We start from the raw sequence: 72,089 nt of genomic DNA on the forward strand, positions 1-72,089 counted from the left end.
AGTTGCACTAAAAAAAAAAAAAACGTGTTACAACTCCCACATAAATTGATTTTGTAAACATTTTACTTTGAAAGGTTTTAGGAAATGCATTTATAAGTGGATGACTGCTCATCGAGTCCAGACATACATGGTGACAATTTCAGGATGGTATTAAAATTATTCTCATTATCCTAGGCCTGCCATAGGTGTATTTTCCCAAGAAAAGATTTACAATGCAGAAGGATTTACGTGCTGGAATCAGTCACCTCCTACTCGTAGCGTAGTGGTTACATGGGTCACAATATTCGAATCCCACCGGGAGTGCGCATAGTCAACATAGCGCGTATTTACTCTGCATTTACAATCAGTTGATTTGTCACACGTACCAACTCACCAGTGCAGTGGTAATAAAGTTAGGCAACGCTCTGCAAGGACACAGTCACTGCCTAAAGTAAAGTTAGGCAACGCTCTGCAAGGCCGTTGAAGATACAGTCACTGCCTAAAGTAGAGTTAGGCAACGCTCTGCAAGGCCGTTCAGGATACAGTCACTGCCTAAAGTAGAGTTAGGCAACGCTCTGCAAGGCCGTTAAGGACACAGTCACTGCCTAAAGTAGAGTTAGGCAACGCTCTGCAAGACCGTTAAGGATACAGTCACTGCCTAAAGTAGAGTTAGGCAACGCTCTGCAAGGCCGTTAAGGATACAGTCACTGCCTAAAGTAGAGTTAGGCAACGCTCTGCAAGGCCGTTAAGGATACAGTCACTGCCTAAAGTAGAGTTAGGCAACGCTCTGCAAGGCCGTTAAGGATACAGTCATTGCCTAAAGTAGAGTTAGGCAACGCTATGCAAGGCCGTTAAGGATACAGTCACTGCCTAAAGTAGAGTTAGGCAACGCTCTGCAAGGCCGTAAAGGATACAGTCACTGCCTAAAGTAGAGTTAGGCAACGCTCTGCAAGGATACAGTCACCGCCTAAAGTACAGTTAGGCAACTCTGCAAGGACCAGATACAGTCATCGCCTAAAGTAGAGTTAGGCAACTCTGCAAGGATACAGTCACCGCCTAAAGTACAGTTAGGCAACTCTGCAAGGATACAGTCACTGCCTAAAGTAGAGTTAGGTAACACTCTGCAAGACCGTTAAGTATACAGTCACTGCCTAAAGTAGTGTTAGGCAACACTCTGCAAGGCCGTTAAGGACACAGTCACTGCCTAAAGTAGAGTTAGGCAACGCTCTGCAAGGCCGTCAAGGATACAGTCACTGCCTAAAGTAGAGTTAGGCAACGCTCTGCAAGACCGTTAAGTATACAGTCTCTGCCTACAGTAGTGTTAGGCAACACTCTGCAAGGACCGGATACAATCACCACCTAAAGTAGAGTTAGGCAACGCTCTGCAAGGATAGTCACTGCCTAAAGTAGAGTTAGGCAATGCTCTGCAAGGATACAGTCACTGCCTCAAGTAAAGTTAGGCAACGCTCTGCAAGGACCAGATACAGTCATCTCCTAAAGTAGAGTGAGGCAACGCTCTGCAAGGATACAGTCACTGCCTCAAGTAAAGTTAGGCAACGCTCTGCAAGGACCAGATACAGTCATCGCCTAAAGTAGAGTTAGGCAACGCTCTGCAAGGATACAGTCACTGCCTAAAGTAGAGTTAGGCAACGCTCTGCACATTTATCATACATACCTCCTCTGCAAGGATACAGTCACTGCCTAAAGTAGAGTTAGGCAACACTCTGCAAGGCCGTTAAGGATACAGTCACTGCCTAAAGTAGAGTTAGGCAACGCTCTGCAAGGCCGTTAAGGATACAGTCACTGCCTAAAGTAGAGTTAGGCAACACTCTGCAAGGCCGTTAAGTATACAGTCACTGCCTAAAGTAGAGTTAGGCAACACTCTGCAAGGCCGTTAAGGGTGCAGTCACTGCCTAAAGTAGAGTTAGGCAACACTCTGCAAGACCGTTAAGTATACAGTCACTGCCTACAGTAGTGTTAGGCAACACTCTACAAGGACCGGATACAATCACCACCTAAAGTAGAGTTAGGCAACGCTCTGCAAGGATACAGTCACTGCCTAAAGTAGAGTTAGGCATAGTCTATCAGCTAGCCCTCGGATGTTCTTCCGATAAAATACGACACACAGCCGAACAACGCTATCGAGGATGGAACATCCATGTTCGGGCAGGCCCTCACATGCGAACTTCGTTCGCTTATAAATAGTTATAGCATCGAAAGAAAGCCCGAACGTCTAGCAGCAAGACTAAGTTAGGCAACGCTCTGCAAGGACCAGATACAGTCATCTCCTAAAGTAGAGTTAGGCAACGCTCTGCAAGGATACAGTCACTGCCTCAAGTAAAGTTAGGCAACGTTCTGCAAGGACCAGATATAGTCATCTCCTAAAGTAGAGTTATGCACATTTATCATACATACCTCCTCTGCAAGGATACAGTCACTGCCTAAAGTAGAGTTAGGCAACGCTCTGCAAGGATCTGGTCACCGTCTAAAGTAGAGTTAGGCAACGCTCTGCACATTTATCATACATACTATACCTCCTCTGCAAGGATACAGTCACTGTCTAAAGTAGAGTTAGGCAACGCTCTGCAAGGATCTGGTCACCGCCTAAAGTAGAGTTAGGCAACACGCTGCAAGGATACAGTCACTGCCTAGGAGCCTGTTACATTCTCCCTTAAATCCACTGAGACATAGCCACATAACATTCAAGGCGAATTATGTTTTTATCTTTTATTTCTTCTGAGTTATAGGTTTAAGTTGTAAGTGTTAATTATGTAGCTATCCAAGTATTAATTTCCTTTTATTTTGCAGACCTCCATTTATTTTTGAAAAGGAAAACAAGCAGCACTGTACATCATTTCATTCACAACTATTCATATGATGCGAACATTTGAATGCAATGTCGGTCTGTATATTTCCCCATAAACATCAAGGTAGGCAAGTTTGAATGATAATGTCGCTGAGCACAATTTTACAATTTCAAAGATAGTTTTCCTTTCTCCTACTGTGATTTGACTATGTTTGGCAAATTATGACATAGTGGAGCGCCCTCACACATCAGTTTACCCCTCTAGGAGGCTGAAGAGGGCAGACTCTTACAATCCATAGTTAACATAGATCGGTGGAGAAAGTGTACCAATATAATACTATTGGAGCTCTCCAACGTCTATGGTTGTCCATGTACTGTACACTAATTTCAACTCCTTATCAACCCCTAAATATTTTTCCCCTAATTGTTATCTCCATCACACATCTACATCCAAATTCTCAATAAATCATGATTGTTTCTTGTAGAGTGCATGATGGATTGTAAGAGTCTGCCCTCTTCAGCCTCCTGGAGGGGTACACTGATGTGTGAGGGCGCTCCATCATGGTGTACCTTACACACTATAGGGAGCTTTGAATACCATCATGTTGCTTTATGCAATTGTTTTTTTTTTATTTAAGCAATTGGCATTTTTCTTAAAACCACAAAATGACTTTCCCTATTCAGTTCATAAGGCAAAAAAAAATAATTGTGTGTTTCTGATAACGAGGCCTCAGAAAATAGGGTAGGTAGGTCGGGAACTTATTTATTTTAGTTTAGCTTTTTGTTTTTATTTTTGAAAAATATTGCTTTGACCCAAAAACAAACAAAATGTCGGTCAGAATACTTCTGTGATAGTAAGTATTTTAAATGTTTAAAAAAAATGTTTAAAGTGTACATGCAAAGGGTGATACTTTTTTTCGTCAATATGTTTATTTTGCCATAAGGTCAACTTCACAATCGGTTTTTGCCAGAACACGACATTTAATATTCGTCAGATGCCTCAAGCGTAGAGCAATACACTCCAGCATTAACATCTGATGGTGTGATTTAGCCATATTCATTTGGAGGTTTAATCTAGGATCAGACGGGGTTAGGCAAAAATAAAAATAACTGTTTGTTTCCGATAACATGTCTTCAGAAAATAGGGTAGGTGTAGGTCGGGATTTTATTTTATTGTACATTTTATTTTTTTAATACATATATAGTTTATTGCAATAGGTCTAATTACTTTGACCCCAAGACAAGATACTCATTGGTCACAATACTTCCATAACAGTTGATGAGATGTAAAAGAAGTAAATGAAGACAATTATGTGATTCAGAAGTAGACAAACACAATATGGAGACTGTGCTGTTACAGGCTGAAAAGACATCATTTCTCTCTGGAATGTGATTTTTTTTAAAAAGTAACCAAAGCAAGAAAATCTACAGGGAAATTATATTGTCATAATTTTACCTTTTTGTATGTAAAATTTGTTTATAGTTGGTGGCTTAAACTACGGTCTGTTGGGTTATCAGAAACACTCCTGTTTTTTCGCCGTATCGGAAACACACAATTTTTTTAATTTGGCTTTATCAGTGTTAATATGTTGAATCAACCACTTACTATTGAATGGATATCACAAAGGTTGCCACCAATCCTGATGTTGTAAAGTTATTGTCTAGCTTGTTCCAATCAGTAATTGTTCTTGAGAAAGACAGTTTACTGTAAATGTCTGTATTGCAATGTGGTATTTGAAAACAACTAGAATGTAAGATACGTTGTGCAGTTCTGCCCTCACCGGCCTTCTGTGAGGGGTTGACCAATATGTGAGGGTGCCCCCGTCAGTGCATACCTTACAAACTAGAAAATGAGTTAATTCATTTGTAGTGCATTTTCCACAGGTACTTGTCTAAATAGTTTAATATCAAAGTTTCTGGGTTTGATTGTCTGCTTGGGTATGGGTCTTTGTGGTATATGGGGGTTGTCGGTGGCCGAGCGGTTAGCTCGTACGCCTCTTACCTCTGCAGCCTGGGTTCGAACACACCTGGTATCAGCTGGGTTTGATTAAATTTAACATGCTGTAAGAAGAGTGTCGTTCAGTTTGACTCTATGCAGGTTTCCTCCTGCATTAACACTGAACTTTCCTCCTATTATTGGGCAATGCCTGTTGGATGGTTAATAAATAAATAAATAAAATAAAATAAATAAATATGATGTGTTGTCAGGTTTGATTCTACAGAACAATGCCATTGTTTCCCCGTCCACTCCATTTCCTTCCTGCATTAACACTGAACACCTGTCCTCTTAGTGAGCTATCACTGTCCAATGGTTTGTAAATAAACAAATGAACAACAAATAAAAAAATTGTACAATCACAAATAATCTCAATGATCTACATACTCTGCAAGTTTTTGAGAAAAGTGTAACATTTATTATTCCATACCAGTAGTATACTTCTAAATATTACAACCAAGCAATATTACTTTGGCACAAAGTTGCCATGGTTACACATTATCAAACAAACAGTATATTTGTAATCCTATGGGATGCAGCCTGATTTAAAACCAGCCCTACCTGTATGGCTGTAGTGTGTTTTACATTCCACACAAGGGGTTGAGTGACAGCAGTCAGAATGGAGTCACAGACCCACACACGCCATGCAAGTAGGGCTAGTTGAAAACAATCTTTACAAATTGTACTCAAGCTGTACTATCATACAATACATTTCTGTATATGGCTGTCAGTATTACTTTATGCCACAACACTTTTCTGTATGTGGTTGTCAATAATAGCAGACACCATAATACTGTAAGGTAGTGTAACATTCTCTTGTATGATTTAAACATTGGAGTTTGGTTTTATTATGTACATAACTTGGCAAACTACTTGAAAAGTAGGAATTTCAGGAGCATCACAAGGAATGTACATCAAACCTTATTTGATATTTTTAAAAGAAATCAATATACATTTCAGGCAATATTACTGTAGACTGAATGTTTCGTTGCTAGGGGTGAACATTTCATCACTTTCACCAAAAATAGTGAATGAAAAAAGTGACAAGTCGAGCGTCCAAAAAATCATGCCCAAAAACAAATCTATGCTTCTGTTACTGTCCTGTACAAGGCAAATGGCAAAATATTATCTTGATATTGAGCAGTGTTCATCAAATGCATCAAAACAGATCATAACAACATATTATGAAATTCATTTCGACTTCCTCAAAATCTTTGTCAGGTATGCTGAAAATAAAATGGAAACTTGAATCTGGTTAAAGAAACTATCTTCACTTCACGTCTTCATTCCCGTATTTACTGGTTAAAATATTTTGCTATACTGAACTTTAGTTTGTTTCAGCTATCACTACTTTCAGCATCTTAATTGCCATGCAATCAACTTGCTAACTTAATAACTATCAACGAACACTATAAAATCAATTGTAACATTTCAGGTATCAGGTAATCAAAATTCAAGCACATCACCTGTTCCTACGGCAACATGTTTCTCTACTCCTCAGCTATTGGAAGTATAAAACTACAAAACAAAGAATTCTAGTCAAGAATCGGCAAAAGTTCATAAGAAACCGTACTTGTAGATTTCACATTGGAAGAGATGAAGAAAAAATAACTACAAATATTTACATATAAATTCATAACTTGAAAATTTAAAAGCACAATTACACAGACACATAGTGGAATGTCTCGTAAAATAAAATCATTGATGGAAACTTGATTATGTCAAATAAATGAAGGAAGTCTTGATAACTGGAAGTAGATCTATTTGTAATGATTTATGTTGGCAGTTAGGCAAGTTGGGAAAAAAAACAATACTGATAAAACACATCAATTTCACTATATATGTCGTTCTGAAATTTTCAATTCATCCTCAACAGATTTTGTCCACATGTTCCACAGATACCAGTAATGCCAACACGGACAGTACCCCATGATGTAACACCAGTACCAGTCTGGTAATACGTAGGGTTTTCACAAGATTCCTTGTGGTATTCTCTGTGGACATACTCATGAGCATAGTGAGTGACTGTGTAGCAGAAAACATTGCAAAAAGGACAGAATTTATAGACTTAGTGGTTTTTAGGAGAAGTTGATTTCTTTTGATTCTGTGAATGGAGTAACATTACAATTAAAATGGACAGGGTCTATAAACAAAAACAAGCAAAAATGTCATCGTTGCAATACTAACAACTTTCAACAATGGCCATTTTCTTAAAACTGCTCTTTTTAATTTTTTAAACAACAAGATAATAAGAACGAACAATAAATGTTCATCTGAAACTTGTTTTATACCATTTCCCCCTATTTTGTGTACATGTTGGTATAATCCTGTTGCTTTATAATGTACAGACTGATCAATTTGATAGAAAATAGGTAGTCCACAATCAAAAGTTCCACTTTTCACTTCCTTAAATTTGAAACTTACCAGAACAGATGAGAAATTATCAAAAAATCTACAAGTTTAATTTCTGATATTTCAAATTTTCAAATTTACTCCTCTCTTAACTGGAATGATTAGTTATCCTCACCACTACACTCTCTTTCTACTTATTAAAAACATCAACACTATCAAAAAAAACATGCAAGTCTGAAAAATCTTCATCTGTAATAATGGCAGGGTTGAATCAAATGTCTAAAATGACAATGTTCAGATGAAATCTCTGTCCTGTATCAACCTCTGAAGATCCCTTGGACTATCAGATCATTAATAGGTCTAACCAAGCAAGTCATTAGCAAAAATCTGGCATTATCGGCACAAAAAATAATTAAGTATTGCAAAAAATAAATACATAAGCAGTTTATTACACAATTAATGGTTTTTCTTGAAGTATAAGCAAACAAGTATTTGGGCTTAAACTGATAGATATGTATAATGAATACCAGTCACAAAATTAGTCACTACTACTACTAAAATTAGAGTGCATAGAGTTACAAACTTTACCAATTTGTTGTTTCCAAATTTTACAAATTTGTTTGTGGTATGTCGCACTTTTGTTGAGGAAATACCAGAGATAAATATTCAAATTTGGTTACAGTGCCTTCTGTGGTTGACAAGATGTAAAATTTGTTAGAGTGCCCTCTGTGGTATAAAATGTATACTTTGGTATAGCGCCCTCTGTGGTATGAAATGTATAACTTGTAATGGCGCCCTCTCTGGTAGAAGAAATTAATTTACTGAGGTTATAAAAAACAGCTGGTTCCAGTAAATTAGTGGAATTCCGCACTGTTGGCTGTACACACACTCATTCTTCTTGGTCTTTTTGTTAGGTATAACATAAACATTTGATTGTAATCACATGTCTGTCACATGACTGGCACTTCTAGTGTAAAGATATATTTAAATCTCTGGTATTTCCTAATATTTCTGAGATGCTGTCACAGGAGTTTAAAATTAATGCTTCTTGTATAATATAAATATTTCAGCCCTAAAAAAACAGATACTGTGTAATACTTCTTGTTGGAACTACAAGCATTGCTCCATTATATAAAGAATACCACATACAATTACTCATGGCGGTGATGGTAGTAATAGTGTGGTCATATCGGATCCCAAACTTCATTTTATTTTCAGAAATGTATCCATACACTCCTCTTCTCGGGAACAATCAAAAGCCTCATAGTCCTGTAAAAAAAACACCCAGATATTAAGAGATTTCACAAATTGTAAATGGTCACCATGATATCCACAGACATTCAAACTCCAAGAAGGTCCTGATAAAGAAGTTGTATCCGTAGTAACCGAGTTTGTACATTTCTTGGGTGGGTAATTTTGGCTCTATATCTAAATATACTCCACTTACTAAAACTAATTCTATTTCTATACTCCACTTACTAAAATATACCAAACCATCATTTACGATTCACAGTAATGAAACCTGGTATTGACTCATTCTCTAAACTATTTGAAGCCATAATGATATGACAATTTATTAGATTTCCATTCTGTTACTTTGTTCCTCACCAAATTAGGTAATCTATGCAATTTCTAACAGATCCCCTCTCCCTCCTGTTAATAGGGTACCCCATAAAATTATGGTACTAGATTTGGAAATCTATCAAAGTTTTACCAGATTTCCCCTCTTGGTTACTGGGTTTCCCCTCCAACTTATGTACAAGGCATGGAAATCCCTAGAAGTTTTTACTAGATTTCCCCCTATCTATTACAGAAGTTCGTTGACCTTCAGTATAAACACTATATGACTTTTATTCTAAGGTTGAAGTAAAGAGAGTGATGACTTCCCAACTTCAGTAAAACATTGTCTCAACATCAACTCTAGAAAACTACACAAAAACAACAACAAAAAACAGTTTCATTACAATCAATTTATTAATTAGCTTAGTTACAAAGTAAGAGACATTTACCTTTAGGTTTGGAGGGAAAAATACTATGCAAAGAAAGTTTTGTAGCAACAAAAGTAAAATCAATTCTTACAGTGAAAAATAACATTACATTGCAAAGAAAGAAATACATCATACAGCATGGGTAGTCAAGTTTTTCAAAAAATAACAAAACTAAGTGTTTAAAAGCTGCATCCAAATAAAATGGTCTGGAAGCACTCTGGATATTAACAAACAATTTGTTCACCACACCGCCCTCTAGTGGTGAACAATAATCATCAATTTGTCGCGTTGAAAAAACGTAGACATGAAAAAAAGTAACTAGGTTGTGTATCAAAGAACTTTATTCTAATTATTTCAATTTCCAGTTCCAACCTTATGATCTGTTTACAGAGTACCGTATGTAAGCTTTCGGAGGCATACAATCTTCATCCTCTGATCTCAAGGAAATGGACTCTGTATGCAGTAGTATCATTTTCATACAATCATTTTCTATTGATAGAAGAAACAGCTACATTGTAAATTTTCTGATAAAACTGAAAAATGGTGTAATCTATGTTTATTTATAATATCATGCAGTAATCATGGCATGGAAGCATGCATGAATACAAAAAGAAGTTGTTGGACCCAAACACATTTGTACCCCCTATATTTCAGTAATTTTTAACAAGTTTGCGTAAAGTTGTATACAAATATCTTGGCATACTTGCATTTTATAAGATAACAATGAATAGATATGGAGACAATAACAAAGATAGGTCATAATACGATACTGAAATATGCTTAAAACAAAATAAATCATTATTTTAAAGATTTTGCAGCAATATTCTCATCCCAAATCGTACCATATATCAAGAAATGATTGACTAGAATTCCTCCTTGATATTGGAGTTCTAAAATCTTAGGAAATATCAGAATAATAAAATATTCTGATAAAGTTAACTAGCATATGAATCAGTGTAGTACATTGGAAACTTGTCTCAAATGTATGTAAAGTCATGTAACCATAGCAACAATTTCCTTAAGTTTTCAAAAATTATCAATTCAAAGGCAACAACTTACAATTTGCACAAATCTACTGTTAGTTTTGCAAAAGCACAGCTTATTTTTGCAAGCACCAAAATTGGGGGGAAACATCAGTTATTTTTCATAACTCACATTTGAATACATTGACAGCCATATGTATTGATAAAATAGGCACAAGTTTTAAATACCATCTGTTTGGCTCTAATTTTACATCTATCACTACTGCCAGCTTTCAGCAAAAATACTGCTTATTTTTGTCAGCATCAAATATTTGGGGAAGCATCGGTGATTTTAAATATCAACAGTATATTTTTATCGATATGTAGGCATAAGTTTTAATACCATCATTCCCACTCTAACTTTTCATACTACATCTATGTCAAAATCCGTAAAAAATCAAAATTTTGTATAATTTCAAAATATACAATAGTTCTTTCCCAACTTTTCAATATACTGCTTTGTAAGTTGTCACTACGGCAGGTGCTAGCATATATCACTCCCTTTCATACATCCATAGTCAATATTTCTGAATTTCCGTACTGGGCAAGGTTATCCTATATCCTGTAACTGTTATATCATATTATTAATCTGACAGTGTTGTAGTCTAAAACCTAGGTGATGTAAATACTTCATTGTCTGGTTTTTGAAATGATACGTCACAACCTTTCCTTTCCATTATATATGTTGTATTTGGTCGAGTTAAATATCAGTGACAAATTCTCGTAGTTTAAAAGTCTAGTACAATAGTCATTTTTTGCTCTCTTTATTTTATGACATCACCGACAAACTTGTGTAATACCAAAAAACCATTTTGTTCTTCAATCTATTATTGCAAACAATGAAGTTAGGACTCTTATTTTTCATCTCAGAATTGATAGCGCTTATTTCTAAATTTGCATTAGGGAATAACTCTGCCCTTGATGATGTTTAATAATGTTGTACACCAAATACAAAGTTGGAATACGTAGCACTGTGACTTTACTCTCTACCTTTCACTGCACATTTATAAACCATCTTGTGATGTTCTGCTATCAGGCAAAACTTCTATAGATATACATATATGTATTTGAAAGAACTTTTAAGGGGTAATATCTAGGTATGCATGCAGGTGATGTAAACATCCCTTTTACTGAAAATGGTCTTTCCATCAAAATGTATCTTGAAGGAGTACATAAATACATCACAACTTTACTCAGCAGAATTGCACGAAAGTAATATGTCTTTGTCTTGACCACATGTGGATACAAATTCCATACATGATTTATTTTGTATTTTTAGTTCGTATGGATGAGGATTGACGCTAGTGTCTTTATGATAAAAATCGATATCATGTCTAATAATTTCTCATCCTGGTAACATTTTGTAACTTCTATAAAATTTCAAATACATCAAGTGGGCAAAACTGATTCAGTTTCCAAGGTCATTTACAAAAGTTGTAATTTTTGCATCAAAATGATGCATTTCTACTGTATTATCAAAAATACAATAATTTGCACTAAAAATCAATGCATAGGTAAGGAAGCACAAACTAACTACCTACATATTTTATAAAATTACAAGCTGTAATATTTTGGATTGAAAAGGAAATCCACAGACATTATTAAAACTATTAATAATTAGTATTACCCTATCATTTCCCTTTATCCTGGACAACAAACAACATATTTCTAATAACAAAAAGACATTTTCCTTAAAATCATGTAGGTGATTTCTTCACCTGGTGAAGAGAATAAGGAGTCTTGGTTTTACACAGGATTTTGTGTGTTTGCTTTTGTTTGTGTGTTTGTTTTTGTCTATCTATATGTTGGGTGATTGCCCCAAGGAATACAGCCATCACCTGGTGTGAATATAATACTACAAACATACCAACAGACAAACATAAAATATGAAGTACTTGACTCGTAAACCTGGAAAACCAATGAACCCTTTTCTTACATCAGATTTTAATCTGCAGTACATTCTGCTGCCACTGTTATAGTGTTCTGTATACATTATTGGACACGCGACTGCTACTAATAGTAATAAATTGCTAGTGATGCTGTATCTATTGATCTCGCTTTTTTTTTTGCCTTGCTATGGGTGGGTGCTATAGATGTTTGGGTTTCTGGCACATTGCTATGGTTACTGTGGCTGGTCACATTGGTCATCAGGCAGTGGTTCCACTGGGTTAGGGTTAGGTATTTTCATGAAACTGTACCATGCTTTGTCTTCATTGGCAATGTCAAAGTCGTCATAGTCCTGTATAGGTTTGACAAAACAAGACAAACAGAAAACAGAAAAATTAATAAATCATTAACAGTATATTTTGTGTCTGTGATATTTAATTTATCTTTTGAAAAAAAGAAAATATTTGTGCAAAATGTAATTGTTCACAATTAGATATTTTTTGGAAAATTTTTATTTCTAACTTACTAGATTTCAAAAATCTACTTCAACATATATCAACATCAATGGATTAAATTTACAACTTTACTGTCTCAGGGCTTTGTCTAAATTTTTAAATCATACATGATTGCCTGAACAATTATTACACCATTTCATCTGCATCCATAATGCATACATTATACTCATGCTATTTTTAAATAAACAAACAAACACACAAACACACACACAAACAAACAAACAAACAAACAAACAAACAAACAAACAAACAAACAAACAAACAAACAAACAAACAAACAAACAAACAAACAAACAAACAAACAAACAAACAAACAAACAAACAAACAAACAAACAAACAAACAAACAAACACACACACACACACACACACACACACACACACACACACACACACACACACACACACACACACACACACACACACACACACACACACACACACACACACACACACACACACACACACACACACACACACACACACACACACACACACACACACACACACACACACACACACACACACACACACACACACACACACACACACACACACACACACACACACACACACACACACACACTGCTTTATTAGGTGCTATGTTAGGGTACCTGATATATCTAACACGTAGAATTTTTACAACACACTGGTAAAAGGTTTGTTTTTTATCATGCAGAGACAATTTTCTTTTAAAATGATAACCTTCAGTACTAGTTTACTGTATCTACAGGAAACTTGACAAACTTTTAGTTTTCATGTTATAAATAGACATTGTTACACATTGTTACAGTAGATCAAAAACTACTTCCATATCAAATACAAAGAGTGTGAATAGTATGTCTGCTATCTTTGATTATCAGGGGAAATGCTACAATTTTTTTCTGTGGTATATTTTACAGTTTTACATCCTCTTTGTCAGAAGTCATCAGGTATTAACATCGGCTATTAGTGAATCAATATATGGTAAGAAATTTTGGAAAAAATCGCCAACTCATTCAAAACAGACAACTCGGCTACCAATAAGATATTTTTTTTTTCATTTTAACTGAGAATAGGTTGGAGTTTTCTTGAACAAAGTAACAGGAAAAGTTAAAAGAGTTCATTTGATTTCTCTATTAATCACTCGTTTAGCAAATGATGAACAGGAGGACAAATAGCAATGAACCTTTCAGTGTATATTTCAGAGGAATTTGAGGAAGTCACTAGTCAGTTTTTTAGATGATGTATTATTTGTATTTTACAGAATAAATCAGTACAATTGAGAGACTATACTTGAGAAATAATTTGTTTTCCAATAAATGGTAAATTTATTAGTACTTACTTGTTGTACACCAAAAGTGACGCTGCCATGCAAAGCGCGACGACAACAACTCTTCCAAAGCTACGATACATGCAAACACCACGGACAAGGATTTTCATGCGAGTGGGTAAGTCGGCGTAGTGGAAAAAAGTTGCCAAGTTGGTTAGAGAGAAACTACCAGATTGACTACATTGTAAGAAGCTCTGCTTAGAAAATACACTGGTTAGAACATGAGAGTAATTGGTTTTAATATGATTGATTCAGTTAATACAGAACAAAGATTTAGTTACATAGCTGGAGTCTTAAGAGTAGCTGTTAGAAGTCCTTGTGTCTGCAGTATTGTTGTTTCTCTACGGTTGGAAACAATCTATAGTGTTGTCACCAGACCATAAGGTGTTGTTGACATTGCATATGGCCAAGTCAAAATATAAATACCTTTGCAAAAGACACAGAAGAGCTCATACTGAACTTATTTTACTTTTTTTTTTTGGGGGGGGGGGGGAGTCATAATGTCTCATTTTTGTTTTATTAAAAACTTTTATTTACCATTATTTTCAAGATTGTTCTTGCCAATACATACCAAAGATTAGGGTTGGCAGGAAAAACTTGGTAAAGGTCAGATTATTATATGCTTGGTATCACACTTTTTTTTTTTCTTTTTTCTTTTTTTTTGGGGGGCAACACAATTTACATTTTAATAACACTGTAACTGTAACTTAATTTGTACATAAATTTCTACTGCAGACATCTATGAGGTTGTAAAAATGGTACATACAACTTAGGTAGAAATGAAGACTCCTGCCATATAACTAAATCTTCGTTCATCAAGGAAAACAAGGCAGCTAAGTGTCAATGTCTACTATATTATGCAATTGTTAGGAACATAATCTATATGTAAGAACTATCAAACAGCATATCTATAGTAAAAAACAAGTTAGCTTGACTACACAAACATACAGATATGCATACAATGATTATGAACCGACATGACAATTGAGTTACCCCAAAATATATACATGTAACATGTAAAGTTGTCTTTATTGAGGAGTAGTAATTAATATCACTTAGCGACACCTTACTAATTAATATCACTTAGATACATTGTCTTGGCCAGTATCCTTCATGTGTCATCAACCATACAGGGAAATTTCCAGGCAAAATTCATGGAAAGTAAAGTCAGAGATGGTTGGTGGAATCTGTTCTAAGCTGTCTTAGTATATAATTTCAGTGCATAGTACAGGGTAAATTTCTGAGATATGTGTGCAAATGATGTCAACCCCTAAATTATACAAGGCAAATTTCTGTGTATATGCTAACAATGTTAATCCAACATTGCACAGGGTTAATTGCTACATATGTGCTAACAATGTCACCCCTACATTATTCAGGGTAAATTTCTATATGCTCTACCAATATCACCCTTACATCACACAGGGTAAATTTCTACATATGTGCTAACAATGTCACCCCTACATTATACAGGATAAATTTCTATATACACACAAATAATGTCAACCCTGTTTTGTCTAAGATTTAAAAGTAGGGACACAGACTGTACACTGAATTCAATGGCAAGGAAGCAGGTTGTACACAATGATGAATGAGGAACATTCAAGAATTTCTTGTATCATCTATATATGGCAATCAATTTGCATATCAATAAGACATAACATGCTAGCTACCTAATTATGTATTCACCTAGTATGATTAGACAGACTAATTTACATGGTATAGTTCTCTCTACAAAGCTGGTCATTGATGGCGATAAAGTTGGAGATGGAGTTAATGTATATGTATCTATACGGTGTGCATAAGGAAAGAAATTGGAACCAGACTATATCCACAATAGGTTGTTCAAAATTCTTTCAGTTATGAAATTTTGAATTAGATACTTTGTTAAAAATTCTTTCAATTATTTGATTTTGAATTAGATACTTTATGATAGCATCTTTTGAGATACCCATGACCAAAATTCGCCCTCAAGAGAAATTGGATACTTTGTAGTTATCACACTCAGCAAATTTACGGTGACCTTAGTTCTAATTCATCAAAATTCGTAAAAGTTTCAGAGCACAATGAGCCAGTACGCATTCCTATCAACACCCTCTAGTGAGTCTTTTCGCCACCAGTACTGAATAAACGATTGATTGATAGCATTTTTTTTATCTCTGAACTCAATAGAACAGTCAGCTTGTAGAAATTTACTAAGAGACTGAACTTGGTGAACAAAAATTTAGAATTAGAAATATATAGCTACATAAATAATATAAATATGTAATACTACGGCATTATAATTAGGTTTTGCATTCAAAGTACACGTGGATGGATTCTAAAGACCAATCATATGTAATTTGTACAGGGTGTATATAAACTGCTATCTGGCTCAGATTACAGGAATAATTTGTTGTAATTGAATATTTTTAGTATTGACAAATACTTTATTTTTACTCAGATGAAAAGGAATTGTAAAGATAAACAATTCTGCTCACATTGGTAATTACTATGGGTTAAAATCAGTTAACTATGGAATAGCTTGGGAAATTTTACATTTGAATATCATCTCACAATTTGTCTATACATTTGAAATATGTCATTGTTAAAGTCGTAGAAAATGGCTAATCTACTTTTGCCAACAGTCAATCTTATCAAACTTCACCATTTCATGGTCTAAATAATATGGCTGTCTGACTTGCTAATCAAACTTCACCATTTCATGGCCTACATAATATGGCTGTCTGACTTGCTAATCACACTTCTTGCTTAAGTCTCAAAACACTTGTGATGCTTGCAGTGGTGTCTTACTAAGAATTGTTGCAACCTTTTTTCAATGCTACCCGTGTGAATAAACAGTGTGAAATATGTCTCTCAAGTAACATTGAGTAAACTGTGTAAACTAGTTGGGAAACTGAGATGAATTTCAGAAACAGACATCTTCTGAAGTGTTTGTAACTTTAATGCAATATATTAATGTCACACTCCCCTCCCCATTGCCACTACTCCCCCTCCCCCATATTCAGATATCTGCATGACATACAACAAGTACTTAAAGTTTGCTAAATTTGGAATCCAAGGGTTTTTACAAATTCTTGGTGGGAATGAGAACAATATGACTTTTCAAGGCAGTATAATCCTGTTATCCTCTATTTCTGTACACTATCACTTCACCTGTGTCAATTTAGTTACAATGCCCTGCTGTCCTAGTCAACTTGAATTTAGTTACAATGCCCTGCTGTGCTAGTCAACTTGAATTTAGTTACAACGCCCTACTGTCCTAGTCAACTATACCAGGTGACTTGAGGAAATGGGAATGCTTTATATTTTAAGTTACCATGGAGACAGGTTATCACTTCAGTGCTGCTGCGCTTATTCATGGACATAGATTCCCAATTTGTGTTATTTTAAAGACCAGGCTATAAGGCTTGATAGTGTCATTTATTTGGCTCAAGGAAATTATCCAGCCAGCTAGCCAAGTCTCAAAGCTAATCATTTTAAGAAAATAACCAATTTTCTGAAGGGAAATAAAAAGTTGTATGGATTACAAGACTGTAACTTACCCCACAATATTCATCATCATTGTATATCTGTGGAGGGAGTGGCTTTCCACTTTCTGGCTGTTTACTGTTCTCCCACATGAACGACTTGGCTTCATCGTCCTGTGATATGTCAACTTTTTCAAATTCAATTTTTTTACCTTCTAGGACCATAAACAAATTCATTTGATTCTTCTTAATCTACAGGAATTAAATAAATGTAAAAATAAAATACATGTTTTACAACCAAAGGCATCTCTGAAGTAATGTGGAATTTTGAAGCAGTTTAAAAATCACAAATCAAAGTTGTTTTTCCTGTTCTCACTTCCTAAAATCAGATTAAACCAATTTAGTTGAATCAGTCTAAAACCATCTCAAAGTAATTGGGTTCAGAAGCAACACAAAAGCAAAAGTAAATTGCTTCAGCTTCAAATCCACTGCCCAGTTTTTCTCGCTGGTACAAAAACTGCATGGTTTCAATTTGAATCAATTTCATATTGATTCAGGTAGGGACAGAGCTAATGTTTTACAGTCAAATTTACCTGTAAAGTAAATATTTTAGTCAAATTTACCTGTAAAGTAAATATTTTAGTCAAATTTACCTGTAAAGTAAATATTTTAGTCAAATTTACCTGTAAAGTAAATATTTTAGTCAAATTTACCTGTAAAGTAAATATTTTACAATCAAATTTATATGTAAAGTAAATGTTTTAATCAAATTTACATGTAAAGTAAATGTTTTGCAGTCATATTTACCTGTAAAGTAAATTTTTACAGTCAAGAATTGACAACAATTTGAACTCTGACATTGATTGTTAGTTTATTTTGAGATTGTTCCTCATAGCTGTAATTTCATACATTGTTGATGACTAAGTTTTATCATTTAACTTCAATAGTGAAGAAATGAAGAACAATATTCTTTGGGCTTGAAAGGACATTCAAGTACATTCATGGTATATGCACATCTTGTATTCAAGACCATCTTTGTTAATGTGGCCATTGTACGTACAACATTAAACCTTTTAGAAATTTTTTAAAGCTTTTTTGCAATGTACTGAGCTACAAACACAGACTTTGTTAATATTGTTTCATATTGATTTTTCAAGTAAGATAAGAAGCCATTATAAAATTGTTTTATAAATCAAATATCAAAAACACATACCTATATTAAATGTCAATGCAAACATGACACACAACAAAGCAAACAAATTTTTCCCATAGCAAACTGACCTGAAGAATTCAGGTGGGTGACCAAGATGGGAAATGTATATGACAGCATTTCTATCACCAAATGTCAAAATAAAATAGAAAGCTGTCAATCAAATAAATTATGAAATCAAGGCTGATAATGCACATTGTAGCTTTGACAGGATAAAATCCTACATACATAAAAATATTTTTTTAACTTGCATTTTTTTCATTGTCATTTTCAAGGAGAATTTCCATAACAATCCACTTCTTAGCTTCTAATTTGGTTGCCACTGGCTCTAGTAACAAGATTTTTTTGTAACAAGATTTTTTTTTCATATTATGCCACACCTTTCCATAACAATCATATCAGCTTATTGAATGGAATCTAGGAATGGAATGTATGTCAATGTACCATTACGTTACAAATCATGCAAATAAAGTATTCCATGTTTAGCAAAACAATTGACCCCTCAATTACTTCCATCTCTCTTGTCTGTGTAAACATCATTATCTTTAAATTTCTGCATATTATGTAACTTTTAAAAACTATTATTATCACAACAAAATCAGTAGAAAAGTTGTTTTCGGCGTAGTACTCATTTGCTAAACCGACATAAATACTGCATCAACAAACCACACCTTATATAAGATACATTACATAATTTGCATCGATGTCAGTTTGTTGTCATTTTTTTCTGCGTTCATATAAAATATTAGTGTTAGTGAATTCTGAATATATAATATTAATTTCTCATTTCTGCGATTCATTGTCAACACACTGTACACCGAATATTGTATGAGTAATCTGTACTTGTCGCCTTGTCGAATTTTAACGCCTTACAAGTTACACCGTCTGTGGCAGTCTATCCATTAGCCAGTCGTTCTATTTTCTTGAAGTTAACACTAAATTTACTCCAATATTTCAGACAATAAGTACAAAATTTCGATGAAAAGTTGAAGTTTCACGTATATTAGAACCTGACAATTATGACTACTTTGCTTTAAATATTTACTGTCCTCAATTGCTCCAGTGTACAGTGAGAAGTCCAAGCCCCGGGCAGAACATTAGACTTTCCGAGACTTGACCCCAACAGCTGACCTCAACTCTTACCTTACTCGAGCTCGAAACGCTGGAGTAATACACCTTGACAACCATCTTGGAAAATAAACTGCCTCCACGAAATCGACGGTTGATTAGCAAAGACTGTGTTCACACAGTAACGTCGATGTAACTGCAAGGATGGCGGCGATATTCCACAGATTATAACCAGGAAGTAAATAGGGAAGCCCTCAATCTGGACAGTGCAAAAATGGTACCCCGCCTATCTTCCGCAAAACCGATTACGTCATCAAAACAAGTGCATAACTTGGTTCATTTACATATATTCACTTCATAACTGTATTTCAGTGGTAGGGCTCGGATCATTTAACATTTCAAGAGAGAAAATCAATAAAATACTCGTAATTTGGAAAGCTTTTCAAGTGTGAATAATTTTCTCGCACGATTCGGTTAACGCGGTTTACAATGTTTACCTTATTACAGCTGGGAACGCATGAACTGATGACGTCGAATATTGTGTATATCAGTCTTCGTGTTCCCATAGCGAGTAAACAAAAGCACTCTGGCATGTTTGTGAGGAAGTTCTTTTCTATTACACGCCAAGTCGGTGGTGAGTATTGAATTTTTACTTACCAAGAGCATTGAAGTTCACGTTATGATAGATTTACAATAATTTTAGCAATCGGAAACACTGATTGAAGGTAAAACGGTGAAGCTCAGCTTGAGCTAGCTACAGCAGAAGAGTTGAGTGAAATACGTGAAATACATCCAAACTCTACTCAGCGTGCCATCGCATTGCGCTGCGCATAAAACCCAAGTAGCTAATGACGAATACCAAAGTTATATATCGCTTTTCCATCCATATAATGTAACTGTTAGTTACTAGATGGTTATTTTGTCTGCTCAAGACCGTGAAATCCCCTCTTTATTTTTCTTTTCCGTGTAAGAGCGTGTGTTTTTACGAAGTAATTTATTTCTCGCAGGATCATTACACTCAACGCCATTTTGCGACCTAAGCAAGACCTGCGGCTCTAAACTTAACTACAGTGTAAAGTTCGTCTCTGTTTTGTCTAATATAGAGGGAGAAATCGCACACAAGAAGGTGGTTTTAAGGTATGACATCAAAGTACAACGATGATGCTGACAGTTTCTTTGATCCTGAACCAGCGCCATTGAAAGGAGATTACGACCGTGGAGATACTCCGCCTAGAAATAAACACCGAGACAGTCCGACCGGATCCTCTGACTCGCTAACTCATTCAAAAACAGACAACTCAGCTACCAAATCAGACAGAAAAATGTCCCACCGAAATAGAGACAGACACGATGACTCGTATTCAAGACGACATTCTGGATACAGCGATTCCAGATCATACTCGAAATCATATGAAAGTTACTCAGACGACGACTTTGAGTCTGAATCTGAATACGATAAACGGAGCCCCCGGAAATTTGCATCGTCTTCCAAAACTAAAACTATGCGACGTACTTATAGTGGTTCCAGCAGTACATACAGTACCAGTAGTGCATATGGAAGGTCTAATGCACAGTACAGACCTAGAAATAAAGGTATGAGCATACTACTTCCTTTTTTCATTTATCAAACTATATAAGATTTAAGTTCTTAGAAAAGACATTTTTAAGTCACACCATGGAAGTATAACCCACTATACTTCCATGGTCACACACATATGTTAATAATGAGAAAATAAACTAAATGCATAGATATTCGAGTTATGGAATTCACAGTATACAAAAAACATGGTCATATTCAGTTTAAATGGCGTTTATGAATTTAACTCCGTTCAAAATCCTGGAATGGAGAGTATTTTGTTTTGTTTAAATTAATGTCGGAACTATTTATTTCATGATTATAATAACTGTAATACATCCAATCCAAACGTTTTGTGTATTAAAATTTATTCACAGAGTTAGTTTCTTAGTAATATTTTAATATAGGCTATTAGCAGACCAAGACCAAATGAAATATGCTACATTATGCAATATTGCCTACTGCCTGAATGCCATATGTGTTATGAAAGAAATGTATATTGCATGGCAACTGTGTAAAGTAATTATACTTTTCTTTCTTTTTTAAAAATCCCAGTCAGTTTTGTTAACAACAAGTTTACCAAATGGCAGTTGTTGATGCTTGTATTCATATCATGGTTATCAACTGAGCACCATCTAAATTAATTTGATGATGTCTCAAAATATATGAACTGTAAGATCCCAAGATTTATTAAAACATTGCTCATTTTACTCTGCATTCTCTGAATATGCATAGACCCTCCACTATGGGACCAAGGTGGAGGGTCTATGGAATATCCAAATTATTCTAGACAAAGGACAAAATGTAGTCTCACTTGCCAGACTATTTATCTTTCTATATTTTGCTAAGGGATCTTCCTAAAGAGCACCTTCAACCACTCACAGCATTGACGCTTAGATGAGCTTCATGCTCCTTACAAGATTACAAAGACCTCAGACCACTAAATAGCAGACCACTAAATCTATTTAGTGGTCTGAGCAAAGACATATTTACAAGTCTGGCTAGCAAAACTAGACATTTACAAGTACTAAATTTTAGTACACTTATATATTCATTTGGGTATTGAGCCCAAGATTGATCCTGCTTTTGCCTCTTGACAAAGAATTGTTATCCGAAATGTCAAGGATTATACTAACTGATAAGAACTGTAATATATGGCATTCCTAGACATTGATAGAAATGGTAACTAGAGTGAAGCCAGTGGTTTCAATCTCAGACCGTTAGTGGTCTGAGTTTCAATCAAGGATTTTTTAGACAAATACACAGGTTTAGATATTTACAATTTGTATATAGTGTGAAAGGGGCTAAAAGTAAAACTATCATACATGACTTCAACAGACTGTGAAATGTTCCTATTCATTGAAATTCCACAAGTAGCAACTAAATTTTTACACAATGGTTTTTTGAAATCATTCCAATTAGTTGATACATATTCAAAGCAAAAATGCGGTAACAAAATATTCTATTACGCAGAGCAAGCAGGTGTCGTTTCCTTGGCAATACAATAACAAGTTAGCAACTGTGAAAAGCTTGGTAACCCAATTTAATGTATAATCCTTTGTAAATTATTTCCTGTAATTTTGTTATACTGATGGATATTGAATTTTGAAATTCCTTCCAAAGCAGTGTGATTATTTTTCCATCACAACATTTGCTGACTGCTTTCCACTACGGAAATATTCCGTAGTTGATTTCTTCCGGATGTAGTTTAGACTTTAAAGGTAATCAATTGGTCCAGACTGGCAGACTGTGTGCTTAATCAATTCTTGAGATTATTTTGTTGATGAATATAAAAAAGAAATTATCGAGCAATTTTTTTATGCCAATAAAACAATCTAATATTGGTAAAACCATACATTGATATAATTTTATGATACTAGTCTACAGTAGTGACAGAGAAAAAATATTAAAACTGCAAGAGACAAAAAATGCCATGTTTTTCACTAGAAATTATTAATAATCCTAAGTACAAGAAATTGATACAGTCGGGATTCAAAGACACTCGATAAAAAGGAATACAGATTTTTTGTGTAGGAAGCTGTCTTTCTAAAATTGTTTGATTATTATAGATTTTGGTGGTCTCTCTACGTCATCCGATCTGAGACTGTCTACCTATCATTGTAGTTTAGCCTAGAATCCAGGCGATGAGGATTTTGAATTTTGTTGAAATAAAAATTGAAAATCCCCAATCGCTTAGTCTGGATGCCAACGTGGGGTTTCTGACTAAACCTACAAAAAGTGAGTTGAGGTGTAAATCGTAACTTCATATCGTATAGGAACTAAACTACCAATCACCTGGATTCTAGACTATGTGTAATTATGGTTAAGACAGGGGATAACTGCTAACAAAGTCACAGTTAAAGCAATGTCGATGGGCTAAGATTTTATACTTAACGATGATGTTAGAACCTATAATAAACCACGCTTTAACATTTCCTAGGCATGCTTTACTGTCACTTTATTTTCATAGTATAGTATTAATCATTATCAAAGCCAGTGTACTTCAAAACTACTACATTTAGAAGATGAAAATAAAAATGTACAAGTTTCCATGGTTACCTCCATTTTAAATACTTCTCAATAAGTGTGCTCATATTTCCTATCACCATAACACGAATACAAAGATATTATCAGTTCTCAAATTGGAAAAATTTCAACAATTAGCAAAGACATTCTTGAATTTTAAACAAAATTGCAGCCTTTTCACAGAAATATTCATAAAATGTATTACAAAACATGTATTTCAAATGGAATGTCATTAGAAGAAATTTTATAAATTTTTGGAAAAAGCTCACGTAGGTGTGAAACTTGTCAGAAATTTCAGCTTTTTTGTCCATTGGATCATTCTGTGTTCAAATTTTTAAAATAACTATAATATATAATTGTAGTTTACCATAGCTATATGGTGTTTTACAGATCAAACAAACTACATGTATACCCAACCTTTAGCCTCTCATTGTGGTTAAACACAAAATTCTACTTCGCAACCATAGCAGCCAACAAGATACCTGAAGTTGAATACAAGCAATTTTGACTGTGTTTAGATGAGAGAACACTGATGTTTTCCACAGTGTGATTAGTTAGAAACTTAAAAGTTTGTTTACTTTATTTAAATCATGTACCCCAATGACCTGACCAGAAAGCACTGCAGTATGATACTACATCAACATAGTCAGCTTAAGTTGCCACGAAACACTATACTGTGTTGACTCAACCAACTACAGTGTACCACCTTGCTAGTAGTATGTATGCACAGTAACAGTTACGCACCAGACAATTCCCATACAGATGTTTGCCATGGACGCTAACAAAACTTATGTTCGTCTCTATGGTGGGGTATCCAGTCTCAGACAGAAAGGTGATGTTCAGAATGTGTCTGTTTGACACAGAGATGGCACCAGTTAACACACTTTGTCATGTTTGTCACAATAATTGTAGACTAAGAGTGTGGAACTGTTTACATGTGTAGTATAAAAGACTCCTACAGTATTATGCCTTCCCTCTATTCAATAGTATTCAGAACCCCATGGCCTCGCAATGGACGGTAGGGCGTACAGAAGTTATTTTCACAAGTGATTCGGTTTATTCTGCTGTATTGCTCGTGAAAATACGCAGCAGAATAAACCAAATCACTCTTGAAAATAACTTCTGTATGCCCTACCGTCCATTGCGAGACCATGGGGTTCTGTCATAATATTTGGATTTTGAAATGTACTTTTTGAGTTGTAACACAGTTGTCGAAGATAAATTCTCAAAGGAGATTACATGTGTGTCATATAAATCCCTAACTATGTAGAACTTAGTAACTTAGTAATCATTGACGTAAATTTAGGTCACAAATGACCTCACACAGGGTATATATAATATTGATGAAAGATATCCTGATTCCTGACTGTCTTTCATTATCTTCTATTAATTTCACTTTTATTGAAAGAAATATAAAATATGAATAGTGGCAGAACAGTGGCTAGAAATGTTTCATTTTTTACTATTATAAGTGATTTTGCTAAGGTTTTGTCTGTTCAGTGACCAAACGGGGAAGGGGTGTCATTAGAATTTATTAATTTTCTACATTATATGATACTTTTAGTGGGGAACTCTTATAAAATATGGGGGGGGGGGGGGGGGGGGCTTGGATAGATTTTAACTAGCAAAATACATGTACTACAGGCTACTCTTATCAAAACACAAACTATTTCGTAGCTGTTTCTAATAGTGTGAACTAGTTTGGTGAATGTGTTATACCATACTTAAAGCACTTTACAGTCATATTTACAGCATAGTTTTTTTGTTCAAGTAAATATCCGTACAGAAATTAAATGGAAGTTTCATTTTATTTTATTCCCTGTAGGTATATTGTTGGCAGTATATGACCTGCATTAATTCTTTTTTGTGTATAATTTGATGTTTGCCGTCAGATTTAATGTACTAGTACTATTAATCATACAGTAATGGAAACAAGCAGAGATACACAATGGGGAAATTAATACTCTGAAATGAAAATAGCTTTTTGTTAAAACTCTTTTATTTCCTGAATATTCAGTACAGAAAAACAATGGAATTATTTGCCAATTAAGTTATAATATTCTGGTTAGTTTTACAGTTGATGATAGACTGAGAGTGAGTCGTTCAATTTGATAATTCTCTCATGTTGCATGACGTACATCTTGTCTATGTAATTATGCTGTCATAGCTTTTTTACCATCTACCTCAACATTGAGAGGATGAGGTGTGCAGTGAATAGAAATTGATAAAAATTCTCCTCAGGGTCAATAAAAGGAACTTGATGGATTCCTAGTTGTGCGTCGGTATATAATTGTAAAGCGCTTTGAGCACGGAGTGGGAAAGCGCTATATAAGAACCCAACATTATTAACATTATTATATTTCTCACATCTCCAAAGAAAATTAAGTAAAGAGTCAAAATATAGCTCAAGACCCAACCACGCATGTCATGGAAATTGTTCATTTTGAAAATGAAAATACATGTGTATTGGTAATTTTAAACATCATGAATACAGAATAAATTGTAGCAAATTATATTCATTTTCATCATTTATTTCTTCCTATTTCAGGATCTCCTAAAAAAGGTGGAAAAGGACGATCACAGAGCCAGGGTTCAAAGATGTCACCTCGTGAACCTGACGTTGTAGCAAAACGTATGCTGTCTGCGAGACTTCATTCAATCAACAGACTTAGAAATGAACTCGGTGAACTTCAACGTGAATATGAGGAAGTTGTACGAGAAAACAAATTGTTACACTCATTGCAACGAAAACAAGAACGTGCTATTGATAGATATGAAGGACAGCAGAATGATCTCGGGGATCTACTATCGCGGCATAACAATGAAGTGGAACATTTACAAAAACGTGTACAGAAATACAAACATGAAAACTTAGATAAAGAGAGGAGATTACGAGACCAAAATGACGAGCTCATGAAAACTCAAAACGCATTGAAACGCATGAAGGCAATCGTTAAAGAAAGGAATTTACTAGAACGAGATGAATTAAGTCGAAAACTACAAGACACTCAGGAAGAACGTGATGAGAAGGAAAGGAGAGTTGAAGTAAGTCAAATTTCTCTGTTTTTGCCAAATTTTGGAACCTAACAACTGCATACTGTGTTGCCCCTGACAACGAATTAATATGACCTGGTTTGTGTATGGATGCGGGTGTACATGTAAAAATAAGAGTTGAGAATGAAGTTGTATAATGAATATCATCATGTCATCACTACAAAGGTAGCTGTGGTATTAGTAGGATATACAACTCAGTGATTATGTCACTCATCGTGTATATTCTGTATGTATGTACATGCATTTGAGAATTTTTATCTAGTAGTAGTGGCGATAAATTTGACCAATTGTTAGATTCGATGGTTTTAAAGACATTGTCAAAATTTGATATCAAATATGATTTAATGAGTTAGAACTAAAATTCAAAATTCCTGTGATTTTTTGGTAAAATATACACAATTATTTTGTAGAATATAACTTGTGTAAATAGAATGTGCTTTGTGAGGGTTCAATACAGACAGCATGCTAAGATGTAAGACAAATTGGATTCTGAGATTATCAACAGACTAGCTGCTAGGATGAAAGACAGTATTTTACCAAATCAAAAGATTTATACAAATGGTACAGTACTGTATATTTTGTATGTAAATGTTTTATAAAGCAGACAGACCTTGTGTATTGTGATTTATATTCATGTATCTCTCAATGGTTGTCTGCCTCCATAAACACTCAGCCTCTGTAAAAAAAAAAATCCAGTGTGGTCTATCCTTTACAAGTTGTTATGTAGTTTTAGTCAAAACGTCTACCCTTTGTCAGATGTTGTGTACTTAAGTCAAATAATCTACCTATGTTGAACTGTAATGACCCATACCGCCAGGTGGAAGTCCAAGAAAAACAGCTGCATACAATACATAGAGTATCACATGATGTACATTTGTACATGTATTTCTTATTTCTGCTATGCCATTGATATTTACAGTTTTTGGTTGGTAGATGTACATTTCGACTACAGAGGTTGTTTTATCGATTCTTGCATCCAAAATATTTAATTGATTCTCTACAACTGTTAGTTCAGAGACCTTTAATTAATTTGAAATGTGGATGTCATTATATGTTCACAGGAGTAATTATCATGATTACAATAAATGTTGGTTAGATGTGTGACCACAGAGCCTCTCTAAAATGACAATATTATAGTCTGAAGTCGGTGAAATAACCTTCCAGACTACATTATTTGATATCGTCAAGGATTTATTGCACAAATTAATTTCAATATGCTGATCCTGAATATATAGAACACAGATTCATGAATATTTGGATCGGTGCCAATAAAATTCTATAATTGTTAATCTGTTGCTAAATATGTGAACAAAGTATCCATAGGGAAACCATCAGCTGTGGACTTGTCCTTGTCTATCTATTCAAATAGCTGAAATCTGGCTTTGTCAGCTAATAATAAAACTGATGGGAACACAGAATGTGTAACATGTTTCCACACAACCCTAGAGAATTACAGCTATTAATGTACGCTATCAATGCTCTATGGATGGATGTTGCCATGGTGGCTGTTTTATCTGTATGACATACACAAATGAATATAGTATATAATAATAATAGCATTTGATCACATTGTGTGCAGTTCCCATCAGTAAAGATTTAGTGTAATAACTTATTAAACTTGTCTTGTATGAAAAAATGAAATATGTTATAAAAAGGGGATTTTAATTTTTATGATTGACATACGTTGAATATATGCTGAGATGATATAAATACACAATGAATGACATTTTGACTGGTGACACAGTCTCTATGTGTACCAAATATTGATAATTTCATAAAAAATTTACAACTTTTCTAATACAGTATTTCTGTCAGTTTTTTAGATGAATATGTTATAATTAATTAATGTTTATATATTTCTAAGCAAATATACATTAAATTAAATATTCATATGTTTACAAATTTGTAACCTGATCTAGTGCTGTAAAAAGCTTGTGTGTTTATTGTAATTTGAGATCTAGATTCTATACAAAATACTGACAGGTTATGTAGAATTTAAGAAAAATAATATATTATACAGTGAACACAATACAATAATAATATCCACTCATTTCCCTATCCAATATTATGATTGTTGAAGTGTAACAAGACATGTGTTGACATTGTCATAAATTGTGTTGATTTAACTTAATTTGTCATTGACAACAATGATCAGTAACATGAGATAGTGACCAAAAAAAAACCATGTTTCTATGTAAAGTCATATTTATGAGTTTAATATGCTGTAATTTTTGTTGATTGTATATGCCATAACTAGCACAGTAATGTGAAAAAGTACAATACTTATTAGTCTCTCTGTAAACTAAGACATCTTTATGTGTTTCAAGCCATGAAATAGACAACCAGCATTTTTAACAAAAGGTCACCCAAGTTTGGCATTCTGCCTTTGCATATCATTTTGCTATTGTCATCTACTTTATAATGGCTTATTTTGTGCTGAGACAGCAGAAGGTTGTTGTGACTTTAACAATGGCGTCACACTGGTTTACAAGAGATTACCTGTAAGCCTTATTAGGAATGGTATCTGTTACTGTGACATGTTACACTGCTACATTTGTATCTGACAACCCTCCCTCCCTCTCCTCCTTCACATAGACACACCCACCACTAAAATATCGATAACCTGTCACCTCCTTATAAGATAGACATCAGTGCAAGAACCAAGGATCAAAACATTGGGCTTTACACAATTTGACAAAATTTTGAATCCATACATGAATGTTGTAATAAATACAAAGGACAAATGTATAATGATGAAAACCTAAAGGTGGACTGTGTCATGTTGTTATGTCTTCTTAGTAATAGTATTAATAATACTGTACTTTTTTAATCCATACATGTATGTAGTTGAAAATACAAAATTATAATTAAGTATATGTACTTTTGCACTTGATAGTATGCTATAAACGATTGTGGTATATATATATGTAGAAAATGCTTTACTTTGATGTTATGGGTTGTAATGGCTTATGTTATTAATATTACTTTCCTTTCTACAGGAATTGGAAAAGTATGTTGAAAACTTGAAGAAAAACCACAGAGTAGAAGTAATTGAATTGAAGAGTAGAGCCAGGGAAATGGAACATAAATTATCACATCTTGATCATGAACATGAAAAAATGAAAATTACACTCAAGGTAAGAAAAGAGAATCTATCAATTGTGTGTACTCATTAACCAGTAGCAAAGAGTAGTCATATATTAAATTGGAAAGTTCCTGCGTTGCATAATAATTGGAGTTTGGGACACCACAAATTATATTTGATAGGTGTACATTATATGGCTGGAAATTTGAACAGATTGTACCCTAGAATTTCATGCCAGAGTATATCACTTTTACCTACCTACCACTTGGTACCAAAATACTGATAAAGGTACATCAGTGTGCTCTCCAGTGAGAGCCAAATTTTGCTGTTCTGGGTCAAAATGATAAAAACTGGCATTTCTTGTGAGTCACAACATACATGTAGTAAGAGATAGGAGAACATCAAATTTTCATCTGTCACTAGAAATTGTGTGCGTCAGTGGTGTGTCAAATTGGCCTATAGGGCACACTGAGGTACATACATTTTTGTACTGATTTTAAAGGCTGTGGTTAAATGTTTAATTTTGAGTGTACATTTGTATGTACATTTCTAGTAAAATAATTATCTAGATTAATTGTTAAGATGTTGACATTCATGAAAAGTTTCAATCTTCACAGCTAGCTTGTTGGCAGAGTGACTTGAAAATCTGAAATTCATCTATGAAGAGTTTCTCTGCATTCAAATCTTTTATTGTAAAGTTTGAATCAATTTAGAACATCTAGAAATAATCTATAATATTTATTTCTCTGTAGGAAAAAGAAAAAGAACTTGATATTAGAAATATTTACAGCCACCGTATTGTAAGAGCACCTACAAAACTCAGCAATGTCAGTACAACACCTCTTCCAAGCTCTCGTAAAGTCAAAACTGCCAACAAAGCAGTCCAAGTCGTTGACCTATCAGAAAAACCCACCTCTGTCCGAGACAGTCTAGAATTTGTCGAAGAAGAAGAATCACCTCGGGAGACATCAAAAGATGATAGCTTTGACAGGGAATTAGAGAGGGAAAAGGAAAGAGAGAGGGAAAGACAGAGGCAAGAGGAAGATAGGAGGAGACTAGAAGAAGATGATGCAGCTCGACGACAACGAGCGGAAGATATGAGGGTTCTAATGGATTTGGATGTTGGAATTGGAAACAAGGAAACGGAAGACGAGAAACGGAAACGAGAAGAAGCAGAAAGACTGGAAAAGGTAAGATTTAATTCCAGCTAAAATAAACACTGGAAGAGGTTGAAATAAAAAGTGACATAATGAGGTATAATGGTTTATTCTGTAGAATTTGTCACTATTGTATTGTACCAAAAGTAGTCAATGAAAGAAAAAAACAATCTGTATTATTGTATATAAGTGTTCAAACAAATTATATAGAATTTATACCTAGGTTAGTGTATGTCATGATATGCTAATCCTTCTACTTCATGACAGTGTTTGTCAGCGCTATGTCATTGTTCTGTGGTTCTAAACATATGGGTTAAAAAAATTCATACCAACAATTATTTTTCACAAATTTTTCATAATTGGGCAAAATATTGTTTTCATCTTCTCTTCTATCATGGTGTGTACACCAGGTTTGGCAAAAAGTAATTTGCATATTATTTCATTTGTATCATGATCATCTGTATATTGTAAGTTCAAGATGTTACATTAAACAGCTGGAATCTTATGAACATGGGTATGTACGTACATGTTGCAATGGTCATCTAGGGAAACCAATTATTTGAAGATTGTCTGTCTGCCTGGTACCATTACCACCAGGGGAAATTATTTGCATACTATCTTTGGCATACATGCAACAATCTGATTGGTAATTGCCGTATTGTTTTGTTTTGTAGCCCCCTGAAAGACTGAAAAGCAGTAGACATAAAAGAGGATCATTTTTATATACCTTGGTAATTTTTTATTGCATGAAAGAATTTTCGTTTTTTTTCCATCAATTTTTATCAACTAATTTGACTATTCTGTTTTGTTTGTTTTTATTTTACTTTACTAGTTTGGAGTTCAAAAATGTTCTACTAATTTTGAACGTCGAGTGATAATTACTATGCCTTCTAATTGTATTTGTCCTTTGCCATTTTGTTAACTTTGAAGTGACCGTTGCAGTGTTTGGTTTAGTTATAAGCATGGTAATGTCCCTCTCTCTAATGTAGTTTTTATCATCTTCATTTTTCCAGGAAAAGAAAAAACAACAACGGGATAGGGAAGAAAAGGAAAGAAGGGCCAGGGAGGAACAAGAAAGAAAGGAAAGGGAAGAACGAGAGAAGAGGGAACAAGAGGAAGCTGGTAAGTTGTATAACAATGAATGTGACCATGTGATCTCTGAGAGTAATGTGATCACTGACTAATCACCTGACCTGTGACAGTAATCATGTGATCTATGACAACAATCATGTGACCTATTTACAATGATCTCATCTTTGTCAATAATCATAATCTTTACTGTAACTATATGATCTTTGAGAGTAATCATGTGATTTATGACTAATCATACATGTATCTTGACTGCAATCATGATCTATGACAGTAATCAATCATGTGATATCTTAATATAATCATGTGATCTTTGACAATAATCATGTGATCTTCGACATTAATACATTTGTAATGTGATGATCGAAAGTTGGAAGTATCCGTGATCTTAGCCAGCAATCATTTTGATGGAAATTACGACTATGTTATAAAAGTAGTGTAACTCTTGCTATTGACTCCTTTCCTTGATGTCTTTCATACTACACTTTACAGTACTGTCTACCTGTCTCAATATATATGTAGCACCCTGACTATTACAAAGGGTCTTCTTTCCACTATATAATTGATTAAGTCACATGTCAGTAGTCTGAACTTAGAAGGTATCACCTGGGTCTACTCAACCTATTCATGTCATAGGATTATGTCTTGTTAAAGGATAACTATCCTACTTCATGCTGTAGCTACTGTGTAATATTATGGGTTTGATGAGAAGAAAATCTTCAGACTCACTTTTAAGGGGCACTCAAAGTACATTAGAAAATACCTATTGCTGTTAACTGTTCTATCTCTGTGGTTAGGTTTCTAAGCCTTATGAGTTAACTCTGGAAATATCTCTTGCACTTGCATGTCTCTGGCATTGTATTGTCACATGTGACATGTCTCTGGCATTGTATTGTCACATGTGACATGTCTCTGGCATTGTATTGTCACATGTGACATGTCTCTGGCATTGTATTGTCACATGTGACATGTCTCTGGCATTGTATTGTCACATGTGACATGTCTCTGGCATTGTATTGTCACATGTGACATGTCTCTGGCATTGTATTGTCACATGTGACATGTCTCTGGCATTGTATTGTCACATGTGACATGTCTCTGGCATTGTATTGTCACATGTGACATGTCTCTAGCATTGTATTGTCACTGGCTAGGTTTCTAAGCTGTATGTAACATGAGTTAACTTTGGAAATATCTCTTTGCACTTGCATGTCTCTGGCATTGTGTTAACAAAGTTTTTTAACCGTAAATTTTTAGATCAAATTAATGATGTTAAAATGATGGATGTCAGACATCATATTACAAAAAACAATAAATGATTTTTTTTTTTAATTTATCACATACATGATCACTAATCAAAAGGCTTATTGCTTCAGCTTAATTTCTACCTTTCATTACAATGTATAAAGTATTTGCGGTGTGGGTGCAAAGGTTGTATATTCATATGTTTGATTCTCTCTCATACAACACAAGACTGTGTGAGCATACATAACTGGTAGTCATAGTAACAACAGAGGTCAAGTAGTCCTGAAAGGTCACCAAACACTGCACAGCTACTTTAATACAATCAGTTGTCAGACATAAAGTCGTTATGATTGATATGAAATATTGAAATGGAGGAAATTCAATTTATAGTCCTTTGTGTAATAATATATGACTAATATGTAGTATTTATAAAGTCTCTGTTTATCAAACACTGTAATATGCTACATCAAGTTTTGTACCATGAAACCTTACAAAGATTGTTTTCAGTTTATGACGTGTTTTAAACCAGCACTGACTTCAATCTGTGCAATTTTACTTTGAAAGGTCCTTGTCAATGACATTGTACAATTTTGGTTAACTTGAAATACTGAAAAATTAAAAAAAATTAAAAAATATTTGACTTAAATTAAACATGTTTCTAAACAAATAACATAAACCTGAATTACCTCACACTATTAATGATAAAATAACATGACACCAAAAGTCATTAAAAAATCTTTTATTAATGTTTAAAGTGAAACAAGGTAGTAAAGAATAACATTTTTCCTTCTTTGGTGTCTAGAATTATTGTATGTATATTAAATCTGTTACCATCACAAATGGTAGAAAATTAATATGGTTATATTCAAATGGGAGGTAAAACTAAACTGAAATAAAAATTTGGATTGTTTCTTAGTAACTTATATTGTATATGTATTATAGTTGCATGCTGTATTTTAATAATTATGTTTTCTTATTTTCTTCTTCCTCTTCCTGCATGCCTGTTAGGTTCCAAACCATCCTTGCTTGGCAATTTAAGTAATAGTCCAACGACTAAGAACAAAGCCCCACCTCAAACTAGTAGACGAAATCAATTGAACACAGACTATGTACCAACTTTTAAATCTTTGTCTTCTGGCTCCAAGCCATCACAACCTACAACAGTCACTTTCCAATCACCTTTATCGTCTTCTCAACCAAAAGACTCAGAGACAGTGTCAGGCATGAAAGACAATGCACCTCTAGGTACGGTTCCTGAAACCACTGCTACCACTAAGTCAGAACGAGGCAAAGATGAAATTGCTGATTTCATATTTGGGACAGCCAAGCATGATACTGGTCAAAGTAGGATAGCAGGAACCAGTACTAAACACAGCATTGGTGAGAGTTTTGCTTCTGCTAAGCCTGTGCATGAGCATGAATCAGAAAAGGGGATAAATTCATCTGAGGGTAAATGCTGCTAATTTGGCTAAAATAACAGTAATGCAGTGTGTCGTAGTTACTAACATTTCACAGCTAGCTATCCACATCATTTGCTTTTTGCAAAATGTTTTCCTTTCACCCCATTTTCCTATGGAAATGGTTGAACCCTATGGTTATTTATATTGGACTCTTCCATTTTGCAAGGAAAACAGGGTTAATGTGTAATGTTTGCTATTTTTGCAAAAAGTATTCCTTTCACTCCCATTTTCATTATGGAATGATTCAATTCTATAATTAAAATTTACATGTAACTATTCCATTTTACAGGGTGAAGGGGTGTGATAAGTTATATACCTACATTAATTGCATGCTGTGGTGTGCTGAGTTCATGTTTTTTCCAGTTTTATGACTTCCTCTTTGAGTGTTGCTGTGGTTTGAAGTGTTTTTCAGCCATGCATTGATTTCTAGTCTCCCTCAATTCAACCAATGATTGATAAGAAATGACATCCCAACCTTAGCAAAAGGTGCATGACCCTTAACCTTTAACCTTTAACCTTAACTCGTAACCTCAGTACTGATGATTGGAAAAGGTTTTAGAAATGTCTCCCGGCCTTTTCAAAAGGTGTATGACCCTTAACCTCTGACGTCAACCTGTAACCCCTCCATACTGTTGATTGAAAGAGTTAGTGAATGTTTATCACCAGTTTCAGTAGTACCCTGTGTCATGTAGTATTAGTTCAGTATTTCTGTTGACATATAAACTATCGGTAAAATTGCATGTTGCATACCCTGTATGATTTACAGTGTTCCCACCAAAATTATGGTGTCTGTAAAGTAAACTGTGTAAAATGATACCAGATATCATCCTTTCTGTCACCACAGACAACTAACAAGGCTCCAGTGTCACTAGGTGACAACAGATATGAAATAAATATGACAAAGAAAGACAATGTAAAATTCATGTATCTGTAAGATTACACTCCTTACAACATCTCAAATGTCACAAGACATCCATTTTGTGTTTCATTATTCATAACATATCAGTTAGCCCTAAGGTCAAACCATAGACCCTCCACCCAGGGTCTATGGTCAAACAAATCTAAAAAATTATCAACTGTTCAAATTTTACCTATTTTATGGTACTACCAAACCAGAGAAACTGTAGCGTTTCAGTGAGATGGCATGATGTGTTTTTTATGTCTCACACAAGGTTTTTTGTTACAAAATTACTCAAAAGGAAATGCAGACACTGAAGGCAGTACACATATAAAAAAAATGATACATTTTACCTCACTGTGAACAAAAATTAACATCACTGTCAGACAAGACAAGGAGTATTCTGTAAATATTGTTTGCTTTTGCTTGAGTGATGTTAAAATTTGTAACTTACTTGTAAAAATATGGTGTAGATTATTAAGTTATATTTGTCAATTTATATTCTTTAAAAATGATTGTGACTTTTGGTGTTTACAATTTTGTTATTTTAGAAAAGAGAGAAAGGGAAAGAAAAGAACAAGAGGAGAGGGAAAGAGCTACCCAGGAAGAGACAGAAAAACTTGACGAAGAACGTCGTAAAAAGGACCTACTCCTTGCCAAAATGAAGGAAATAGATTCAGGAAAGAATCCTACACCAGATTCCCCCAAATCACACAAACAGTATAATTTCACGGATGCAATCTCAAACATGCACAACGGTTTACCATCTCATCCATCTGAAGAAAGGCATTCTGGGAAGAAGAGAACGAAGGACAAGGAAGATGAAATAGAGTTTGGTAGCTATGCTCCATCTTTTGGGAGACGAGGTCCTGAAAAATCTAAACCGAAAGCTGATTGGTTAGTGTTCAATCCAGATGATGACAATGATAACAAGAATGTGATTGGATCAGGAGAAGGTGGAGATCAGAACAATAAAAAGAAACCAGATCTTGGTGATAACATCTTTACCGCGGCAACCAAAGCTAAACCTGTCAGCGACAAAGATGCATATCCATGGGAAAAGGAAGTCAGTGTGACGTCACAACCAAGGGCTGGGAGAAGAGCTACTACAAATAACTTTTTCAGTGATGAGGATGATGGTAATGATGATAAATTGTTACCAAGGCGACCACGTGATACAAATACTGTGTTTACATCATCAAAACCAACCGTTAATGCTATTGATGATTTTGATGATGATATTGAAGAAGTCATTCTGTAATCATTTGATCACAACACAAAACGAATACATTATTCTGTAATTACTTCGTATTTTACCACAACACAGGACTATAAGTTTCAAATTACAACTCAACATGTACCAGTATATCACAAAATATTGATCACTGAATAACTAATTTTTTGGTGAAATCACCGACACTCCAGGGTCTGTGGTGAAACTTAACATCAGAATATACCCATTATTTGTATTCTGATTTTAACAAAATATGTGATTTTTGTAATAAAATGAAAGTTTTAAATCATTTTATGCTAAATTATGATTGAAGAGTCTATATTATAAAAATAGTATCTAAAATGAAGGTGGAAATCTGAAAAAGCTTGAAATTGTAAATAATTTTTACAAAACATTTTGGCGGGAAAAAAAATGGTGAAATGTGCAACCTAGTTGTTGAATCATGAATCACAAAGGCTGTCATTGCATTGATGTTATATCACTAGACAACATACAAACTACAACTGAAATGCTTGCTTACTTGACTAATTATTGGCTGTATTTTTATATGCATAGTACTTGTTTGTAGCCATTTTACAAAGTATGGACAAATAAATGTACTTTAGCTACAAAGGTAGAATTTTTTTTGACTGTTAGAAATTAGGAACTCAAGTTGTGTTTGACAAGGTGATAGGTCAAATGTTACTCAGGAGTGAGAGAATTTTTACAAAAGCTAACAATCACAGGCTGTTCACAACAGATGGCTGAATGAATTACTATTACATAATTATGCCTTATGGGGGGGGGGGACTTATTTGAGATGTAAATATTCCAAATCATCATCCTTATTTGGAGTGAATCAGATTGTTATTCACCTTTGACCTTAGCGTGGGAACTACATAGGCTAGTGTCAATGTTGAAGTAGTATACCACCCCACCCCGTAAAAAATGAGACTGAAAAATTTCTTGTATATGCATAATTACAAAGCAAAATCAAATAAGATCTGAAGGAGAAAGAGGGAGGAAAGATCAACAACCAAATTTAAGAATAACGGCAACATTTTCTCCAAATCATTCACATTTGAATTGTCATTGGTGATTGGCAAACTATGTCTCAAATTTACATTGGAACATAGACTAAACTTGGCAACAAGATGTGAAGTGAATAATACAAGGGACTAGGCACAAACTGTCAAAAGTTTTATAATGTTTATGAAAACAAGTTCCTTAGGTGCATGCTTCCCTGGCTATATCGTTTAAAGTAAATTAGTATTTATTTCTAAAATGAATTGTCAAACAGAAATTAGTAAAAATTGTAAAATTTATTTTATGATCCTCTAATTCTTGTCCTCTTGCTGAACTTGATGAAGAACAATAGAGTGTAAATACAAGAACACAGAGGGGTTTATTTTTTCTTTACAAATTGTGTGTTTGACATCCAACATTTGTGATTTCAAAGTTTTAATGACTGTAGAAATCACCTAATGCACAGTGTGGATGAGTCTAATTAGTATTCATTTATGCTAATTAGATATAGAAATTTAAAGGAATCATGTACTGTGAATGTAAACTAATCATTCAATTGGCCTTGTATTGTGCACTATATGGTAGAAAAGATTTCTTTATTACAGTTGAAAACCAATGTAAACCAAAGCTCTATATTCTATACATGTGTGTGTGTGTGCTAGAGATATCTATATTGTGTGTGCCAAAGTGTGCCATCTAAACCAATTTGATGTGCCACTGACACACAAAATTTCTAGTGATGCACACAAATTTGGTGTTCCCTATCTTTTACTGTGTGGTGATGACTCACAAGAAATATCAGTTTTTATCATTTTAACCCATAACAACAAAATTTGGCTATCAATAGAGGGCATACTGATGTGCCATTTTATCTTGAGTGTGTTATATAGTCCTATACAGTTTCTAGTATTCTTAGCCCCAACTTAAGAGTGTCAATTAAAATGTAAGTTAATTATACATAAATTGTGTTTTAGGTTCAGTGTTAAAACTCAATGTGAATGTCAATGTCAAAGCTAAAGTATCTATATATACAAGCCTTTCCTATAAATGAATAGATTGGTGACTGACCTCTCCTGTAAACAAGATGGAAAGACTTAAATATCTAGAGATGGACTATGGTCCAAATGTAATTACAAACCTTTCCTACAAATCCATGGTTAGTTTACAATCAAGTCGAGCAGCAACAGAAAGTTTAACAAAATATTACAAAAAGTGTGACAAAGTGGATGATGTGAAGTTACTACAAGGTTGCCACTGATTGGAAAACATACATATACTTTATCACTCATTAACAATACAGCCAATAGATATGCTTGTTTCCATTGTTTTCTGACCAATCAGAATGAACCTTATAAAGAGCTTCACATTATCTGGACAAAAGTTGCAACTATGGTGGCTTTTTAGTTCATATTCTCTACCTCTATACTCTATACTATAATTTATGTAACTACATGTTGTTGTGTGTATTTATTGTAAATCCCAGGTTCATGCATTAGTATTATCTTATCAGTGGAGTATTAGATAAGATTATTCTCCAACTATTTCCATTGCATGTTGTAATCTGACATGGGCCTTTAAATAGATGCAGTTGTGTACTCAGACTGTGTAATTCACTTTTTAAATACATTTTTTTTTTGAAGAAATTTGACTGGCCATATCTGTAACATCACACAATCAATGAAACCATGAGTGCCATTAACAGTAAAGCTCTTGTTATAAAGATGCTGTGTTGAAGAGAACTAAAAATTAAAATTTATACTTTTTGAAACAACAGCATCATAAACTAGTATATCATGTCAATTACACAAATGATGTATGATAATGTACAATTTCTCTAACATCAGTTACACTTCAATCTTTTGCTACCCATTGTCAATATTGTTGACTTTAGAGGTCTCTTTACAAAGACTTTGTAATTTTGATTACATCAAACTGAATAGTGATAACGATTTCAGTATTATGGATCTGAGTGATGCAGAGATTGAAACATTTAACCCTTCCCCCCCCCCCCAGTTAGTTGTGTATTTATATCTATTAAGCTTGAAGACTTTTGAAGACTGAGCCATAAAAACAAGATAATTATCACACAAGTGTTCACTTTAATACTGACTCATTCCCACCTAACAATTTCACACCCCTATGTCTACTCACAGTTTGGTTGATTCCCTATGTATTGATATTGGGAGATACCATTTTAGAGCAAGAATAGGAACAATTATAGCGATCACAATTGCTATGTAAAATGTATGATACTTTTATTTTCTCATAGAGATTAGTTTTTATTTCCAGTTATGAAATTGCCATATTTTTAGATATTTACTTGTTTTTTTTTCATCATATATGAATATATTACAGATGAGAAATTACAAGGTTTTCAATGAATAACCCTATATCACATATAGTAGATAGATGATTTACAAAAGGCGATTGTTACTTGAAAGATGCATATATTAAACTCTATTAGTGAGATGTTCACTTTGATTTGTACAAATCTGCTACCCAACCCCTGAGACTAAAGATCAAAATAACAGATATTTTAGCTATTAAACTCGTGTCACATTTTTTTTGCATAATTATCACTTTTTTTTGCGATGAGATTTTATGGGTGTAAATTTTGTATATACAGACATGCTAATTTATCATATCAGAGATTTTCACAGATTGACCTTTAACCTTATGATAAATAAAGGTGATGATATCACTTTCCCGTAATGCTTTGACTGTTTCTCAAATGATGTTAGCAGCGTATGTTGTGTGCATGGTGTGTTGCATTAAAAACATGGGATTCTAAATAATTTTGTGCCATGGTCTACTTATAATACGAGGCACAAATGTACACAAAGTGACAAATTTGGAGAAAAGCTTGAGAAAACGTACTGCAAGCCCTCTATGGCATTCACGTTCATAAGTTTCCATGGCACATTCTGATTATGTGAACACAATCTTGGTATTTAGATATAATATATGAAAGATTTGATGACATAATTGTTACATATCAACAAATCTGAGGAAATCCCTGTCATTACATGAACAACGCACGAGTTGGATGGTTGGTAAAAAGTGACATGTCTTGGCTACTTTACATGGTTTTATGTAAAGTATTTTATATTACTATTAAACCAAAGTAAAAACCATCTAAACTCAGCCTGTGCCCCTTTAAAGCAAGTGTATTATAGAACACAAAAGTTACATACGTATATCACTCATCAACAATCATACATGATTTGACTTCATAGCTTGATACTTGATGTATGAACAGCGCCCTCAATGTTTTATTATAAAAGGTTATAGATTCTCAGACTGCAGTCCAAATAAGACTGAGTTTAGCAAGTGTGCTACATCATTCATCAGCAATCAGTGTAAAATATTTTATAACACATGCAAGTTCCTATTTGATGGAGATAGAGCGCCCTCAACGATATAGTACGAAAGGTAGAGCTCCCTGAACAATATACTAGTAGTACAAAAGGTTTCTGACTGCACCGAGTATTACACTGCTGAAATTGATCTTAAATAGAACAAGTGGTTCAAATTTTCCTTCTCACTGTAATTGTTATTTCATTTGTGAATTGAACGTATCAACATGTACACATACTTACTAAAAAATAACTGATCGACCAACCGACAAACTCATAATTTTTTTTAAAAATGTATTACAATTACAAACATAGAATTAACTGAGACCACCTAATAGTAACACAATAACTAATTGGCAGAAGTTATCCTTGAAGGTCAGAATGGGTTCCTTATGGAAGCAAACCCTTTCCATGTATTGAGAGCTATTTTTGGTTGACTCTAAGGTTGACTCTAAGGCCACCAATTAGTGGTCTCAGGTTAAATCAAGTCTATCAAGATGACTTCCAGGCAATAATACATAACTTTGTACATTTGGCTTATTGTATCAATACAATGGAGAAAGCTACTGTCAGTACCACATACTTTTTGAATACTTTGAAAATATTCATAAAACTTTTAATAAAAGGTTTCTGTTGACACCAGTTACTTCTGACTGCAGTGTAATCATAGCCACCTATTGAGTTTACTGAATAAATCTACGCTGCCTTCAACCTGTAGTTATTTAGAATTTACCAACTCAAACAATAATTAATAGTTTTCTTTGGCACCAGTTACTATGGGATAAAAAATTTTGACTGCAGTGTAATCATAGTCACCTCATTTCATTCAATAAATCTATCTTCATTACTTGTAGTTACTCAGAATGTACTGACATAAATAACGCATCGTTGACTAGGATATAAAAATAGTAAAATAAGTTAAAAACCAAAATACATAACGTTCACAGTATATGTGATGTTGAATGATCACATGACTTGGTAAGACACACTGATTATGAAAAATGACTTTATTTCTATCACTGGCATGTCCATGTAAAATGGAACCAAAACTGAAAATACACTTCTCAAATTGTCTCGTCACAAACCTGGTTGGTAACAAACGAAAGATCAATTCTAAATTTGTGAAATCATTGTTGTAATTATATTAAATGTATGTTAGTCACATAGTGAAAAAGACTGAAAGATTAACCACTGTGGATGCTCCTTTATCACATTAGGTTGGAATGTATGCCATAGCTGAATATCATAGCTATGGATTAAAGCAAACTTCTTTTTTTTTGGGGGGGGGGGGGGGGAGGGGGAGATGCATCAGATAAACACAAAACAACAATTTTCTTTCTTGTCAAACATTTATCACATCTCCAGCTATACTTCAATTCCTTTAACACATAGGTTGGAATATATGTTTAGCTGGATATCTGGACTAAAAGGATGGCTTAAAAAAAATATGAATCTGACAGAATGCTGTGTACCATACAGCAGTGGTGTTTTTACTGTATCAACCGGTATCCTAAATTTGACATTTAAACTAGTGCACATACAGTATTTACACTAAAATGCTGAGTAATCAAGGATGCTTCCAAATGTTATTCAAACCCTTGAAGATATGGAGGTGAATATCATGTATGTAGGACGCCCTCACATGACCATATATTTCCATTATTCGGACACTAATTGACCAATCAGAAAGCTCCTTTATGCAAATAAAAACCAGCATTTCATTTTATGAAATACAACATGAACAAAAATAATGTCATTTTCATTTAACCAGATTTCATTTTTTTTACTTACTTTCCTGGGAAAGATCACATGTAAAGGGGAAACTTGATCTGTTAAGGTAAATACTATAAACTAGTTGTTTAAATATAAAGAGGATTTTGTGCTGTATTTAATTCTACAAGTTTCTTCAGTGAATTGTCTGCTTTACCATTGACCTGAAAATGAAATAGTGAAGACACTGTAAGTCATATGAATTCTTATAGAAACTAATGATATGTGGGTGACATCACATTATTATGACATCACCGTGTTGCCTTTGTTAGGTGCAGTGTTGGTATTTTATGTTACATGTGTTTATTTTGTGATATATTCTTTGGTATATTCTTTGTGTTGTTAGAGAATGTGTTCTGTACAGAGTAAGGCGATGACATTGTTATAAAACTAAGTTGAATTGGAATATGTAATGACGTAAGTTTATTTCAAGAAAGTGAATATTTATCAATAACATATTGCCATTAAACTGTTAGCATGATAACTTAACTTTACATGTGTTGACAATCCCATAACAACAGGCCAAAAGAAAACTGCTGCAGGGCCAAACATGATAGAAGTAAGGGCCTTGAGTTGGCAAGATTGAAGACTAAATGTACATTGAATGAAGTATGTCATGTTTCGCGAATGCAAACTTATTTCAACAATCAAGCAAAACATGATAGACTGTAGTGTTAAACATAGGGATTGAAGTGTTTAGGGTCTGTACTGGTGTACACTAAGTTGCCCCATCATTCATGATGATAATCAAACCGGATATTATTTGATGCATACACATAAGATTTATTTTTAAAAATTTAAACAAGAACTATGATATATCACAAGTGAGGTGTGATGCACTGAAAAGATATGTTATAGTAATGTGCTATGTATTCAGTAAGGGCAGCTGTACTTAATTCTGTGTTTCTCATACCCTGACTGACCCTAAAATTCTTCAATCTGGCAAAATAATTTTAAAAACATATGCCTTCTATGGCAGGATTAGAAAAAATCACATCGTCACTGATTGCACAATGGTGACCTAAATAAGTGCATGTCTGATAAAAAAATTATTGTCTGAAATTTTGGAACTTTAGAATAAAACAAATGATTCAATTTTCCTTCTAACTTCAGACTATCAAAATATGATTATGAAATGAAAGTATCACCAACATGTACACATACACTTACTTTTTTTTTAAACTGTGTTTTTTACTTTCAACTGACCGACCAACCCATCATATTTAAGGTTTTACAATGAGAAACATGGAATTAAGTACGAGCCCCTTATATATTGAAGTGGGAGGGTGATTAATTGATAGAATGTCATATTACCTTTGACACTTCTTTGAGGAGTACATTGTCTAATACTGGTAGGAATACTTTCATTGAAGCAATATCTAAATGAGCTGAGTCTAAGTATGCCATGTAAAGAACTGATGGAATGCTATGAACTTGACAAAAATTCAGAACTGTAAAGAAGAAATATATCATAGACAGAGTCAAAATCACTTGTTATCTCTCCCTGGATCTGTCATTCAGTCTCTAAAATAGAATAGATATATATACTTTGTTTCTGTGCTTTGATATTCTTTTGTAAGGACAAGAACAATACCTATATATCATACTTGTAATACATTTTGGAAAGCACACATTCTCATTGTGACAGAAACCATCTGTTTAATGCATGAGGGCATACTGATTTGAAAACAAAACAGCCATATTAGTCTAATAAATTTTAAAATATTTTTTCCAATTATGGTCAAAAATCAAGACTAAAATTGCAAAAAGTTACGAAAATTCATGATTTCTTTTGTGCACACCACAAAAGTTGTAAGTTATGTACAAGTCTTTTAGTGACGATACCGTACCTGCTGAAGGAAGCTCTGAGACTGTATTAGGCTGTGGGAGATATGCACACACTGGTTTCTCTGTGAACACACTACTACACAGACATTTGATAAAAGGTATTGTTTGGTTCTGTTCTAAGGCTTTGTACTCTGTGACTTGGGATGATGCTAATATGACAACACAGCTTTTCTTTATACTGGAAAATAACTGAAATATGAAAGAAGAAAACAGTCTATTAAAGAGTCCATAAAATTATTGTGACTATTCTACAAAGATTATCATTACATGTTTTCTGTGCATTGCACAATATTCAATGATTTTCTTTCCTGGTTCACTTTCATTAACAAGCTACGAATACAAACTGTATTTGAATAATATAGTAAAAGCCAATTACATATGTCTGGGTAACCAATACTAGATTGTTTATGGTTACTAGCAATGTGAGTGGCTTATCTCATAGACAGTGGAAGGGAGATCTCCCCTCTTATCTAAACCTAAAATGACTACAATCTTTAATACTTTGTATCTTGTGAAGCCACCAGAGGGCGCTATTTATAAAGGTTATTCAGTTTTCAAACCCAAAATGACTCCCAGCACTTTCAATATTTAATTCAATGACCATAAAGAACATAAAGAATCAACTCTTCTTGTAAGTACATGGCATGACTTACAGTGTTCTTGTCAAAGTAACAGCAAACAGGTTGCATGTTTCCACAACCCATAGCCTCATTAGGTAGGAAATCTGGTACAATACCAGAGGAACACAAGTAGAATTGACAATCTTGCCTTCATGAACAAAACTACATTTATATATTGGAATGCGACATTTCTGTTATCTCCCTTCTCTCACTCAACCACACCTTTTATATGAAGGGCCACAGCTGAAATAAATGAATTAATAATAAAATATTATAACTCACCTTTTCCGTCCAGTGAAATGCCTGGTCAGCTGACACCCTGGCATTACATTGACATATCACAATATCAGGTCTTCTCTTCAATCTATACACAAAGCATGTTTTATCTGTGTGTAAAGTTTGCTGAAAACTATTACTGTCTTTTGTTCTCAAACCACTCACAATAACACCAATGTGTTCATAGTCTTCACGTAATACATAGGATTGTACAAAACCTGCAATGGAAGACACAAAATTGAAGAATTCTATTTGTATAGGGGTAGGACCAACTCGGCCCATTGCCAACTCGTCCCATCGCCAACTCGGCCCACGTTATTGCCAACTCGGCCCATTCACATGCCAACTCGGCCCATTTACATGCCAACTCGGCCCATTCACATGCCAACTCGGCCCATTTACATGCCAACTCGGCCCACGCACGTCATGACGAAAATGTTTGTGTCATTTAAAGCCAAGGTCTTGAGTCGATGACGTGATAATATCAAATACTAGTAATATTCATATAATCAGAGAAAAAATCCTTTGCTCCAAGCACCGACATCGGTATACTACTACTACTTGTAAAGACACTATGGATTGACATACTAGTACATATACAATGTAGATCGCATGAATTTACTGAAGGGGTTGAGGAACACAGGACTTATATCGATCAAATGAAACAGGAAAACATTAATTCTGTGTTCACTATACACGATGCATGCCATTTCCTAGTCGCGCTTGCATACAGTTTGTCGTCCCTTCGGTGTTGAGGGTACAGTAACGTAGACCCATTCACCGTCGGCAGGACGGGCTACCATTACCTATCTACATGTATTTCAATATAACAACGTGTCCGTTTGACGCACCGTTCACACCACTGATATTAACGCGATTTGACTCGCCCCTTTTTTCAACTCTCCCTAATCATGGATGTATTATCTTACTAATACATCCATGCCCCGACACGGGCTCACCCGAACATCACTATGAGAGATCGAAATTTACATGATTTTTCGCTGGTGGTGCTCCTGAGATATGTGACTGATCACAACTGCTTACGGGTTTGGAGGCGTGGTTCCGGGGTAGTCTAGTTCCATGCCCCCTTTCTGCCGGGGATAGGCGTGTCGCGCTGTTTACAGGATGTGGTACATGCATGTGTGTCATGAAATCTTTTATGAATTGACTGTAAGATACCATTGACCTTCCGAAATGTACTACACCGTACTACCTTTTCATCTAATATGCTGAGATGAATTATCTTGTAACTGATCACAATACTGATATTCAACCAAAAAACTACACTGTTATATTGTTATTTGGGAACGGAAATAAATGTAATAGTAGTGTTTTCAGTCACGGGATTTTCTTGTCTGTGGTACAGGGAGGTGTCTACATTTCCTGTTTATTTGTGTAATTGAGAGGACGATGAGCGTTACAATCACATCGAGTTGTACATCTTGACTACTTAGTATTTACGAATTGACGAATAGGGGACAAAATATCTATAGTCAAGTTGGCAGAGAGTGGGCCGAGTTGGCAGAGAGTGGGCCGAGTTGGTGGGCCGAGTTGGCAGACGGTGGGCCGAGTTGGTGGGCCGAGTTGGTAGACGGTGGGCCGAGTTGGTGGGCCGAGTTGGAAATGGGCCGAGTTGGACGTGCACCATTTGTATATGAGTAAAATGTAGAAAACTGAGGATGTTACGTGAAAATATATTCTAAGCCCGATCACTAGCTATAATATTCTGCCAGACGTTAAATCATAAATATTCATGAACTCGCAAACATAAAAGTAGGGCTTTTGAAGACATGTTGTCGTTCCTTGCACAGTAAAGGGCTGACAACGTAGTGAGCTCAGCAGCAATATCTATGACATACTGTGAAGTGTATATGGTCAGTCACTCACTCAAGGACGACAGTCATAAATGGACATTTTTGAGTTTTCCATACACCCATCCTTCTGGTGACACAGTGAATACTTTGCCCAGAATAAACCTTTTATTAACAATAGGCAATAGTCTTGAGTGAAGTGATAAGGCTTTAAATATTACATTATATTTGTATATTTTAACAACAGATGTTGTTATTCTTTTGTGTAAAATTCAACAATGAGAAAAACATTACAAGGTTTCAAAAAACCCTTCTGAGACAAGATTCTTAAACACTAAATTGAATCAAGAACTCTTGCCACTATTTTTACATTGGCTATGATCTTCTCTGCTCAGTTATGCTATGCTTTATCCATCATGTTCACTGTACTGTCTGTTAATATTTCAACACTTACCAGTTGGTGCTGGGCCAATGGCCAATAGTAATAAAGAACAATTTAAAACACTGTCTTCTGATTGTTTGATTTCATTGCGGATTTCTGGAGACCATCTTAAAACTGGTGAGCTAAGAGACATGGAAAAAGACAAGATTGTTTACTATCCACTTCAAATTACAAATGTTGTAACTTGTAACACATATATTTTACATTTCCGTACCTGCTATGGCCATTGTTAGATATTGAAAAGATTATTTCCTAGCTTAAAACAATTTGTGAAATTGTGGAGGGTCGGGCTTCCTAGATGAGCCACTGCCAGTGACAGTGTACAATGATACATCATTTCATTACATGTGCACACACCTGTCACAAACCCACAGGTAAGTTCATATGACGAGACTTACATATCTTATTGTGTGAAATTATATTTCGTTTATTTCTAAAGCTAGGACACCTCTTACCTCGGTGGGGTTATTTTCTCATCATCATCTTCATCGTCGTCTGCATCAAACGCTCTTGAAGCAACATCCAACACTTCTCCAAAGAAAGTTGCCATTTTGAAAAACTGTGGGTCAAAGGTCACGATTTCTGCGATCGCACATTTTTATCACCTCACAAATTTGTATACATTTTTTCCCTAAAAGCAACATTGTCCAACTTAATATTCAATCTTGTGGACATGTATTTAAAATTAATTGAATATCTTCGAATGTGATAAAAACTAAGATGAGGCAACAAACAAACAAATCAAAGGTCAAAATACGGTCATTCTGCAAAACTAGGCTAAGATTCATATTGGATAAAATCTGATCTGATATCTTTAATATAATGCTTCTGTAATAAAGGTACAGTTGAGGTTCTGTTTATAAATTTCACCAATTTCCAGTATATATCAAAGTTAATTCCGTATAAATTATTTTTTCTGCCAAAATGATGACATTTATCCAGTGGTAGAGAAGGAATAATCTTTAAATTTGTGATTGCGACACAACTGTCAATCGCAATCTGAACTTCACTCTCTCATTTACGCCGTAATGGCGACAACAGAAAGCATGGAGGTGGAGACAGTAGACTTACTTCATCCAGAAATTTTAAGTAAAGAAACCATCATTAAGATCCTAAAATCGGTAAGTTTATTTTGGTACAATCGCGTATTTTCTTCTTCGATGACAACGTAGTCCGCTGACATTCCATCACTTCATTCGTCATTCCAACGCGCGCACACATGCAATGCAATGCAATGCAATGCAATGCAATGCAATGCAGTGCAGTGCAGTGCAATGGGGCGATTTGTACACAAGTGGTTAGGCCTTAGGGTTATGATGGTACTCACTGTAACACCACCGATCTATTATGATAATAATGTAGTTTATTTGCACACAGGATCTCTATCAATCATCTATGGCGTATGGGACTGTTTTAACTAACTACATCTTGTACTGACAATGAAATGTGAATTCAACTTGAGAAAGTTGTGCATGTAAATAAGCATATATCAAGTACTTACTTTCACTACATTGCACTGTATAGGGGTTTGATTTATATGATAAGTGACGTCTGTAAAAGAATCCTATTAAAATGTAAAACCTAGGTCACTATGACTATGTAATAAGAAGATATCAAACTAATAAAAGTGAACTATGAAAAAATTAATTTGGTATTTACCTGAAATTGATACTGTTGCAATGGTTTATATATTTTTTGTTCTTGTCATTTTAAAGTTTGATTTAATGTCACACATTTCAAAGTGTAACGCATTGTAGTGTAGTGTTGTGTCCATTCTCTAAATGTATGTTCCGTATAGTTCCTTCGATTTCACTTCATGATGTTCACATTTTTTTCAGCGATGTGTGCGTCTTGACAACATGTACAACATGGACAAGGATGCATTGGTTGAAGTGTTCCACAGAACGGTGCTACCAATGCCACAACGTGAATTCAGAGATAACCGAAGAGGTAAAATAATGGCAAAGTTACGGCCTAAGAAAAGGAAAATCAGCGATGTTGAAAAATTTGTCAAAAATATGTCAGTGTCAGATGGAGGTCCAGCAGCTAAAAGGTAATTTTCTATTTTCAGGTTAAATGAAAGTATTTTCCAATTGATTGTGTGATCTTATTAGGGAGACAGTGTAAAAAATCAATTTGTCAGTTAATAATTTCACTGGCAAATTAAGTCTTAGTTGTTAGCTCTATTGTCAAAATAAATCCTTCAAAAATACACTGTACTTGATTTTTGTAAAATGCAGGTTGGGACTTAGTAACAATGTGTGTCAAAAGTGTATGTAGATCTTTAAGACAATTCATTGACACTGACATGACAAGAATAAAGGAGAGTGAACCAATTCAAGACCAATTGTCCAATAGACATGCCCTTGTATGCAAGCTAGGAAACACAATGTACATATAATAGCAGCATGTCCTCTTTTGGAAACATATAGATTTCTGTGAGTGAAACAAAGCAGTTATCAATGTTTTGGATAGTTTGTAGACCTGCAGCATTGCCCCTCATATATGGTGTGTTTCAAGGGTGGCTAGGTGTATTGATGTTGTTAGGTTAGAGATAAGGTTAGACTTCATAATAAATGTGATTTGTATCCTAAGCAATGAGTGACTTCTGAGTCAGATTTAAACTTGTCAACATTCCTTGATTATGACTCTGTCAAAACTCAAGTTAATCCTGTTTTATGGTGTTTTTGACTTAACAGTGTTAAGATGTATATGACCATAGACCCTCCAATGATAAGACCTATGAACCCATATGATAACAAACATTTCTTGTTATGTTTACAGACGAGCTAGTGGCGGATCATCACATACAGGTCTTATCACCTCAGTTAACATCACAAGTACAACAGAGAGACTTAAACCACCACCAATTGTCATCAACAAAAATAAAACTGTTGTCAAATTAAATCCCTCAAAAAAAGACACAGAAATCAAATCAGTCAGTAGCGGTAATAGTAGTAGTGGTGGTGGTGGTAGTGGTAGAACAATTATTAAACTAAATAGTAATCCTAGCACTCCACAAAGTAATCATAGTAAAGAATGTAAAAAAGTTTCACTAAAACGACCATCAGGTGACAAAAGTAGTACAAAAGAGGAAAGTCCTGAACACAAGAAGAAAATCTCACTCAAGCCTATTTTATCCCCAACATCATCAACATCGTCATCATCACTATTATCAACGTCACCGCCATTGTCATCACCAACATCAACAACAACAAAGTCTTCCGATAAAGAGAAAGTTAAACAGGTAAGTGTTTTACTGTTATGTCTGTTTTGTGAAAAAAGATTGCAGCATTTCTTTGATTTGACTCCTAAGTGCATATTCCCTTCAGTTTAAAACATCTCTTATCATTTATTGTGCTTGCCAACCATAAATATATTATTTCTGCTGACTCCCATGATGCAATGGCCCATAGCAAAGATACTAGTACCCTATAAAGGCACAAGATCAACTTGAAGTTTCTCAAACATCTTAAGTAATTGTAGATGATGAATATCGTTAAATGACTCTGCAGAACCCATAGTTCATAAAAATATCTCTATTTCCTAGAGTGGTTGTTCGCCTTTAATTTCAGACTTCATTTATCAGAAAAAACGGTTGCGGTATTTCATTTTTGAAGTAATTACTTTTCACTGACAGTTTTCGAGAGATACAAAAGGGTCTGATATACTAATATTTAATCTGAAATATTTTTAGTTGTTGCTTAAATTTGGGTAAATTAGCAAATGTAATTCACATTCAAAATGATTTATTGTTCATGGCTTCTTTTTTCAGAAAAAACTATGTACCTCACCACTATCACCATCATCATCGTCATCATCAGATACTTCACCAACAAAGAAGATGTCAATTAAGAAGATTACATGGCCTTAATATTGTCAAAGAAATTCTTCATCTTTTTAGCTGCACTTAGAATAATTCAAACATCAGTGAAATTGTGAATATTTTACATATATTTGTATAGGCTACATTGTTGTGTGCAATGCTTTGCATTGTTACCAGAAGTGATATTGCAGTTTTTGCATAAATGAAACAGAAGTCATATTCAAGCTGGAAGCATTGATGTTCACCTTGACTCTCTTATGGAGTCTATGTAGCTATGAAAGTACAGTTTGATTTTATTACACTTCACCATCCTTATTGCCATCACACTTAATTACAACATGTATACCATTTGCTGTATATTTATGCATAAGGTATATTTTGTTTCAGTGTAATTGTGCAAAGGGTATGTTGAGGATGTGTATTTTCATTGTACAATCCATGAAAAAACACCAGTGTCTTTACTTGCTCATGGTAAGCAGGAATGAGACAAGTTACATGTAAAGACATACATTGTAATTAGTGTTGGTAACTTATCAAAGTATAAACACCACATAATATAACACCACATAAACCAGGACCCCATAACTCTGTTTACTGATAGAATGCTACATGTTATAACAATCAAGTACAACTGTTAGTGTTACATTATAACTTCCACAGATGTTAACAAACTGATAAAAGTGTACCCTGAACCAGAGGTACCCCAGTTGTTTTTGTATCTGTTGCATTGTCATTTTTGCTTAATTTTGTCGTTGTGTGAAGTCTCTCCTTATCTCACTTCATTCAAGTAAATGTACTAATGTTTTTTCACGTTTTATTACAATGTGTAGGTTAACAACTTTTATATGTAAGAAGATTAGGGAAAAAGTGCTAAGAATTTGTAGATAATCTGATGAAAAATATGCAAGAGTTCTACATCTGTATTTGCATGAATGCAAACAGGAAAATGTGAAACCAAGTAAAGGAATATGAGAGTACAGGATGGGTTAGGGTAGGTCAGCTTGACCCAGTGGCCTTCAAATGTACCAGATATTGTAACAATTTATTATTGAATGATCCAGTGTGTCTGAAAGTTTAGAACACTCAGCTATTTGTTTTATTTATTTATTATTATGGAAAAGATAATGAATCATGTCGAGTACAACCTTGAAATATCTGCTTATTAATGTCATGTCATTTCTTTCAATTTGTACTCGTATGAACCCAGCATATCCATAGATTGTTGTTGTTTCATGGATGACAGTAATAGTATATTAAGACAATTTTACTATGTATGAACTAAGTCTGTGATGTTTAGAGTTTAATCATGTTTATCCCTTCTGATATAGCTGGACCAACTTCACCATTTAGGTTTGTAGTAGATTACAAGCCATAAATACACTCTTACTCAGATTCTGACAGAGTGCCCACACTCTTTTGCCCAAACAACAGATATCTTCATTAACATGCAATAAATCATACCTACTTTTGCCTTCTCCTATGCATGTCTCAATTCCCTTGATTCAGATATTTAAAAATCAACTTATTTCTATTTGTTAACAAGTAATAGTTTTCACTCTTCTGCTTGATCACCATTCATTGTTGGATGACACTAAAATGTAGGCTTTTCCAACTATCGTGACATGTCCAACCAATGTTCAGTATGTGACTGCTTTAACACACACAGGAGGTGGCAAGATATATGCAAGATATAGGGAATATAGAGAGGAGGGTATGCGACCCTCAGAAAAGCATCTTGCTCACTGTGATATTTTTGGTATTAAAGAAGTTAAAGTAAACTTTATAGTTAGAGGCAACCATGACCAGATTGTATGATAGAGTCAGATTGGCGTGATTGCCATGATGTGTTAGTAAGGGCAAATTTTGACACATACTTGAACACTGTCAATGTACATTTAATAGTGTCGCATGTTGTTTACATATATCATGATAGAAATTATGATCTCAGACCACTGTAGTATAGATGGATGCTGAGAAAATTTTTACAGAATCTTTATTTTAAATTGCAAAGCATTTTCAGCGTGTTTAGAAGTCCCAGAGTATAGAGAAGTCCTTTTCAAGTACTCCTTTCAACTCTGTAATGATTGTAAACTTTCTCGATGTAAAAAGTACAGCAGTTGATGCTCTTAAAACTAACTTTGACATCAAAGAACTGCCAAAATGCATAAACATCATATAAATAGAATGTTAATTTTGTATAATAAAAATGTTGAGAATGATATCAGTTTGTATTATTTATTCTGTATTTTGCACAATATACTCCACAATACTTGTTATAACATCTTGTACAAAATATATCATTAGGTATTTTCAAACACCAACACATTTAAACAGTGTACAGTGCAAGTTTCAGATATTGCAGACTTACTACCAAACCAGAGTGACTATAGAGTTGCAATGACATGGCATGGCGTTTTTTATTTCACACAAGGCTTTTTGTTAAAATTACATAAAAGAAATGAAGATAGCACACAAGCATATAAAATGATACATTTCATCTCACTGTGAACACAAATCAACACCACTGTCTGATGAAACAAGGAAAATTCAAACACAAAACTTTTGCTTGTATTCACTGTGAGAGAAAATGTAACATTTCATGTGGATACAGCTATCAGTGACTGTATTTGGTTTGTGTAACTCATAACAAAAAACATATGAGATGTGCCACCAAATTGAAACTCTGGTTTGATAGTATTATTAGTATATGAAAAATGAAGTGTAGAATGACAGAGGAAATTTAGCAATTTTCCACACTTACATAGTCTTGGTTGAATGGCTATATGGATGAGGATTAGGTATTTACTATGGATTTTTAATTCATAAAACAATTTTATCATGGCTTCCTACTTAACAAATCAATGTGAAACAACATGTCAAGTCAAAGAGATTGGGGTATCTTTCTCATGTTTGTTCTCTGAATTAGAAGTAAAAGGGATTTTTCTTTGACAACAGCTACTTTCGTACAAAAATAATTTTAGCCAGACATGCTATGCGAACATTAGCATCGAAATGTGTGTGTGTGTGTGTGTGTGTGTGTGTGTGTGTGTTGAAAAGAGAAAGCGACTATCCTGTTGTTGAGACCAAGTAACTGGCCACGATTTCAATTTCCAGGTTCTTGCATTTGTTGTCTTATCAGTGGAGCTATAACAATTACATTCATTCTTTCGTTTTAGACCAATGTTTTCTATAATTCTGCCAAACAACTGTTTTTCATAAAACAAATTCAATACTTTGCAAAAAGATGCAAAAAGTGTAAAAAGTTTGTTATTATACGTACAATAACAAACATTTTACACATTGTTTAATGTTTTGCAGTTTATTGAGTTGTGAACATGGACTTGGTATATGTTATTTCACATTATTTTTTCAAGTAAAAAAACATAGTGAAACTGTTTCATCAAATAAAAATCCAAAATAAATACCAAATTCTCATCCATATGGCCACTTTAATATTTTTAGGATAGAACAGGCATGTGGAGAAAAAAATAATGGTTTCATAATTTGCTACTAGAAATGTATGAAGTTGTATATTTTATATCATTTTATAATTGCAAGTGTGTTTTGTATAAATCATTTCAATGAAAATGGTAACCAATTTCAGGTTAAGACAAAATGATCCTAGTAGTGTGATAGTCATGGTTTGACACTACAAATATCTTTCGTCAAGCTTTCATATCCACAGGTGTAATTTTTTTAAAGTAAAAACAAAAGATTTCTGTTTTGTAAATTTCTTTGTAGAGGGCGGTATTTGATGGCGGTGACACGTGCCTGTAATGAAGAAGAGAGACGCGCACCATTTACCACCATGCTAATACCACAGTCAAATGATAACTTTGTTTTTCTATTATGCAGATTTATTTCCGATAGAATGATCTTGTTTTCAACTTTGAGCAGTTCAGGAACAATTGAAAACAAATGATTCGTTTGATTTATTCACTTATACTGACATGGTATGCAGGTACGGGTTGTCGCTGGTCCTTTGTATTCAAAACGAGTCACGCTACTGTAGTCTTGGCCAGTGCACGTGCAAAGACTTCCATATATACCTCTGTGTAAATAAACATAATGTCAAGAAAGTAGCTCTCTGTGTGTGACCTCTCCCTGTTTGTCTATCCTATCCTAGACACCCATAAACATTTTATCGCTATTTTAGTAGCAACCGCACATTTGAATGAAATAAAAGTTATTAGCCTTATTTGGGGCCACTTTTGTGGTCTAAGCTAAAAAAGTATTATAATAACAGCCTATATATGCCACGGTACCAATCGCACTTCTATATTTGATAAAAATGCCAAAAACATAGCTTTTATTGGTAAAATTGGTAATAATCTAATTCTAAATTGCTTTCTGAAACTACATTGCATTTTATGTTAACCCCTTGACTGAATGTGGGAGCGAGTCGGACTTTTTGGTGTAAGCTTGCAAGTTGTAAAAAAAGTCTTACCTTTCATCATCTTAAAAACCATCGTCTATATCAGACCACAGACAATTGGTGTCCCCCCCCCCCCCAATGCAATGTATATGATCAGAGCATATAGTTATCCGATAGCAATACAGGTATATATATTTGTATATCGTGCAACATAAGCTTAGACGTCCATGATAAAATAACCAGCGTCTATTATACAACTAAGTATCCCTGTGTCTTTATTCATTTATGATAGAACCATGATAGATTACAGAAAGAAATGCCGTGGTATATTTATGTATTTATTTTTCCCCTTTTGCTTGTTGTCTTTCTTTGAACCCAGGCCACTAATGCACTGTAGAAACGATGCCGACTGGGTTTTAAACATATCTATTTCAACCTACAGGCACAATTGTTACATTTCTTTCCTTTGATATACAAAGAGTAGTACAATAATGCTCGTCTATGATAAATCCATTACTTTCGTTGTCACCGCATTCATTTACTTTTGCGGGTCCAAATTTTCCAAGATCTCAGGAAGATTCGCTGCAGTGTACATATTTTGTTACGTCATCACAATGCTATGATGTAGACACTTCCTGGATATGACTCCACTTCGGGAAACTATTGATAAACGGTATCGGAAATATTACAGAATCGTTTTCATTTGTTGACATTCCGTTCCATAAAAATATAAATTCTTGTTATGATAAATGCTGTATATAGTGAAACTGTGAATCTTGCTCTGTATCTTCACTTATAAAATTAAGTTTGATTCTTTGGTTGAATGTGTTAATTCACTATTAACCAACTAACTATCTAACTGCCTGAGTGACTGACTGACTGACTGACTGACTGACTGACTGATTTGATCGTGTCAATGTCATTTCGTTCTGCGCGTTTGATAGATTAATTTAATTGGTTGGTTGGTAGGCTGGTTGGCTGGTTGGTTGGTTGGTTGGTTGGTTGGTTGGTTGGTTGGTTGGTTGGTTGGTTGGTTGGTTGGTTGATGGATGGATGAAATAGTTGTTTGATTTGATATGATAACAAATTTAGTATAATAACTCCATGCATTCGACTCCATCCAGTGAGTTTTAGTGACAGACACTTCTCGATGGTCTTAACTCTACAGGAAGTCTTCCTTAGCATACCACCTGACATGAAGGTTAAAAGCTCCAAACCTTGTAATTACTCATTGATGTGGTTTTTGCCAACAAGTGTTTTCTTGCCACCCACTTCTATACAAATATACATATAACAGTAAAGTCTCTAACGATGATTTAATTGAGTCAAAGTTAAACAGACTGTGTATCATATCAGTTACAGCCTATAAGAGTCTTCACAGAGGTTGGTAATCGCCATGGGTATTGATGTAAGGAAATCACCCAGACCTTTGGCACGTAAATCGATGTGATACATTTGATTTCTGCCTTCAAATACCAGTATATATGCTCCCTACGTAGAGAGCTTCTTGAGATGGGATAGTAACACCAAGATAATTATAAATCTCTAAGCTATTCATTCTATTTCTATTCTGTTATGTTTTGAGCTATTTTACTAGTTAGTTATTCATAATGACAGACAGACAGACAGACAGACAGACAGACAGACAGACAGACAGACAGACAGACAGACAGACAGACAGACAGACAGACAGACACACTGAGTGACTGACTGACCGATCGATCAATTGCTTGCTTGCTTGCTTGCTTGCTTGCTTGATTGATTGATTGATTGATTGATTGATTGATTGATTGATTGATTGATTGATTGATTGATTGATTGATTGATTGATTGATTGATTGATTGAGCACTTCCTTCGAATAGGATTGATGATGATGATGATGATGATGATGATGATGATGATGATGATGATGATGATGATGATGATGATGATGATGATGATGATGATGATGACGTATTTTCTCCTCAGGTATTACATCACAGACAATGGATTCTTTCTTGTCTGTGTTTACATGTAGTATCTCCGACCGGGATCCCCGAGGTGAGGGTGCAATGTATGGTACGAATAGAACGATACAATATCATCGTGAAAACTAACCATACGTTGTTTACACGTAGAACCATAGCCGGCATATTTGTAACACATGCATAATGTAACTAAAGGCCATGTGTTACAGCGTAGAAGTGGGGAAGAAATAGATATATTATATTTACATTATTAACTGGTATTCTAATTGTTTACTTATGCAAATTACATGTAAATTATATATACTCCAATGTCTGATCCGATGGAACCATTCACGTTCTCACGCTTCGCAGGGGAGTGGCTGATTAGGCAGTTATTTGTTTGGTTGACATCCCAGCAAATTGCAGGCTATGAAAATATAACAAATATGAAAAATAACATTTACCGCAGTGAATCAAATGGGTGACACTATTTGATTATAGTGATTGCAAGATTGTGTTTTGGATAGGCTGCATATCGCTAAGTGAGTGTTCGGCGTGAGTGTACACTTGATGTTTGTGATTATAAAACTTTTATATCAACGGGTACACCGGGAGGGTGTACGATTCGGAGAACAGCCGCACTCGCTCAGTAAAGCACAAAATGGCGACTTCGGTGGTTGAGGTCGGAGACACTAGTTAGCGCGTTTATGATGATTTTTATCTACTGATCAACGTGTTTTGAGTATCATCGAAATGCCGTTCATCAAAAGGAAGATCGACCCGACTGCTTTAAGTCGCAAACCTGTGGATAAATCTTTCCGCGATGAACTGGAAGCAGTTACAAACAACACTCTATGCAGTATCTTGCTACAACTATCTGATATATCGCAACATGCAGTGAGCATTTTCGATGAAATTACAACCGAGGCAAAGTCCCTGCAACAACGATCTGCACGCTTGCATTCAAGACTTACGAATTTGGAGGAAATAGTGAAAACTCTCGATGCCAAAGCTGTGAAAGTTCGTAAGTATCTATAAATTCAATTTTCTGTAGTCTTGGAAAGTTGATTTGGACTAAATAAATTGGAGTAAACGTTATGGCCGAAGGGTGAAAGTGCGGTGCTTTTGTTTACTATTTGAACTGAACAAAATGTTTTTGAAAGAGTTGATAGCGTATCCCTGCATACTCACAGGGCGTTCTTTTCACTGAAAGAGGTGACAAAAGATTTTTGGGGAAATTGTTCAGTGATCTCACACTTGCAAGGTGTTTAAATCGATAGTTGTGCGTCTACAGTTATTTCCTATAGCTGTATTGAACAACGACTTATTCCACAGCTAAAAACAATGTACCGATAATTACAAGCTTTTTAAAAAGTCAAATAAAACACAATACATTATTGTTATATTCATCTATGGAGAATGTCACAAGTTCTGATATTCCAATTACAGATATCAATGCAAGGATTGTTGAAAGTAAGTGGCCCTTCTTCTTTTGGTGTTATAGTGACAAAGATAAATACAAAATTGGTGGCCCTCGAGTATTGCACGATGTACCGCCAATTTAGCAATCTCTCTACAAATAACTCGGTGATTCAGACCAAATCCTGACGAGAATTTAAGAAAATTGTGTATCGTCGCACACAGAATGACTGTTCGTGTACAGTTGGCTTAATTTCATGGTTTTACATGTAATACATAATCAGCTCAACTTTTAGTCACAGGTGGTAAAACGTCAGCAGTGACAATCGTGTGAAGTATATGAAAAATGGTGACGAGAAGTGCATGAACGAAAACAATGCGGTATAATATTTTTTTTTCCATAACACTTCCCGACCCAGTACAGGTTATTGGAGGGGGGGGGGGGTTATATTAACCATCCCGTAGGTGTAGGTGTAAAATAATTTGCAGTACTGAAGAAAAATAATTTGAGATACGTCTGCAACATTACCATACTATGTACAGTTTGTGTTCACCTTGTATAATATGTTATAATAATTATGAACCATAGAGACATGGAAACCTCTTAAACAAACTGTTCTGTTTTGACTGAAGTTCACAGTCCTTATCAAAACTTTCTTGCTTAAAAATAAAACATATCACTAACTGGTTTGATTTGGTTGACCTGTCAAATCAGTGGTATGGAACAAAATACAAACTTGAAATCCACTCTCAGTTCAACCATTTACCACAAAAGGAACAATGAATAATAATAGAACTCCAAGTTCAAGTATCAGCTATAAAAAAAACCCTCTCAACTGCTTGTCCATGTCCCTTTGTTGTGAATATAATGGCCATACATAAATCTGTGACGAAAAAATGTACACATTTAGAACAGAAATTTAAGCTGTATTCTCTTTGTGTGTATAAATTATCAAGCTAGTAAATTTATAGAAATTTTGCATTTTTCATCACTTTGAACTAAAATATTTATATCACTGATGAATAAAGGTTATTATTTTGAATTCTGTCCAAACAAATATCCAACCTGCTAAAAAGTTGCAAGAAAACATAAGTTCCTGTAATATTAGCAGCAGAAATGCTACTAATTTCTCTCAAGGTAAATTACATGTAGTTCTAAAATGCAATGTAATACTCTTTAATATGCATAACATAATACCCTTATATTATCTTTATGTAAATTAGAAACAAAACCCAACATTAAATGAATTCAGTTGACATGTAAAACATATACATAACATATGATATAAGTTTTTTAGTTTTGGTTTTGATTCTTGTGAAAGTGATTATTACTGGGTCATTGCTTTATGTTTTAATACTTTAATTGACAACTTTATTGTGAATATATCATATGTAAAATGTTTGGAGTTAGACATATACACTTTGTACTTATAACTTAGTTTTAAAAACATATTTATTTATTCAATACCAGGGATGACAAAATGGTATAGCAGGTAAAGTACCACTATATTTTTGTACTTCACTATTTTTGGATATTTATCTTGCCTCGATAAATCAAGGAATATGTTAATTTAGGAATATATGAATGTTGTGTGTCTGTACAATGCAATGATATTTATTGTAGTAGATAAGCCAGTCTATGCTAACTATAAATTGGTAATATTGCAAGAGGTGGTACACATACATAATTGTACATGTACAATGTTTCAGACTAAAGTACATTCTGAAAGGTCTAGCCGTTGGTCCACTTACATAACATACTAACCACTTTCTCAAAGTTTATAGTCAACTCACATCTGACATGACATCTCATTTCCCAAAAAGTTAGAGGATGGTTTATTAATTAAATTTTTAATTTCATTCTCCTGTCTTCCAGACGATTCATACACATACATGCATGCAATGTATTCAGTTTTGAAAGAATGAGATCCAAAATACATAGCCTAGCACACACATTGCCATGTACATCATACATGTATCATACATGCACCATGACATAGACCCTATAGTTACACGTACATGTACTGTAGGGTGTATGTGTGCGCGCACACACACACATACACACACACACACACACACACACACACACACACACACACACACACATACATACATACACACATACACACACATACATGTATATTGCTTATATACACATGCACATACACACATATACATACACACAGATATGTATATAATACTATAGGATATGAAATTATTGTGGCCTTATATAAAGCAAGTTAGGACTGCTACCAAATTGTAACTAGCAGTTTGTACAACAGTCCAGCCATTTGTTAAGCAGTTTATACTTAAAATACATGTAAGATGAAACTTGAGAGATTTATTATAGCATATGGCAAAGGAGCAGCAACTATGGCATGTGAAAACATTGGCCTTGCTGCAACAACAAAGAAATCAATGGCCTTTGTTTGAATCTACTTGGGCTATTAAATCAATCTGGTCAGTGCTGTCATGTGTAGGGGGTATTCGTAAAGTGCTTTGATTTGGCGTACTTGACTGGAAATGAACCAAGAAAAAATAAGGATCTAAAAAAGAAAGTATTATAAACTCAGTCTGCAAGTATAATAGGGTAGTGTTTCTTAAAAGTAACACATATTGTTTTCCACCGGTAATTTGACAGTTTGTTGTTGGTATTTGAAACCTCTAGAGGTCTCATTCTTTTGTTGAGCCAAGAAACGATTGCTATCCTTGAAGTAAAAGTGGCCGACAAATTGCAATCGTTGTTGTCTTCGTGCGTAAAAGGCATCTCTATTCACATGTGTTGAATTGAAACATAAGTATAATTGATGGCTGTTTATTGGCCTCGAAACTCTTGAAATAATAATCAAGCCGTTATTTTAGAATTTTATTTAACAAATAATGGATTTGGGGAGTGAAATTCTAGAATAAATGTATGCATGTAGGGAATAGCAGAGAACAGGAAGTTTACTGTTGGATAGTAACTTAGCGTAAATAAAGATTTTAAGAAAGCTGGTTCTCTGAATTTGATACCCAGTAAGTGATTTGTGCACGTTTTTCATTTAGCAGGTGTACTCGGCTAACACAATGAATTTCCTTGAACATGAGAAGTAACATATGTCTGTAGTAGAATTGTGGAGATGTTTGCCTAAACACTCAGTCTTTGAATTTGATTAATGATTTAACTAAAAGCAAGGGTCAAGTTTTCCCTTTATAGTTGTTACTGTTATGCCAGCATGTCTCTCGTGTTTACTGATTGGCTAGTAAGCCTGTCTCGTGTTTACTGATTGGCTAGTAAGCCTGTCTTGTGTTTACTGATTGGCTAGTAAGCACTACGTGACTGCAACAGTTCTAATCGAACGTCAAACTATTATACATGAACAGTTTTACAAAATTCATTGTCTAAATTCAATTTATACCATACTCAAGTTATTGTCTTTGAACAGAAAATATGGATTATATACCTTGGTCCTTCTACGTCCCAACAGTTTCTGCATTACTAGTTTTGGAATGCTTGAAATATGAGTTCCAAATTATAGAAAAAGGAAGGAAAAAAGCAAGTAATAAAGGGTTCCATTCAGTTTAACATTTAGAAGTGAAAAAACAGTTGTCTGCCAAAGTTAGAGAAAAAAAGTTGGTCTGGAACAAAAAAAGTGATCCTGTAATCTGTATGGCTCTTCTAATAAGATACTTGAAATTCATGTATTGAATGTAATGCTTAGAGATGGAGTATAATTAAAGTTGGGGCTTGATTCTAACAAAGTCCATTCCCTTGGTGTTTAGGGACAGTCAGAATCATGTCCACACACCGCTTGCAAGCAGGACTACTGTACATGTACGTGTACACAGTGTACATATACCAGACATGAAAAGAATCCAATGTCTGCTGGAATACTTGTTGAAAAATTTATTTAAAACTATTTGTGAATGAACAATAGTAAAAACAAAATAGATATTGTTTGAAATATGCTATCACATAATGTATCAAAAATAAGTATTACAATATAGACCTTCATAAGATAACCATATGGTAAATATAAAAATTGTAAATGTGGAACTGCCAGTGGAAAGGTAATTGACCTCTTGCTAGAGATGTGTGTACAGCTGAGCTCCAAATTCAATGACCGTCATTCTGTGGAGTGCAGGGAGTGGTACACCTGCTACTCTTGACAGTAATCATCTCCTGGTTGTTGTTGACATATATGTGCATAAAATGATTTCTCTTGTTGATCATGGTGATGACAAATATTTTTTTCCAAAACTAAATAGAATGTCTTTGTATCAGAAAACGTTGAAAATCATATAAAATGTTGTAAAAAGATAACGTTATCTCACAAGCCATAATCCAATGAGTACTAGCTGAGTGTCAACCTTTGCTTTATACAACGTTGTAAATGTGGTGGATTTATGTAAGTATCCTGTATGGCCCTATGCTAACATGATTAGAATCCTTGCTCAGTATAGGAAATTTCATCGCCTTCGACTTCATGGACTGAATCAATCAATCAATCAATCAATCAATCAATCAGTGAATTTTTAAAGTGCCAGTTTCCACTATGATGTAGAGTTCAGAGGTGCTGTACAGTTAGAATGCTCTGGAGAACAGATATGTCTTTAGGTTCTTTTTGAAGGTGTTACCTGTTGTATTTCCAGTGGCAGTGCGTTCCATAGATGGGGTGCAGCATGTGAGAATGCACGTCCGCCATACAACAACAGTTTGTACTTGAATGGCACTGATTGGACAACATGATGCCAGACTACAGAAATCTAGTCTTGATACTGCATGTGATATCAAATCATCTCTATTAGATATCTTGATTGATCTTGAGATTCAATGCATGGATAGCACTAGACTGACAGAAATCATGTCCACATGTATAATGAGTCTCAGAGCTAGCAAGTTCACTGTTATTGAGTTAGGGAAGATCGCACAATGTCACACAAACTCAACAAGCGAACTTCGTTTGTTTAGGGGAAGGGGGTCTGGCATGAATGCTATTGTCTGTACATTTGTATTTACTACTGAGATGTCCATAAGGTGATAAAAATTTACTTCTAATGTGACTTGGTTTCCGGTAGTATTTTGATGTGTTTACCGTCATCTCAGTAAACAGGTTCATAAGGTTGGAACTTCATGTTTACCTCATGTTTTTACATTGCATCAATCTTATCAAATCATCTCTATTAGATATCGCTATTGATATCACCTTATCGTTTTTGTAACTGTTTAATGTGTGCGTTTTAGATGGTACGGTAAAATAGGCTGTGATTTACGACTATGGCCACTATTGAATAGTCTAAGTATCAGTTTGTTTTAGATTAATAGTTAATATGGGAGCAATGATATTGATATATAGAACTTGTTTTATGTCACAGCTGATTTGTTTCTCTGTACAATAGCGATAATTTGTTGATTTATCACAAGTCACAACTTACAAAAGTGTTGTTGTTTTACTTAGTAACTTGATAACACAAATTTCCCCTTTCATAGAGTACTTTAAGACACTTATGTATTTAGAAAATATTGATAGTATTATACAAATGTAATATATGAAATGGAATTTTGTGACGTGAGAATTGAGTGATTATCATTGGTTACAATCATCAGAACTCAACAAACACTTTGAAATAGATATTTTAATTTGATTCAGTTTTTTGCCAAAAACACCTAAGTTTGTTTAGATCTATTCAGTTTCATTAATTCATCAACTGAATGGGTAAAGTTTTCAACCAACACAAAGACAAATAACTGAGAAAATGACAAAAATAAATTTGATGTAAGATTGAAGTTTTTCACTTTATAAATCTTGATTCAAAATTTTGAAAAAGTTTGATCTGATTTCAAATCAAAGATAAAAACCTGTGTTATATATTGTTACACTGCATCAGTGCCTTCATTTCAAGCTTAGAATTTAATTTCAACTAAAAATTTCAGTTGTTTAATCAGGAGGAAGTCAGAAACCCTAGGGACATTGATCTGAATATAAAACAGAATGTGAGATAAAAGTTTGATCAAGTGTAACACTTGATCAGTCTTTTTTTCACTACTAACTTTCTTTCTAGATTGATATCTATTGCAGTATACATGTAAGTCAGTTTGATCAACATGTCATATAGGGCAGCTTTGTTAGTAACAGTTCACTAGGCAGTGAATATAGTCTGAAGATCATAGATATAGGTGACGCCTGTCATACACATGTACAGACATTACAGGTCAATCATCACAGTTCAATCTATTGTCTGTTTAACCTTTGACCCTCAGCAATCGATCTTGTTATTATACTAGTGGCTGATATGTCAAACCAAATACAGACATCAGTCTGTGCTGTAATACGGAAAGTGAGAGGCATGGATATTTGGTTTCAGAGATGTCTTCTCAATTGAAAGAAGATATTAGTTTGTATCATACACTGTAGTTTGGAATGTGAGAGGTACAAAAAAAATGTATGGATTCCGCTTCAAAAATATCTTCTCAATTGTAATAACAATCACAGTTTGGAATGTGTTTCAGTTTCAAATGTTTCTCCTCATAAAACTATCAATGTTGGGTCATTTTTACAGAATTAAAAAAAAAGGAAATACAGTGCTAATTGGACTCGATGAACCAAAGTTACCATATAGTGCCGTGATGTTGGTCAGAATATTGTCCATAATTGGATAACTAATGGATCATTAAAATTCTATACTGTGGTATTCATTCATTCATTCATTCATTCATTCATTGCTATCTATTAATTATAAATAAAAATTAAGATACTTTGTAGCAATAACATATCACCTTTGACATATAATTATATAAGCAAGTTTTTCTCTTATTTATGCCAATATTTAGTCCAGTCACTTCATACACGAATTGGATGATAAACATATGTTCCTTCTGAATTTTACCTAATTTTGTCGATTGAAGGGAAGGGCTTGTTCCAGTCTGTTATCATTAGGCTAGTTCGTGTCACGGTGTGTTGATAACCTAATCTAATGTGTGATTGTACATTCACTAGGAAATCTATGGATGTGAAATGGTAGTGTTTGTAACATTTGTACATTGTATAATTATATAATTGATGTATACAATACATGTAGTGTTACTGCTTGTTGATGAAGTAAATCAGGACTCAATTCTGACATAGTCCATTTTCTGCTTCAAAATCAAGTCCTAACTTTAATGCACGATCTGCTAATAGGACTAGTCTAGTATAATAGTATCTAATACAGGCCAGGCCGTTCATGGCAACGGATACAGAATTAGTCCTGTTTGCAGATGAAAGAAGTCACGACTCAATTCTGACATTGTCCCATTCTCCTACATGTACTTCTAGAAGGAGAGGTTGTCAGAATCAAGTTCTGACTTACTCCGTCAGCAAGTAGAACTATTTAATTGGTTTCTAGCTTTCATATATGCAACAATTTTCGTACAAACATGTTTTAATCAGAATTTAAGAATGATCCATACATAATCTCTATTCTCTTAGGAGTCCAGATGTATATATACACTGTAAGGTACTGTCAAATCTCCACTCAGCACTATTACAAATTAATTCTCTTGTAGTTCTTGATTAATTTATATGCAGACCATGTATATTCATTTTTCATGATTGAAATTAATAATAGTGTTTTGAGGTCGGTCACAATATTTTTTTCTTTGTGATATATTTCCCATTCCATGGCCCAGCCTCCAGCAATCCAGCAGCTCACTTCTGCTTTGGCATTGTTGAAATAAATATTGGCAAATATTGAATTGAATGGAAAGTGAAAAGAAGGTTTACTGCATGAATATGAGAATATTAAAAAAGTGGAAAAATATAGTGCTGTTGAATTAATTAGATTGTGACCTTTGACATGTAGTGCTTTAATATTCTCTGTACATGGTTGATTTTCTCTTGAAGAGATTATGTAAATTCCTTAATTTAATTGGAAAACCATGCAAGATGTTAATTGAATTGTGTCTTTAGGAAATTAAAGGCCCTATATGTTGATTGAACGGAAATAACACTGAAGTGCAAAGTTGTTGCAGAAGTGTGCAGCTGCCTTGGTGGTGGCTAGGATGTGTGGTATGGGAAATATAACTGAAAGGAAAAAAATTTATGAGTGGCTGTTTACAGTTGTGTAAAAGCATTCAATAGTTTATACTTGTAGTGAAGAAATATGGGAATGTAGTGATGAAAATGTGCCAGCTTTTTAGTTGTATTCGTTTCCTTTCCATGGTAGAAACTGAAAGTCAGTCATAAACAGCTGGTGATAAATGGTCTGTTCTACTTTGCTTCGACATGCGACACACGTGTACTGTCAAAGTTCAGTTCATGGAACTATGTGCAAATATAAGTAGCCATTGCTTGAAATGGTATAGCACTGATAACCTTGTGTTTTATACATGTGTGTAAATCTTCCTGTCAAATTCAGCTTTGGTTGGGGTTTGTTTATCAAGAGCTATTTAGTATTGTTTACCTATGGTATGTCGAGAGTGACCACAACATTTAGCCTGCAATGAAAGCTGCCATGGAGTGTTTTCAATCATGCATTGACCCACCAGGACCTTACCTGCATGCTTTCAATTACAGCTTTCTTTGATGTGAATGACCCAAATTGAAATACCATGACTTGGTATGAAACGCAGTGTAAAGAATTGTATCTGTCATATGGGTGGGCAAATGATAATTGATGGTTGGTATTAGTGATGGTGGACGGCTCAAGAAATGTTCAGTCAGACTTTACTCTGTGTATATACATGTAAGTGTACTTGCAAAGTCAGTCATTTTGTGAAGTGTTCTCAACACATTTAACAGAGATGAAAATCTTATCAAACTGTCCCCATAAGTTGTCATTGTATCACAATGTTGATGGCCCTGAGGAACCCTTAAATGCAAGGAACTTTAGTGAATTTTACTCACAGCCCATAATAATAACAAAAAAAGCAGAAGGTAACAGAATATTTGTAACATAGAAAGAAGGAAATGATAAGATTGAAACAGTTTTCATTACTTTTAAGGGGTAAACCTTCTTGAATGAAAGTTAGTGGGAAATAAATAGACTTCCCTTTCTTACTGTCACAAACAGTCACAACACCAGTATGTTTGTGCATTTATACCTGTTGATGTACAGTAGGTACTTTGAATAGCATTGTCTACTCGGAGCACAAAATAGTCCTTTCCCAACATGAACCCTACATTGTACAAGATATAAAGGACTGTGCTTTGCATACAGGGTCCTATTGTCATAATTCATGGCCATTGGTAGGAATACTCAATCTAGGCCAACTGCCGAACCCCTCATAGTCTTCACACTTGACCAGTCTAAATGGGTGGTACAATAGCTGTGTATCAGTCTATTCACTGCTGGACTGTTGACAAGCCTGAATGTCCAATCATAGCTGGAGGTAAATAACACAGATGCATGTACTCACAGCTACACAAGTATTAAATGGTCTGTCACAGTGGTAGAACACCCAGTTTGTTTCTTAAGATACTTTAGCCTTCGACCCATGCTTTCTTGTTCTATAGAAGAGTAAAGAAATTAAATGTATGTTTGGCATGGTAGGTTTTTAGCCAGTCAATAGGAATGGTGGTTCAGTAAACCCTATATCATTCTACATGGATGGTAGACTTGCAAAGTATGGTCATTCTGCCAATACAGTAATCAATCTACATGTATTATTGGCTTCTAAACCAAAATGTAGCATTTGAACTGAAAATAGGACCAATCATCTGTTTTGTTACATATATCCAACACCTCCATACATTTTTGTATGTGTCATCAGTTTTATATGACTGAACTATATGTACATATACCTAGATGTCTCTGTCTGTCTGTCTGTCTGTCTGTCTGTCTGTCTGTCTGTCTGTCTCTGTTCACTGTCTGTCTATCGCTATCTCTGTCAGTGTCTGTGTCTTTGTCGGTCTGTCTCTGTCTACATGTATTTCCACCTGTCTGTGTCTGTCTCTCTGCGTGTGTCTCTTTTTCTTTCTCTCTCTCCATCTCTCTGCATGTAGATGATGTCATAGTTTATATGTGCATGTACAATTTGCCCATAGATGTATATAAAGTTGTCAATTTGAAGACACTTACCAAATGGCTATCAAAACTTGATATCTTTGTAAATCCCTCAGCTTCCTTGTTTATTTTAGTGAACAAAAGTGAAAGTGTTCACTGAAAGGAAATGTACCAACAAACTATACTTTAGTTTATTTCCTGAGTGATTATGGAGTAAGTCAATATTCTCAGAATATCTATGTCAGCAACCAGTATCCTGCATACACTGTGACTAATTGGATTATTTGCCAATTAAAGTGTTATTTCCCGGCAGCTTAACTCAGTATCTAAACTCTGTCTGTTTGACTGCATTAGCCTCTAGTCTGTAAGATAAGAAATGTCAGGCCACCCTATCAGCCACCACTTCGGTGAAGAGAGGGTTGATTAGACCAGAATGGGATTATGACACAAGATATTATTACAGTGACAGTGTATGCCATGTGATCGATAAATTCATCAAATTTTAAATTCTAAGCTACCATCCAGTTTGTTGTTAAACTTCTTCTTTTTGTTTTACTTATTTCATCTGTGCTTTGCAACCTTTGGTATATATATTAAGCATACCAGAAGAACATAGTAACATTTGTAAATATTTCTGAACTATTTGGTGTATAATAAAATAGTGGTGAAACTCAAGTAGACAAATTTCTATTAAAAACACTGCTTTTTACAGATAAACCTCATACATTAACATGTAATAATACATGAAAAGACATTTATATATGGTGTGTTTCAAAGCTTTAGCCCAGAGACTTGGCTATATGTCTGTCACATACTGGCTGTTTTGGTGACTGACATTGTAAAGCCAGATAGCTAAGTCTTTGGGCTATAAAGTATAGGTTCCAAGATAGCTCCATACATGTACATGTAAGTGTAGTGACAGAGATTGTTTAATACCAATGTGTTGAGTCATTGACTTGTAATTTACCATTGACTATCAAAGTACAAGTATCTTTCACTCACTCAATGTCTATTGACTTTGTTTTCTCCCTATTGTACATGGTATGTAGCTGTGTTACTCACATTTCTCATTACCGTGTATCAAAACAAGTTGCAAGAATTCAAGTTGGTTGTGTTGACATGTTTATTTTGGTACTAGTACCAATTCACCATTAGCCTTGGACCCAGTGTTGGCTGACAGTTTGATAGTAAAAAGAATGTACACAGTCAGTTGTAAGTGTTTTCAGTTAAACTCATGGTCAAGAAAACAACATGGAATCCATCATACATACTTCCACCATTTGTAAAGAGCCTTAACTCAAAATGTCAGCCATCTTTTTACTTTTTAGGGACCTTAAGTAACTTTTTAGCAAGGAATCCATGCTTTCCTGTATTAGTGATTAAAGTTATACACATGGTACATTTGTATTTATAAAATGCTCTGTACAATGTACTTCACTTGAAGTGGGGCACCCTATCAAAATTATGGATTCTGGCAAGAAGATTAAGAAGATGCTATAGATAAAACATTCAGATTGTTCATGTTCAAAATTGTGGGTGGATTTTAAGTTTGTTGTAGTGTTGTGAACAAAGTATAAAACTGATTTGTTACTGGTGTTATTGGGTAATAAGTCGTACACTATGAATGTATTGAATAGAGTGTATAACCTATATGAAGTACTATGTAGAAAGACATGCTTTACTATAAAGGAAATTTTATGTCATAATATTGTTAAAATGGAAAAGCTTGGACTGAAGGTTAGTAGTGGTGTGTGGCAATCTACTCGACTTCTTTGTAGTAGCACTACTTAATCAAAGATTTGTGAAAACTACAACAATGTAGGCCAGGTCATTCATGAATCTTTTTGCTTATTGTTTCTTGCACACTTACACTATCTCAGCATATGCTTACTATCATTTCTTGGGTGACAGGAGAAAAATCCCAGTGAGAAGTGACATAAACAATGTGTAATCGATAGATACAGACTTTACTCTATAAACCACGACTATAAAGTATTTCACACTCCATACACAAACTATGATAGGTGTGAGACTAGCCAGACACTACAAACTACAATCTATATGAAGAGAAACAGAGTAGACTGCCATGTGTTCCACTATAGCACATGGTACCATCATTCAAGGTTCACCCTCTCAATCTGTCCTGTGTTCCATTATAGCACATGGTACCATGCCTGTAAAGGGTCACCTTCTCAATCTGTCCTGTCTTCCACTCAAGCACATGGTATTGGTAGGTTCATCCTCTCATTCTGAGTCTGCCATGTGTTCCACTATGCCTGTTATACCATCTCAGTAAAGGTTCACCCTCTCAATCTGTCCTGTGTTCCACTCTAGCACATGGTACCATACAAATGTATGTCAGTAAAAGATCACCCTCTGAATCTGAGTCTGTCATGTATTCCACTATAGCACATGGTACCATGTCTGTAAATTTTCACCCTGTGAGCCCACCAGATGTGATAAATCTACACTGCAAGTGTAAACAAAATCAAGACCTGGTCTG

The 72,089-nt window shown here is 34.5% G+C and overlaps 4 protein-coding genes across 5 annotated transcripts; 2 read left to right on the forward strand and 2 right to left on the reverse strand.

Annotated features, from left to right (window-relative positions):
• Positions 1–5,197: 5,197 nt before the first annotated feature.
• LOC144453928 (SH3 domain-binding glutamic acid-rich-like protein 2) lies at positions 5,198–19,908 on the reverse strand. 2 transcript variants are annotated; one of them, XM_078145297.1, is made up of 3 exons: positions 19,680–19,908; positions 17,402–17,578; positions 5,198–8,402 (listed from the first exon to the last, which is right to left on the reverse strand). In XM_078145297.1, the coding sequence occupies exons 1-3, from the start codon at positions 19,722–19,724 to the stop codon at positions 8,337–8,339; spliced, it is 288 nt and encodes a 95-aa protein (XP_078001423.1). In that variant the 5' UTR covers positions 19,725–19,908; the 3' UTR covers positions 5,198–8,336. The 2 variants fall into 2 exon arrangements, with proteins under 2 accessions (XP_078001423.1, XP_078001422.1); XM_078145296.1 differs by lacking the exon at positions 5,198–8,402 and adding an exon at positions 9,100–12,382.
• Positions 19,909–20,166: 258 nt separating this feature from the next.
• On the forward strand, positions 20,167–40,645 carry LOC144432536 (uncharacterized). Its single transcript, XM_078120765.1, has 7 exons — positions 20,167–20,238; positions 20,708–21,197; positions 26,255–26,751; positions 29,760–29,897; positions 30,598–31,035; positions 32,016–32,124; positions 36,246–40,645. The coding sequence occupies exons 2-7, from the start codon at positions 20,744–20,746 to the stop codon at positions 36,953–36,955; spliced, it is 2,346 nt and encodes a 781-aa protein (XP_077976891.1). The 5' UTR covers positions 20,167–20,238; positions 20,708–20,743; the 3' UTR covers positions 36,956–40,645.
• Positions 40,646–42,680: 2,035 nt separating this feature from the next.
• Positions 42,681–48,612, reverse strand: LOC144433418 (proteasome assembly chaperone 1-like). The gene is made up of 6 exons (XM_078121734.1): positions 48,512–48,612; positions 48,069–48,178; positions 45,810–46,021; positions 44,910–45,096; positions 44,374–44,510; positions 42,681–43,223 (listed from the first exon to the last, which is right to left on the reverse strand). Exons 1-6 carry the CDS (start codon positions 48,604–48,606, stop codon positions 43,149–43,151), a joined length of 816 nt encoding a protein of 271 aa, XP_077977860.1. The 5' UTR covers positions 48,607–48,612; the 3' UTR covers positions 42,681–43,148.
• Positions 48,613–49,076: 464 nt separating this feature from the next.
• Positions 49,077–52,054, forward strand: LOC144433461 (ashwin-like). Its single transcript, XM_078121792.1, has 4 exons — positions 49,077–49,177; positions 49,895–50,109; positions 50,841–51,303; positions 51,832–52,054. Exons 1-4 carry the CDS (start codon positions 49,085–49,087, stop codon positions 51,928–51,930), a joined length of 870 nt encoding a protein of 289 aa, XP_077977918.1. The 5' UTR covers positions 49,077–49,084; the 3' UTR covers positions 51,931–52,054.
• The last annotated feature ends 20,035 nt before the right edge of the window (positions 52,055–72,089 follow it).

Source organism: Glandiceps talaboti, chromosome 3 (genome assembly GCF_964340395.1).
Source record: "Glandiceps talaboti chromosome 3, keGlaTala1.1, whole genome shotgun sequence".
Taxonomy (NCBI): domain Eukaryota; kingdom Metazoa; phylum Hemichordata; class Enteropneusta; family Spengelidae; genus Glandiceps; species Glandiceps talaboti.

What these genes read in the sequence shown, in the direction of transcription:
- LOC144453928 (XM_078145296.1), bottom strand. Translation starts at nt 19,724, where the DNA reads ATGGTTGTCAAGGTGTATTACTCCAGCGTTTCGAGCTCGAGTAAG. An exon ending in GCGTTTCGAGCTCGAGTAAG is followed by an intron (nt 17,579 to 19,679) that starts GTAAGAGTTGAG and finishes TAATTCCTGTAG; the next exon opens with ATTAAGAAGAATCAAATGAA. An exon ending in ATGATGATGAATATTGTGGG is followed by an intron (nt 12,383 to 17,401) that starts GTAAGTTACAGT and finishes AAACCTATACAG; the next exon opens with GACTATGACGACTTTGACAT.
- LOC144432536 (XM_078120765.1), top strand. Translation starts at nt 20,744, where the DNA reads ATGACATCAAAGTACAACGATGATGCTGACAGTTTCTTTGATCCTGAA. An exon ending in GTACAGACCTAGAAATAAAG is followed by an intron (nt 21,198 to 26,254) that starts GTATGAGCATAC and finishes TTCCTATTTCAG; the next exon opens with GATCTCCTAAAAAAGGTGGA. An exon ending in AAGCAGAAAGACTGGAAAAG is followed by an intron (nt 31,036 to 32,015) that starts GTAAGATTTAAT and finishes TCATTTTTCCAG; the next exon opens with GAAAAGAAAAAACAACAACG.
- LOC144433418 (XM_078121734.1), bottom strand. Translation starts at nt 48,606, where the DNA reads ATGGCAACTTTCTTTGGAGAAGTGTTGGATGTTGCTTCAAGAGCGTTT. An exon ending in CATTGGCCCAGCACCAACTG is followed by an intron (nt 46,022 to 48,068) that starts GTAAGTGTTGAA and finishes CTTCCATTGCAG; the next exon opens with GTTTTGTACAATCCTATGTA. An exon ending in TCCTCAAAGAAGTGTCAAAG is followed by an intron (nt 43,224 to 44,373) that starts GTAATATGACAT and finishes TTTCATTTTCAG; the next exon opens with GTCAATGGTAAAGCAGACAA.
- LOC144433461 (XM_078121792.1), top strand. Translation starts at nt 49,085, where the DNA reads ATGGCGACAACAGAAAGCATGGAGGTGGAGACAGTAGACTTACTTCAT. An exon ending in TCATTAAGATCCTAAAATCG is followed by an intron (nt 49,178 to 49,894) that starts GTAAGTTTATTT and finishes CATTTTTTTCAG; the next exon opens with CGATGTGTGCGTCTTGACAA. An exon ending in GGAGGTCCAGCAGCTAAAAG is followed by an intron (nt 50,110 to 50,840) that starts GTAATTTTCTAT and finishes TTATGTTTACAG; the next exon opens with ACGAGCTAGTGGCGGATCAT.